At 41.5% G+C, this 54,232-nt stretch overlaps 1 protein-coding gene and 1 pseudogene across 3 annotated transcripts; one reads left to right on the forward strand and one right to left on the reverse strand.

The window, feature by feature from the left end:
- Positions 1-15,058: 15,058 nt before the first annotated feature.
- Positions 15,059-54,019, forward strand: LOC146546946 (tumor necrosis factor receptor superfamily member 5-like). 3 transcript variants are annotated; one of them, XM_085265459.1, is made up of 12 exons: positions 15,059-15,307; positions 24,315-24,410; positions 28,308-28,412; positions 31,773-31,863; positions 39,821-40,157; positions 40,398-40,553; positions 41,744-41,831; positions 41,904-42,083; positions 42,172-42,191; positions 42,286-42,318; positions 42,428-43,044; positions 43,434-54,019. In XM_085265459.1, exons 2-11 carry the CDS (start codon positions 24,370-24,372, stop codon positions 42,469-42,471), a joined length of 1,095 nt encoding a protein of 364 aa, XP_085121585.1. In that variant the 5' UTR covers positions 15,059-15,307; positions 24,315-24,369; the 3' UTR covers positions 42,472-43,044; positions 43,434-54,019. The 3 variants fall into 3 exon arrangements, with proteins under 3 accessions (XP_085121585.1, XP_085121586.1, XP_085121584.1); XM_085265460.1 differs by having other exon boundaries at positions 39,821-39,923; positions 40,032-40,157; positions 42,172-42,318; XM_085265458.1 differs by having other exon boundaries at positions 42,172-42,318.
- LOC146546947 (E3 SUMO-protein ligase ZBED1-like) lies at positions 17,468-18,913 on the reverse strand (annotated as a pseudogene).
- Positions 54,020-54,232: the final 213 nt, after the last annotated feature.

A 54,232-nucleotide genomic window follows, 5' to 3' on the forward strand; every position in this document is an offset into this window, starting at 1 on the left:
TATTTAACCAAAACAAAACAAGTTTACTCTAAATTGATGTTGTACAGTAAAAAAATGTTCTTGTGTTTTGTGTATGTAAATATCTGGTTTAAACTGTGAATATACTGCTGTGTATTGAAATTCCTCTTGTTTTGCATAGAAATATTCTGAACAACATACAAAGCATAATATATAAAATAACATTTACCAGAGTTTTTTCTTTGAAAGAAGCTCCTTATGTCCATTCTTGTATATCAGTGCATTACTGAAACCGATTTATTTAGCCGTGGAGGGTAACAACAGAAAATATGAAATAAACACACATGTAAGCTAAGACTCTCTAAAAAAAACAGCATTGTTGTTGTTCGGCTTTTCATTTCTCCATTTGTTGATTCACTTGAAGAACAAGTAACGTAATATGGGTCAAGTGATCAGTTTGATATCAATCTCTCGTGATACACCGTCATGTTTACATTATTTGTACAGTACGAATGATTTGCTTTGGTACCTGGTCAAACTTGAGTTCTCCTCTGTCTGCCTGGCAGCGTTTCTCCAACAGGCAGCAGCTCCCCCCGCCCCCTCGCTCAGTCGCTTAGTGCCTGAGCTCGGATCATACCAATATTAGGGGGGATTTACGCACAGTCGTAAATTCCACAGTGTGCACTATGTGCTTCGAATATTGTGTGTAGTTTTTGTTTTATACAGTTGTCAGTCAGGCATCTAACTAACAAATTACACTCCAAAAGACCCCGGGCTTCTGAAAAAACAACCCGGGCTTAAGCCCAGTAAGCCACCCCCCCGCTCCACCACTGCTAGAATCACCCCTGACTTTTTAGATTAGAGTTTGATTCTACTCTTTGCACTTTAATATAAATATTTTTATAGTCATATATCCACAAACACAACAAGCTGAAAGTCAGTGATGCTGCTCGGTTTGCAGTCCTGAATATCACGGCACAAGCAGGATCCACTGCACTGTTTAACGTGTGTTTGAACGAGCTGACGGTTCACTCGTTAAGCTGAAAGAAAGATGCTTTAATCACAGGAGTCACACATGTGTTCACTGCACCATCTGGGAACTCTTCTTGTTTCGTAATAACACAAACACTAAATCCTCCTTCTTTTGTGCTATTTTGTAGCAGTGTATACACCTGAGACTGCCACCTGTCTGTCTGTCCTGCACTCGCTCTCTGTTTCTTTCTCTCTGATTGTGTAATAAAAGTATGAACATGTGTTTATAAGTTACACTTGTGTTTGAATCCTGCAGCTTACCACACATTTGATTTCCATGTGTGACAACTGCAGGTGTCCAGAGTGAGGACAGACTGAGGGACCCACTGCTGCACATCATCTGTGAGGCTTTGCACCCCTAATGATCCACCAGGACAAACTCAACAGTGTGTGAGGAAGAGGAGGAGGAAGAGCCAGCAGCAGCTGACAGATGGAGAGAATAGACAGACTGTTCCCTGTTTGTGAAGGACTGCTAGAAAAGTTTAAAATAACTAATTGTCTGTCCTGAATCAGTCCTATTAGGTAATGTTCAAATAATGTTATCATTCCAGTGTTTTCAGTGTGGGAGAAAGTACTCAGGGCCTTCAAGTTACACACTATGAAAGGCAGCAACAAGTGTAATATTCTGAAACCTAAATTATGTATCAGCAGCAGAATGGACCTAAAAATAAATGTTTGTTCCAGTTCTATGAAGCTTTGAGTGTTTTGGATTAGTAGCACTGCTGTGTTTGTTGCGTCATATTGCTGTAATTGTTTATATGCTTTATATATTCTGAGGTAAGTTGATCTATAGTGTTACATCATATTCTATAAGGATGTTATGTGTTTGTATACTTTCTGCCCAGTTTGACCCATTTAGCAGAAGCCAGCCTGTTTAAGGCTCTGATATCTATTCTGTATGACTTAAAGCAGTTATGACATGGTCTGATTTTCTCACCCAATAAAGGAATATTTCATATATCAGTCTATTCTTCATTCTATCAGAAACGGTTATCACAGCTTGTACATTTTCTTTTTATAAATATATGTAAGCAATGAGCCAAATTTAGTAATGCCAACATACTGAAGGAACAACATTTGTCTCTTATATATGATACACCTATATATGCACTGTCAAAGATACTTGTCTTTGAGTGAAGATTTAAGGTGATAGGACATATAAATAACTGCAACTTGAATCTGTACTGAAGCTCAGTATTTGACACAGAGTTCATGTTCACTGCTGTAATAGCTAATAATGATTACAGTTTTTCTCGATTGCTAAAACACATTTCTTGAAACTACGCCTCATATCCTCACAACAGTAAACACAAATCCATAACATCTCACTCAATTTCCCAAACATCCTATTTCCAGGTCAAAATGAAGCTCTACACCCGTCTTAACAGCTTAACAGCCGTCTGTGTGCATGGGTGTTGGACTTCCTCACTGGCAGAACTCAGGTGGTGAGGGTGGGCAGGTGCTTCTCCAACAGCATCACCATTAATACAGGAGCACCTCAGGGATGTGTCCTCTCGCCACTGCTCTACTCCCTCTACACTTCAGACTGTGTGGCCACCCATGGCTCCAACACCATTGTGAAGTTTGCTGACGACACAGTGGTGTTGGCTGCTCTGGCTGTGCTGGTTCCCTGTAGTCCAGCTGGAACATATGTTGTCTTAAACCATCAAGAAAAGCAAAGAGAAGCATAGTGTTATAGGGTCCTAGTACGGCATGGCGGTGGAGTACCCCTCGTTGGCTGATGGCTGCGCACATAGTGACATTCCCCCCACGCTGACCAGGGACATTTACAATAGCCCTATGGCCAATTATGTTCCTCCCCCTTTTCCTTCTTTTAGTCAGGTTAAAACCTGACTAAATCCACAAAGATTATTTCTGTCACGGCTGCCGAGGCGAGCCATGTGGATTTAGAAGGAGGACCCAAGATGCAGGCAGTGGATGAGATACCGGTGGTTTTATTTACAGAGGTGTAGTGGCAAACAAACAGTGGGGCATAACAAACAACTAAAGACACCTAAACTGGGAGAACTAAAATAACAGACCTGGGGGCATATGACAACGGATGATGAATAGCAGAGAGACGCAGACGAGGAACAGGACACCGTGGAACACAGGGTAACAGACTGACACAGAGTTACACAGACTGACACGGAGGAACACAGACGAACCGGCAACAGGCAGGAGAACACACAGGGCTTAAATACACACACCAGTAATCAGGGGATGAGAGACAGGAGGGCAACACAGCTGGGAGGAATCTGGGCTGACGGGACAGGTAAACTGATCACACTCACATATGACACGGACCTTCACAATAAAACAGGAAACTCAGATACATGGAACCAGACAAGACATTGAACTAAACAGACAGATTCACAAACAGATGGGGAGACACCATAGACAGACAGATACAGACGCAGACTCAGAGGCAGATCGAAAATAACACAGAACTTAAACAATCATCTAGAAAATGATAAACTAAAAGTGCTGGGTCACCGACCCAGGACCATGACAGTACCCCCCCCCCCCTCAAGGGCTGGCACCAGACAGCCCAGCAGAAACGAAAAAACGGACCAAAACAAAACAGAAAACAACCCGACCAGGGCGGGCGGAGGGGGCCCAGGACGGAGGGACAGAGTCCAAAAAGGCCCAGATGGTCAAGTTCAGGAGGCCGACCATGCGAATGGCAACGGGGCAGGTCCGGATGCCGGCCACGCAGTAGGCAGTGGCGTGGAAACAGTTCTGGGGGCCGACCGTGCGGACGGCAACGGCGGCGTGGAAACAGTTCTGGGGCCGACCGTGCGGACGGCAACGCCGGCGTGGAAACAGTTCTGAGGGCCGACCGTGCGGACGGCAACGGCGGCGTGGAAACAGTTCTGAGGGCCGACCGTGCGGACGGCAACGGCGGCGTGGAAACAGTTCTGGGGGCCGACCGTGCGGACGGCAACGGCGGCGTGGAAACAAGTCCGGAGGCCGGCCACGCGGAAGGCAGTGGCGGCATTCAGGAGGGCGTCCACGGTGGCGGAGATGCCCAACAAGCGGCCTGGCGGATGACCGACGATGTGGAGGTGGTAGTAGGGGACCTGAAGGCTGCGTGGCCCCTGCAGCCCCAGGCGAGGCGCAAGCTGAGGCTGGACCAGACGAGGCGCAAGCTGAGGCTGGACCTGATGAGGATGATGAGGATGCTGAGGCCGGACCAGGCAAAGCAGCTGATGAGGATGCTGAAGCCGGACCAGGCAAAGCAGCTGATGAGGATGCTGAAGCTGGACCAGGCAAAGCAGCTGAAGCTGAAGAGGAGGCCACTGCAGGTGATGCGGGAGCTGGACCAGACAAGGATGAAGACACGGAGGCTGGACCAGGCGAGGATGAAGACACGGAGGCTGGACCAGGCGAGGATGAAGACACGGAGGCTGGACCAGGCGAGGATGAAGCAGTGGCTGGACCAGGTGAAGCGGATGAAGCCGAAGCATGCGCTGGACCAGGCGACGCTGAGGATGCTGAATCCGGACCCGGCGACGGCGTGGAGGATGCAGCAGAGGCCGGGCCAGGCAACGGCGTGGAGGATGCAGACGGAGGCGCTGCAGCAGGTGGCGGCATGGATGAAACTGCTGCTGCAAGCGTGGATGAGGCTGCTGGTGGAGCAGCTGGTGGCTGGATGGGCTCCTCGGGCCCCCCAGCTGACGAGAAAGGAGGCTGGACGGGCTCCTCGGGCCCCCCAGCTGACGAGGCAGATGGCTGGACGGGCTCCTCGGGCCCCAAAGCAAAAACAGTCTCAGAACCAGTGGGCACTGGAGCCCCTGGCACACACAGAACAGAACCAGCAGGTGCGGAGACTTCTGGCAGGAACGCAACAGAACCAGCAGGTGCGGGGGCCTCTGGCAGGAACGCAACAGGACCAGCAGGCACACGGGCCTCTGGCAGGAACGCAACAGGACCAGCAGGCACACGGGCCTCTGGCAGGGACAGAACAGGACCAGCAGGCACACGGGCCTCTGGCAAACACATAGCGGCCTGCAGCTGCGCAGAGCATTGACCCTGCTCAGACAGCAACAGCTCTGTGCAGTCCTCAGCTGGCTTCTTAAACTCCAGGGGTCCAGAGTCTGATGGGGGCTGAAACCCAGCCTCTGGGGAGGCCCTGGAGTGCATCTCAGTCTCAGAACTGGCCAGCCTTTGAGGAATGTTGACATTGTTCTTGGGTTTGTCTCTCTGCTTAGAGTACGGAGTTGTTGAACTGTCCGTTATGGGTTGGACTGACATGGCTTGCTGTACAGGAGGAGTAGGTGAAGGTGATGGCTGAACAGGTGGTGGAGCAACTGACACAGGATGCAGGGCTGGTGACTGCTGAACAGGAGGCTGAACTGAGGATAAAGCTAATGATTCTTCTGCTAACCGGGCTACTGACTGGGCCATGGATTGTAACAGGGTTTGTAATAAGTCTGGCTGTGACTGTAATTGAGCTATGGATTGTGAGGCTGAATGTGGCGGAGGTGGCGACTGAGCTTCCGGCCGGGCGGCTAACTGAGCTTCCGGCCGGGCGGCTAACTGAGCTTCCGGCCGGGCAGCTAACTGAGCTTCTGGCGATAAACAGTTTTTGTCCTGTGCCGTACAGAACATCACCCCTGAGTAAACGGTCCCACAGTTCAGACCAATAATACTGTCCTGTCCACTCACCACAGCTGGCTGCTCGGAAATCCCCAGGTCCGACTGTGGCGAGGAGCGTCGGCAGCGTGAGCGCCGTTTCCCCCTCGAAGGCTGGGTTGACGGGCCGGGCAGAACATCCTCTGTCGGACTGGGCAGTGAAGCATGAGCTGCAGGGTGGGTGGTAGCAGCCGGGGGGTGAAGACGGAGTCCATTCAGAATGAAATTCTGTGCAAGCGGGTGAAGTGAGCTGAGCAGCCAGGGGAGACCAGAAACCAAGCGCTGTAGCCGATTAGCCACGGCTTGGCGAAATTCTCTCCCCTCGTGCTCCAGCCACGCGTTGATTAATTTGTCCACGGAGTAAACAATGTCCTCCCGGAGCTCCTTGGGCGGGTTGAATGCTGCTGGGTCCATAGTGGCCGATTCGTACTGTCACGGCTGCCGAGGCGAGCCGTGTGGATTTAGAAGGAGGACCCAAGATGCAGGCAGTGGATGAGATACCGGTGGTTTTATTTACAGAGGTGTAGTGGCAAACAAACAGTGGGGCATAACAAACAACTAAAGACACCTAAACTGGGAGAACTAAAATAACAGACCTGGGGGCATATGACAACGGATGATGAATAGCAGAGAGACGCAGACGAGGAACAGGACACCGTGGAACACAGGGTAACAGACTGACACAGAGTTACACAGACTGACACGGAGGAACACAGACGAACCAGCAACAGGCAGGAGAACACACAGGGCTTAAATACACACACCAGTAATCAGGGGATGAGAGACAGGAGGGCAACACAGCTGGGAGGAATCTGGGCTGACGGGACAGGGGAAACGTAAACTGATCACACTCACATACGACACGGACCTTCACAATAAAACAGGAAACTCAGATACATGGAACCAGACAAGACATTGAACTAAACAGACAGATTCACAAACAGATGGGGAGACACCATAGACAGACAGATACAGACGCAGACTCAGAGGCAGATCGAAAATAACACAGAACTTAAACAATCATCTAGAAAATGATAAACTAAAAGTGCTGGGTCACCAACCCAGGACCATGACAATTTCATGGGGAACAGGCCGTCCTTCAATCTCAAAGATTCTCTGCAAAACACATAACACAGTAGAGTCAATCGGTACCCTGAACCACAGTTCAAGAGTGCTGAAATGGCAGCATAAACTGCCATGCTGTGATGGTACACAATACTTTATACAGTATCAAAACTCATACCTGAACATATTCCACACGTTGGTTTTTCACTCTGTCAGAGTTTCGTTCAAAAGGGACTCGGTATGCCTGTTTCATCCGGAATTGATTCTTTCGGAGGATGCGGTCAATTGTGGAGAGGCTGATGGCATTTATGCCTCGAAAAAGATGATCATCCTCAATCACTCTCCTTTGAATCTCTTGCAGGCGGATTACATTATTTGCAATTACCATGTTTACAAGTTCTCTCTCTTGCTCCTCCGACAAAAGCCTTAACCTGCCTCCACCAGGTGGTCGTCTCTGTGTCCTACAAAAATAGAAGCACTCATTACTGTAACTGTCACACATTCATTTTACAGGCAAATAATGGAAACATACTGAAACGCAAGACACATAAGTTCAGTAACTTAAACGTTACTGTACAAAGCAGTCTTACTGCAAGTACACCTACCTGTTTTCCTCCCTGAAGGTTCTGATGATGGAGGCAACAGTGAAGCGACTCAAATTTGGTTGTACTCGTTGCCCAGCCTCCCTCATAGTCATCCCATGGACAAGGACATGGTCAACTAAAGTGGCTCGAATTTCATCCGAGACTGACTGTCTTCTTGCCCTTGCTCTTCCCCTTCCTTGTCGCCGTCGTTCTCCACCTCCACCTCCTTCACCACGTCCTCCTCCTCCTCCACCTCTCCCTCCTCCTCCACCACCTTCCTGTTGTCCTAGACCACCTCCTCCTCCTCTTCCACCACGTCCTCCTCTTTCACCACGTCCTCCTCTTTCACCATGTCCTCTTCCTCCACCACGTCCTCCTCCTCCACCACGTCCTCCTCCTTCACCACGTCCTCCTCCTTCACCACGTCCTCTTTCTCCACCACGTCCTCTTCCTTTGCATCTCTTTGGATCCATTGTTTCAAACCTGAATGAGCTGACTTTGGCCCTTTTATCTATCCATCGCAGGTTCTGATTGGTGTGTGCTAAATTTTGACTCCTAGTGTTTCCACCTGGTTAATTTTGTGCTAATTGAGCTCAAGCTATGCTGACTTAAGTTAACATTATTGCATGCTAGTGCTTTCTAAATGACTACATGGTGTAAGCACTGTAAAATGTAGGGATTTGTGTGTAGAGTTTTGCAGTAACAGTTCACCAAATTTGAGTCATGTGTCAAAGCAGGGAATAGTGTTTATAGTTCAGGGAAATGGGTGAGCTTTTTGAACAATAGCGTTACGGTTTTGAAATTTTAGTTTAGAGGCCTGGTTATAGTGTTTAAGCAATCGAGAAAAACTGTAATATAATAACTATAATATTGGCCATATTATATTTACATTACCAAAGTGATATGACTTTAGTCTCATGAACAACATGAGCTAATTCTTATTTACTAACTAATCTTGAAATAACTGTTCAGTACAGAAATTAAGCCCAAAAATCATGTTTTACTGTCCTGTGGTCTCAGCCTGAGATACTTATCAAATCACACAAAGCTCATGTAGAAACAAACATTCAAATGAACAAAATATGTTCTCCCTCATTTCTGTCAAATCAAGTTGTATGACGTGCGACGGAGACTAGACCGTCCCATACAGACAAACTTGCCGTTTATTTTGCAAATCGAGCTCAACACTGCCCCTAGCGTCCTGGAGCACTTCCGTTGTGTTTTGGAATTTGCATGTGTTTTTTAGTTTGCAAGTGTTTTGGATTTTGCAAGTGTTTTGGAGTTTGTTCGTGTTTTGGAGTTTGCATGTGTTTTTTAGTTTGCAAGTGTTTTGGATTTTGCAAGTGTTTTGGAGTTTGTATGTGTTTTGGAGTTTGCATGTGTTTTTTAGTTTGCAAGTGTTTTGGATTTTGCAAGTGTTTTGGAGTTTGTTCGTGTTTTGGAGTTTGCAAGTGTTTTGGAGTTTGCATGTGTTTTGGAGTTTGTACGTGTTTTGGAGTTTGCATGTGTTTTTTAGTTTGCAAGTGTTTTGGAATTTGCATGTGTTTTGGAGTTTGTATGTGTTTTGGAGTTTGAAAGTGTTTTGGAGTTTGTACGTGCTTTGTCTCTAGGGGCCACCGTAAGGAGCAGACGGCAGAGTTTCACTCCACCGAGGGAGCTCGTGACATACTACCCGGCTTTCTTTAGACCGCGAAGGCCAGGTCCTCAGGTGGAAGCAGCCTCTGAATTTGGACACCCCCGCTGTTTCCGGGCCGGCCAATAATAACGGTGACATTTAACGTATTTTATCCTTTAAATAAACACTGTAAAATTTATTTATCACCCCCCAACAGCCCTTTTGAATGTCTCCCTAATTCTGAGGTCTCAAGGTTGGCAAGTATGGCCACAACACCTCACTTTTTTGCCACATGTATCGCAAACCACGTCTCAGCTGTTCGTGGAGGTCAAATACGTCCGCACAGTTACGCTCAGCCATTGTCGTGAGCGCGCACGCCAAGGGGCTACGAGACATTTATACAGCCGTATTTCGCACATGACAATGAAAGGCGGAAGAGGAAGTAGTTCCTTTGAATGTAGACAATCCGAATGTTATAGTTTCTTTCCACTGTGTTCCTGTAAGTGATAAACTACAAATTTACCCTAAATTACTAAAATTGATATTTTAATGTGAGAATCGATTCTAGAACATAAATCATTGGTATCAGATGAATTGATATTTCAGGATCGATCCGCACATCACTAGTGTTGACCATGGTGGCCATTTAGAAGTCGGGGATCTTGGATACAACTTTTGTTTTTTCAATAGGAAGAGGGCCATGTGAGACATCAAACTTATTGGTAATGTCACAAGAAAAACAATGGTGTGCTTGGTTTCAACGTAACTATATTCTTTCATGAGTTATTTACAAGTTTCTGACCACATAACACGTGTTCAGTGTGCTGCCCATTGTGTTGGATTGTCAATGCAACCCTCTTCTCCCACTCTTCACACACTGATAGCGGCACCGCAGGAGAAATGCCAGCACAGGCATCCAGTATCCGTAGTTTCAGGTGCTGCACATCTCGTATCTTCACACCATAGACAATTGCCTTCAGATGTCCCCAAAGATAAAAGTCTAAGGGGTCAGATAGGGAGACCTTGGGGGCCATTCAACTGGCCCACGACGACCAATCCACTTTCCAGGAAACTGTTCATCTAGGAATGCTCGGACCTGGCACCCATAATGTGGTGGTGACCATCTTGCTGGAAAAACTCAGGGAACGTGCCAGCTTCAGTGCATAAAGAGGGAAACACATCTCCATGTAGCAATTTCAAATATCCAGTGGCCTTGATGTTTCCATTGATGAAGAATGGACCCACTATCGTTGTACCCCATATACCACACCAAACCATCACTTTTGTTGTTCCAACGGTCTTGGAGGGATCCATCCAATGTGGGTTAGTGTCAGACTAATAGCGGTGGTTTTGTTTGTTAACTTCACCATTCACATAAAAGTTTGCCTCATCACTGAACAAAATCTTTTGCGTGAACTGAGTGTCCTGTTCCAATTTTTGTTTTGCCCATTCTGCAAATTCTGTGCGCCGATCTGGGTCATCCTCGATGAGATGCTGCAGTAGCTGGAGTTTGTAAGGGTGCCATTTGTAAGTAGCTAATTACCGCCAAAGGGATGTTCGACTAATGCCACTCTCCAGTGACATGCGACGAGTGCTACGCTGTGGGCGCTTGCTGAATGAAGCTAGGACAGCCACTGATGTTTCTTCATTAGTGACAGTTTTCTTGCATCCACATTTTGGCAAATCCAACACTGAACCAGTTTCACGAAACTTAGCAAGCAGTTTGCTAACTGCAGCATGGGAGATGGGTGGTCTCATAGGGTGTCTTGCATTGAAATCTGCTGCAATGACCCGGTTACTGCGTTCACCAGATATCAACACAATTTCGATCCGCTTCTCACGTGTTAACCTCTTTGACATGTCAATGGCTGTGAACAAAGAGAAAGTTGTAAATAACTCATGAAAGAATAAAGTTACGTTGAAACCAAGCACACCATTGTTTTTCTTGTGACATTACCAATAAGTTTGATGTCTCACATGGCCCTCTTCCTATTGAAAAAACAAAAGTTGTATCCAAGATCCCCGACTTCTAAATGGCCACCATGGTCACCACCCATCTTGAGGAGTTTGGCCCCTCACATATACTAATGTGCCACAAACAGGACTTTAATATCACCAACCATTCCCATGTTATTACGGTGTATCCATATAAATGGCCCACCCTGTATATCTAACACTTTTAATATCCCTGTAAAATCCAATGTCAAATATTTGGGTATGTATATAATTAAAATAGGACTGAGTTAGAAAACCTTAATATTTGGGAGAAAATGCACAATTGTAGAACTCATTTAAATAAGTGGGCACACAGAGACTTATCCATTCTGGGCAGAATATATATGTTAGGTGTACCTAAATCAGCAATCAAATCTATTAACCAGCTAAACTTTGATTTTATATGGAAGTGAAAAACCCACTATATTAGGTAATTTAGTCGAACAGTTTAAAGATGGAGGATCGCAAGCTATTGAATTTGACAGTTTAAATGGCACCCAAAAAATAAATTGGCTCGGGTCATTTTTAAGAAATCAAAATAGCCAATGGTTTCATATTCCAAACAAAATATTTTCAGATCTAAGCGGTATTAATCTTTTACTTAGATGCGATTTTGACATTAAAAAAACTCCCCGTAAAGCTTTCTTCCTTTCACCAGCAAGTGTTATACTTGGGCGATCGTGGCTCAAGAGTTGGGAGTTCGCCTTGTAAACGGAAGGTTGCCGGTTTGAGCCCCGGCTTTGACAGTCTCGGTCGTTGTGTCCTTGAGCAAGACACTTCACCCATTGCCTACTGGTGGTGGTCAAAGGGCACAGTGGCGCCAGTGTCTGGCAGCCTTGCCTCTGTCAGTGCGCCCCAAGGTGGCTGTGGCTACAATGTAGCTTGCCATCACCAGTGTGTGTGTGAATGGGTGGATGACTGGTTGTGTAAAGCGCTTTGGGGTCCTTAGGGGACTAGTAAAGCACTATACAAATACAGGCCATTTACCATTTAATATACAAACATAATTATAGCCCACACAATACTCCCCTGTGGAACTATCGTTAGGTAAAAGTTAGGAACAAATCAATCTTTGTGCAAAAATGGTACGAAAAAGGCATCTGGTCAGTAATGCATTTGTTAAATGATAGAGGTAATATTTAATTTGAAGATTTTTGTGCCAATCATAACTTGCAAATAAACAACAAAGGGTTTGAAAAAATTATTAAGGCTATCGCTCCAAACATTCTTTGTACGGCACATAATCTCTTTCAAAACCCTGACTATACAGCCCCTGACCTCCCTGGACTTTTAGTAAATGGGCACAACATTGCAGCTAACCGTCTCAAACAACTGTAAAATTTGAATTATTAGAATTATTCACTAATGCTCTTTACAGATATGGATCCAATCTAAATTTAATTTCACAACTGTTCACCTGTGATCAAAAGAAAGAAATCAGAACAAAAACTTCCTATTCCTCCAAAAGCTAAGGTCTATTACAAAATCCTCTCAGGTGTTTACCCTTCCAAAGAATTTCTCAGACATCATTTTGCTATTGATAATAACACAACTGAGGAATAAAGAATCGACAGAACATTTATTTTACGAATGTGTATATACTGTAAAGTCCTGTGGGACGATGTGCACTACTGGCTTTTCCCAAAGATTCTAAACATACTTGAATTTTCTAAAAATTATATTATTTTTGGATGTCAAAGAAAAGAAAAGACACTTGAAAATGTCTTAAATGTAATAATTATTATGTATAAATTCTTCATTCATGAATGTTGATTTCTGAAAACAAAGCCATCCTTTTTCACTTTTCACAAAGAACTCTGCACCTTGTTCTCATCTGTAAAGTTTATGGCCAAAAACCAGCTGTAGATCTGCATCACATGGTTAATGAACTGAAGCTTTTAGAAAACCTTTTGTGTTATTAATAATTTTTTAACAAGCCTTTGTTGCCTGGATGTGACGTAATCGGACTTCAAATGCGGCTTCCGAAGGATGCAGCCTAGGTTTTGGGACAGACCTTATATTCTCGCTCACCTTTGCAATTTTGTACTCTTGTGTTACTCGCAGCAACAACTACACCTTATTGTCAGTCCATTTAATAATCTCGGCGCTTTTCCTCCACATTTTGCTGCAGCATTTCAAAGAGCTGGAAAGAGGTCTTTTTTTGATATACAGAAAGCATATGATATGATTTGGAGGGAAGGTCTATTAATAAAAATTAGGGAAATGGGTGTAAATGATTGAATGTTCAGATGGATTAAGAATTTTTTGGAAGGAAGACAAATAATGGTAAGGATTGGGCGGAGTTATTTGGAGAGTTTGCCGGTAGAAAATGGAACACCACAAGGGAGCATATTTAGCCCATTATTGTTTTCATTGTTGATAAATGATGATGTGTTTAAGAACATAGTGAGTGGAATGGAGTTTTCGTATTTTGCAGAAGATGGGGGAACATGGGCAAGAGGAAAAGGGTTAGACTTTTTGGTAAAGAAAGTACTGGGGGCAATCACAGGAAAAGAACAGTGGTCATACAAATGGAGGTTTAAATTCCCAGTTGATGAGACTAAAATAATGTTTTAAAAAAATATACATTAAAAATGGATACTGTCATTGCCTATCCCTAGCCTGGTTGAGGAGTTTAAATGTGCAAAAGTGAGGCTTGAGATGTCACTCACGGACTCCCGGGACCCCATAGTGAGAGGCACTGCTCCCACCCTAGCAACGGGGAAGAAGTGGACCCCAGCCACATCTGTGCTACAGGCAAAATCCACTGTTCGGCATTGTAACGTGGTGGTCTTTTTAGACCTTGCCAACGCCTTTGGGTCAGTTCCGCACAAGATCTTGTGGATGGCCTTCAACTATTTCAGCGTACCAAACCACATCACAGGACTGGTCACGACTTACTTTCAGGATTTACAGTTTTGTGTGACAGCTGAAAACACCACCACAGCCTGGCAGCACCTGGAAATTGGAGTTATGGCAGGCTGCACAATTTCCCCTCAGGCATTTATCATGGCAATGGAGTCGGTCATGCGGGCATCCCGGTGGGTAGTGGAAGATGAGAGACACAAGAGTGGCCTTTGTCTTCCTCCCATTAGGGCCTACATGGATGACATGACCAACATTACAACAACAAAACCATGTACTAGGCGATTGCTACAGAAGCTCCAGGAAAACATAGAATGGGCAAGAATGGAGTTTAAGCCAAGTAAATCTCGCAGCACCTCCATCATAAAAGGAAAACTGACAGCCGAGCAATTCTATATCAGTGGAGAACCAATTCCAACAGTCTTAGAGAAGCCCATAAAGAGCCTGGGACGGTGGTATAATGCAGACCTCAATGATATGTGGCAACTAGAACAGCTAAGGCAGAACTTGGCTGATGACCTCAAGCAGATTAACAACACTGCACTCCCAGGGAAACTGAAGCTCTGGTGTTTCCAGTTTGGGTTATTACCCAGACTACTGTGGCTGTTGACAATGTACAAGGTCTCACTCAATCATGCCAATCGACTAGAGAGGCTAGTGAGCTCCTAGGTTAAGAAGTGGCTCGGACTTCCCAAATGCCTCAGCAGCGTTGGAATCGACTATACATCTTTTTTTGGTTTTGTCACCTTGTACAAGACTTCTGGCAGAGATTATATGTCTTTATCTCAGAAAATATATTTAAAGGATTTGCACTGTTATGGAAATATGTATTATTTGGTCTCCACAAAAACCAAAGACAGTTCAACATTGATAACAGATATGATTAACTTGTTAATCTTAATGGCTAAATTTCATATTCACAAATCCAAATGTTTAGGAAGAAATTCCTCTTTTTATGTATACGCCTATGAGCTTTTGCAATATCTTAATTCAATAAAGAACACTACTAACCCCAAAAATGTAAAAACTATGGTTGTATTTGACAAAATGAAGATCCTTCAATCACTTTACACTTTGGCTTAATCAGTTAAACTTCTCCCCCTAGCATATGTATAATGTAGGTAGGTTCTGATGTTTGTTTGTTTGTTTATGGTTTACAATTTCTGTAAGTACAATACCTTGAAGTTAGAACTGTTTAATTTTACTTTGTATTGTACTGATGTTTAAATAAAGGTTTTAGGGGGGAGGGGCTGGGGGAAACGGCAGGTTGGATCGTCTTACGTTTCACGCATGCGCAGTACGGGGACGTAAGCGTTGTCGTTGTGGAAGAAAACGATTGAACCTGATAGTGTAGACGGGGAGCGTTTTTAGACGAAAATGCTGGTTTCAAATTTATCTGGATTAGTGTAGACGTAGTAGAGAGTTAAATGCAGAGCCGCGAGTTTAAATAAAAATAATGATACTGATTCGTGTATGTCTCTAATTCGTGAGGACGACGTGCTCTGTGTGTGTCACGTCCTAAGTCCGAGGATCCATGTAAGAGTTGGCGGAGACGGTAAGTGTCCTGATTGAGTGTAAACGCTATGTGAAGATGATGTTCAGAGTGTGAAGAAGGCTGTGAAGGTCTCCTCTCAGATCCACAGCGGTGATTTAGTTCACACAGCAGTAGAATGAGCTTCATTCACAGCTGCGTCACTTTTTCCTTCACAGATAAACATGGCGGCCGTTGTTTTTGTTCATGTTAGTGTTCAAAGAGTCAGAGCAGCAGTCTCAGTAACTGTCATAGTGCTTGACACGTACCATGATAAATATATATTACAGCTTGTTTCTGTTATTCTGTGGAATCGCTGGTTTACGCTACAGTCTCAGTTACTGAGCTTTGTTACATTGTCCTAGAGACAGACGGTAGAATTAGCCCTGTGTTTGGTCTTGTTATTACACGTGGATGATCCACAGTAAAATATAAAATAGTAGAACAGCAGGAATAAATAACAGGCAAGAGGGATGTTGCGTGTGAACAACATCGAGTGTAGCTGTGTGGGTGGTGCAGCTGTAATGATACTGTGTCTACTTATTACTACAGTAGTGTCAGTGATTCCTTATACAAGCTGCTGTGTGTGGTCTCTGCTCTGTGGTTATACACTCTATATGAATCAGTGCATTCAAATTATTATAGGCATATTCTGGGATCAATGATCGATGGATTCATGTTACAGTTTAACTCGTACACTCAACTGTTTGACTTTGAACTTTGGACTCATCTTGCTGTGATAACAGAGCCTGTATAAACCTGTAGACAGTGTGACCTGCACAACTAGTCAGACCTGTCTGTAAGTGTCAGGTCTAAACAGAGATTAATAAGTCTGCTCAGAGTTGAAGTAAAATGTGAGCTGTGAGCTGAGAGCTGGTGTTATGTCTCCTCCCAGCTTAGATCGGACTGTTACACCTGATATCTGGGGGTCCATGTGCACACAGTGTTGTGCTAAAACATGATTTCTGTGTGTGTGTGTGTTGTTAAATAGGCTGTGGTCAACAGGATTTATGACGGGGTTATATATTAAAGAAAGAAATGACCTGGCTCCAAGTATCTGTATGACTCTGTGTTAGTGCACCTGCATTACAGTCAGTCCACTCTTTGTTGTCCACCTAAATGATCTTCATAGAACTTATATTTGTTGGCTTGTCTGTTGCCCTCTTGGCCTGATCTCTCTTAAAGAAGAAATATTTAATGTCAAAGAGACTTTAGCTGGTTAAATAAAGCATATATAAAAGTCACTTTGCTAAAACATGACTGAAGCTTCTACCCTGTGACAGGAATGTTGTTTAGGACTAAAGATGTTTGACATATGTTTCACAGATTATGGGCCAACATGTCCTTTACAACGGTTAAAATGTGGCAGTCAGTTTTTAGCAAATACCAGAAATTGTTTTTTACCAGAACATCAGTTTTTGGCACAACATCTGCAGTCAGACCATGGCATCCTAGTTTGGACTAGGGCTGGGCAAAACGATTATTTTCCTAATCGATGAATCTAGCGATTAATTTTTCGATGCATCGATTAATCTAATGATTAATTTTTCAATCCGATTCGATTTCGATTTGATTCGATTATCGATTATTTCCATATTTTTTGACTTGTATAGCAATTTCACATTTACTAATTTATGTATATCAATGAAAAACACAAATTTCTTCATTTGAAGACCTTTTAATAAAAAAAATTGCAAAATAAAGTTGTAGAGGTCATACAATCAATAGCATTTAACAAGAAATGAAATGTGCAAACATATAAAATTAAGGAAAAGTTAACAAAACATTTCAAATAAATAGCAACAATGGTGTCTTTAAACAAACAAAATGTAACATTCACTTTGCTTTCTCCCAAAAAGTGCTCTTCATTCACAAAACAAAATCCACAATAACATTGTAGTACAATCTTCTGTTTTTAACAAAAAATTAAATGTTGTGCAGAACAAATATGAACAAAGGAAATCATAGCAAAAAATTAATAAAATATAAACAGCAGCAATGGCATCTTTGAACAAATACAACGTAACATTCACTTTGCTCTCTGCAAAAAAAGTGCTCTTTGTTAACAAAATATCCATTTTACTGCCTTCTCTCCTATTTGTGTGTGTGTGTGTGTGTGTGTGTGTGTGTGTGTGTGTGTGTGTGTGTGTGTGTGTGTTCAATCATGTTCATCACATGAAGTAGTTATGCATTGGAGTGGAGAAATGTTAGCATTTCTACATGCTCAGCAGTCAGGCTTGCCCTTTTTTTGGTGACAATGTTTCCAGCAACTGAAAAAAGCCTTTCAGATGGTGTTGATGTGGCAGGTACAGCCAAATATGATTTGGCTAAATTAGCCAGTGTGGGGAATCTTGTTGCATTATTCTTCCACCATGTAAGGGGGTCATTATCCCTTGGAATAGGGGCTTCCCCAAAATACAGCAGTGCTTCTTTCCTCACCGCCTCATTTTCTCCATCCCCACCCTGGTCAGTGTTTTCATTACAATCTTCCTCCTCAGAATCTGTACCCAACAAAGTGTCCAACACAGACCTCTTCTTTGTTGGGGGACTTGCTGAGGCTTCCTGTCCCACATGTTCCTGCTGTAACTGTGATCTCTGCTCCCTTTTGAGATCAAGTGCCTCCCTCTGTACTGTTACTTGCAGTTTCAGAACATCTTCTGGAGAAAGGAATTTCAGTTTACGAAAACGTGGATCAAGGGCAGCAGCAATGAGTGACACATTTTTTCCATCTGCTTGAAATGCAGATACCTCTGGCTGCCACCTATACAAGATTTCCTCTTCTGCACAGTTCTGGAAAGAGTTCACTGCAGCAGAATCAAATGATTTGTTTTTGGTGGATTTCAGGAGACCTTTCAGCAGGGGGGGAAGAACAGAGACTGTGACATAAGACTGTCCACTAAGAACATTAGTGGCTTGCTCATAAGGCTTGAGCACCTCCTTCAATTCATCCAGAAGAATCCACTGATCACTTTTCAGATCTAGGTACTGTTTCCCACGCTGTGTGACTTTTGGATCTGAAAGCGTCGCAACCACTGGCCATCTCTGTTCCAACAGACGTTCAATCATGTAGTATGAACTGTTCCATCTGACAGCGACATCCTGGATTAGTTATGCTCAGCTGTACCCATCTGCTTTTGCTTCAGATTAAGTTTGGTGCAAGCTGGCTCACTTTTCCTGATGTGCTTTACCAAGGCCCTGTGCAGCTGATAGTGCCTTATCAATCTTGGGGTCTTTCAGTGCATGGTTTACAACCAGTTGCAGTGTATGCCCGGCACACCGATAGGACACCACTCCAAACTTCTCTTTCAGGATGTGGAGAGCTGCAACTATGTTACTTGCATTATCATGCACAACGGCAAGGACATTATGCAAGGAAATGTGGAATTTCTCTGCCACCTTCTCCACCCAGGAGGCAAGGTTTTCTGCAGTGTGGCGCTCTTCAACTGGCAGTGTTGCTAAATTGAAGGAGAGAAGATCCCAATTGTCATTAATGAAATGACAAGTTACCCCTAAGTAGGACTCTGTGACCAGACTTGTCCAAGCATCAGTGGTAAGGGAGATTTTGGATGTGGCCTTTTTTAGTTCATTCCTTATTTTCTCAACCGAAGTTTCATACTTTCTCTCCATCATGCTTGTAAAATGACGCCTAGACGGCAGAGTGTATTCCGGTTGGAAAGTGGTCAGCATTTCTTTGAATCCCTCACCCTCAACCACAGCAAGTGGTCTCATGTCTTTTAAAATCATAGTTAAGACGCTCTCGGTAAGTACAGCCGCCTCCTGGGGGGTGCATGGTGTACTTCTTCTCTGACAGTAGTCCTCCAGACTTTTCTGTTTGTTCCTGAAATCATAAATCACACACAGCACACAGATGAATTCGAATAATTACAAAATAATAATATGGAAAGCATAATATCAAAATAATTAGATAAGGATCTGGTTGTTATAATAAATAAATATAAACCATGTATGTGCCTTACTGTTATGCCATGTGCTTTCATAGCATAACAGTAAGAGATTAATGATAATCACCAATGTTGAACATATGATATGGCTGCAAAAAATAACTGCAAAAAATAGCGTTTAAACAGCCATAGCTGATGGCACATTTACTGGTGCACTGCTTTCTAGCCATTAGATGGCATAACTTTGACCTATAAGATCAAGCTGAAGAAGCATTATGTATAAAAACAGCATTCAAATAGGATGAAAGACATTAAACTTGACAAATCAAGAGTTCGTTGTCATTTTGCTTTTGCAAGCACTTTAACAATGTTGTAACATTGTCCACGACGGCTACGTTTAGCAGGTGGTGCATTATCCTTGTTAACATTTCTCCTGCGGCCAATTCTATGTCTCACATTTTCATCTTTCGCCGATTCTGATAATCAGCCTGCGCGCATTCCGACTCATTTTGCCAGCATGGGCCACAAATTAAAAAAACAACTAAACAGCAGCTGCTATATGTTACTGCTAAGCAGCTTAAATTAGTTTTGTATTTATGGAGGTTGGGTGTTTATCTCTGTCTATGAGTGAGTGTATGTCTAGGGGAGGGGGGGGGGGGGGTCGGACGAATTAACGGGTAAAAACCAGCGTTAGTAAAAAAGTTGAAAACTTACGGTGGTTTGTCCTTTTCAGAAGCTGCTCCTGGATGTCGTCGTTTGAGGTGCTGGTGCATAGCCGTCGTGCTTTTATGATAGGCCATTTCCACCTTACAAAGCCGGCAAACGACTGAATCACTTCCTTTTCGGTTAAAATATCCCCATACTGTAGAACTGCGTGTTCGGGTGCAGTGGTTTAAGTCGACTGCGACTACCTCACTCATGTTACCGCTACTCGCTGCCGCCATGTATTTTTTTGAAAGTGACGACGCATCGACGCAAATTGTTTTACGTCAACGTATTTTACGCGTCGACGTAATCAATTACGTCGACGCGTTGTCCCAGCCCTAGTTTGGACGTTTTATGTCTCTTATATCTGTGCTTTTATTGTCTTTTTTAAGTTTCTAGTTTGTTTCTTTTATATTTCTGTGTAACATAGATTTGCACAGTTCAGTGGGTTCTCGCTCACCACTTGTCTGCAGGCTTTATTAAATGGAAAACCTCCACAACAGTTGTTACCACTTTGGTTCCCTTTTCCACATTAACTGACGTGGAACAACAGGAAGAACAGTGAGACCAGAAGTTTAAGCTGAGTTTTTTAAAAACATTTGAAACTGTTTTCTTTAGTGTTCATGTGCTGTAGCATCGGAAGCAGTTGAAAACACAGCTGACATTAATCTTTGCAGCTGCTGCTCATGTGACCAAACACTTCAAACATGAGGAACTCTGACCTTTGCTTCTCAAACAGTCAGTCTTTTCTTTATGTGGATTATTTTGGAATCTTTTACAGACTAAAAGGCTGTGTTGTTCACTTCTACAATTAACTAAGCCCTGTTGTAAGAATCCACAAAAGCTGCTGGTGTTTTTGTTGTGACTTCTTTATCATTTCCAAACTCAGATTTAGAAAGGAAAGCCATGAAGTAAATACTTGTGCTGGTTTAAGGGTTTCTGCACCTCTTGATCATAATTTCTGCTGCGTTCAGTCTCTCGTGCTGGGTGAAGCACATGCCTAGCTTGCTTGTTGTCAAACTTGTCTACATGCATATCTTTGATTTCTTCTGCAGACCACTTGCAGCCTTTCTCCATATTTCTTGAAGCTCACAGTGGAGCTTGTTAACAAGTGCCTTTATAGTTGTGCCATTATCCAAGTCATCCATAAAGCTAATACCAAACATCGCATTTAAACATCCTGTGAGGAACAATGCAAAAGACTGTAACACGTCACCATCTTCTGGTTTAATTATTTGATAGTCCAACATTTTATGAAGCTTCTGCAATCCTATAGTCATCAACAAAAAACTTGTCACGCAAGTGTTTTACTTTAGCATCACCGCTGTAATAGTTTAAGGACAGCATTTTCTCATGGTTCAAAATCCCCTTTATCAGCACCACTGATATCTGCTGACGTCTACATGAGCGTTCTGTACACAGCTCTACTAAAACTTTCGTTTCTGCTTCTGACCCAGCCAGAGCAGCAGTGATTGTATTTTCTTTCAAGTCTTTATAGCAGCTTCTGTTGTTTTGTGTTCTTCTAGAGTCTTAATTTATGCTGATAGATGTTTGGTTTTATCACTGACTTGTTTAAGCCTCTCGTTCATTTTATCTCCATGTATCGCTTCTCTTTTCATAAGTGCACACACACAATATACAGGCTGATGTCCTAAGGAGGAGTTTGTTTTCCTTCATCATTACTATCATCACCAGACACAGAGTAGTGCCTGAGTCATTCCAGTTTGCTTACAAAGGAACAGAGCTTGTCTTCAGTGACCTCATTGAACCTGATTTTTGTTTGGACTGTAACTAGGGCTGCCACGATTAGTCGACTAGTCACGATTACATCGACTATCAAAACCGTCGACGACTGATTTAATAGTCGATGCGTCGTTTGAAGCTTTGTAAGATCACAAAAGACGCAGGAATAAGTAGTAGTATTTACGAGTGTAATAACAGACTGAAACAGAAGATGGTAGCACTGCATGTACAAGGATGCCAGCTGCCATTAAACCCCGAAGAAGAAGAAGTAGCTCTGTACAGAATTCATAGCACAGCCCAGCTCAGTTTCCAACAATGGCGGCAGCTAGTTAGTTTTAATATTACTCTTATTATTCTTTCTGGGTCACAAAATAAACGTTTAACATATTTTTAGGCGAGAATGTAACTGTGTAAACCTCAAATATCTGCTCAGTTTATCAAGACACCACATATTTTCAAAAGCGCTCCGACGTTTTTGGAGACGTCTGTTACCCACTAGCTCGATAGCTAGCCGGGGGCAAGGCTCACTAGAGCCCGTGAGAACCCCGGACTCCCGGTAAATCGTTTTCAAACCCACCGCCGTCTTTTGCTACTCAGGTTAAACATATATAGGTCACTTAGATCAGCGGTCCCCAACCCCCGGGCCTCGGACCGGTACCGGTCCGTGAGTCGTTTGGTACCGGGCCGCGAGAGTTGAGGCTCAGGTGTGAAATGTATGGTTTTCAGGGTTTTTATCGGTTTTCAGCGTTATTTTGTTATCGTTTTTATCGTTAACTCGGTTAGAATAAATACAGTACACAACTGTACAGAATAGAATAGAATAAAATAAAATACTATATACAGTAGAATAAAATAGAATAAAATATACAATAAGATAAAAATAGAATACAAATGCTATATATGACTGAGTAAAAATACAACGATGCCAGAAAAGATTTTTGCACTTAGTGTTATTGCACATGTGTGGATGTGTGTGTTTGATCAGTTAAAGTCTTTATTGTGGAGTCTGACAGCAGTGGGGAGGAAAGACCTGCGAAATCTCTCCGTCCCACACCGTGGGTGCCGCAGTCTCCCACGGAAGGAGCTGCTCAGTGCTGTCACAGATTGCTGCATGGGGTGGGAGATGTTGTCCAACAGGGATGACAGCTTAGCCGCCATTCTCCTGTCACTCATCACCTCCACTGGGTCCAGAGGGCATCCTAGAACAGAGCTGGCCCTTTGGTTCAGCCTGTTCAGTCTCTTCCTGTCCCCAGCAGAGATGCTGCCACCCCAGCAGACCACACCATAAAAGATAGCAGAAGCCACCACAGAGTCATAGAATTTCTTCAGGAGTGGGCCCTCCACTCCAAACGACCTGAGTCTCCGCAGCAGGTACAACCTGCTCTGCCCTTTCCTGTAGAGGGCGTCTGAGTTATGAGTCCAGTCCAGTCTGTTGTTCAGATGAACACCAAGGTACCTGTAGCTGTCCACAGCCTCAATGTCCATACCTTGGATGTTCAGTGGTTGCAGTGGAGAATGCTTGTGCCTGCGGAAGTCTACCACCAGCTCCTTGGTTTTACTGGCGTTGATCTGGAGGTAGTTCAGCTGGCACCAGTCCACAAATTCTTGAGTCAGATGCGTTCTGGTGCAATAAGCTGTACGTTTTACGTCCAATGGATGCATGATCTGATTAGTCGACTAATCGCAAAAATAATCGGTGACTAGTCGACTATCAAAATAATCGTTTGTGGCAGCCCTAACTGTAACTGTGCTGCAGATTTGAAAATTAAAAATAATTTGAGTTACAGGTGCAGTTGTGCTTTTCTATTTGTGGTCTATCCTTTTTTATATTCTCTATTGTCTTTGTTTCTCTTTTCTGTCTGTCAGCTTTGACATTGTTATATTACATATATACTGTGAGTAATAATAGAAATTAATACATTATATTAAAAACCACACAAACAAGAGGAGTCTGTACAGACTTTCTAGAGCTTGTCTTGGAAAAGCAAATCTGTTTGGCACAACGGTGCATTCAGATCATAATTCAGATTGCAGAGCCAGACAGGACCGGCTAAAACATATCTAATACAAAAGAAATGAGCATTGAGTTTAGAACATGTACTCATCAGGTCATATCCATTTAAGTCAGAATGTGCTCAGAGTTTAAATATGTGGCAACAGTTTTTGATTCAAAGCCAAAGTTGTGTGCTTCAAAGGGAACCAGTGCCTTTCATGTTTGAGACATCTTTCTCGTTTCCACATTGATAACATCATGTTGGTTTCATATTATCGAGCTTATGTTGAATCTCTTCTATGATTTACCTTGGTGTCTTGGACATTTGTCAGGAAATGAAGCGATCTAACAGCTGATTGGTTTATCAGTGCTGAACCATCACCACATTACAGCAGACACATACAGCAGTTAACTGCTTCAATGTTTCTTGATGACTCAACATACTTTTGCAGTTTGTTCCTCCTTCCCTCTTCCTTCTGGACAAAGGTTTCTGTTCCCAGAATGAATAACAAAAAAAAAAAAAAAAAAAAAGCTTTGCATCACTCAGATCAATGAATCATAGCTTTGTTGCTTTGTGGGTTACGTGATGCTCAGAACCTGACTGTATTAGGTGAGACAGAAACGGTCAGCTTCATCAGGTGTTAGTAATCCTGATCTAAAATCATTGGTTTTCTTTGTGTTTTTCCAGATGTTGTCAGGCTGTTCTTCCTGTTAGAAACTCCATCATCCCAAATCTCAGGGGCATGCTCTTCTTTTGGACCATGGAAACTTACCCAGGAGCCAGGTAAGCCATCCAAACCTGTGTGAAAAAGTTGTTTAATCATGAATAAACTATGATTAACCACATTTGTTGGAAAGTTGAGTTCAATTTCTCTAGCCACACTCAGGCCTAATCTCAGACCTCCTGAATGAAGAAATCACTTAAAATAAATCTTTCTGACAGACTGAAGTAATCTCAAGTGTCTCATAACCCAGTCTGAAAGGGTTACAGAGATATCAGTTTAAGCTGCTAACAATGAGCCTGAGTGGGACCCCTTCTTTGTAGATATTTGGAAGTCCGTAAATACAAGGTATAGCATCCCCTGGGTATAGATGATGATATGTAGGGTGGTCAATGATTTTGTCCTTTTCAAGTTGTTGAAGGCAAGCAATAATGTTCACATTTTATACAGAGTAGACAGTAGAGCTGGGCGATAGAACGATAACGATATGTATCGCGATATAACTTTTACTCGATAGAGAAATTAAGCTATCGCGATAGACCTCGCCGCTCTTGTCCTCTTAAAAAAAAAAAAAAAAAAAAAAAAAAAGGTCAGCCAATCCAAATTAAGTAGCGCAGAGCCGAACCAATCACAGCCGCAGCGTCACGTCGCGTGACTTGTTACGTACAGCACAAGTACCAAGCCGCACGTGTGTTTGTTTGGGAAGCAGCCAGCGCGTAATGGAGGAAATGAGTGTGCCGACTAGAAAAATCAACCGAGCATGACCGAAGAGAAAACAGATGATGGTTCCAATGCCGGAGAGATTGTCGAACGGAAGAGCCATAGAAGTTCCGTAGTGTGAAGGTATTTTGGCTATTTCAAGTCTGACAAAAAACAGAGTAGCGTGCACTGTAAATTGTGCCGAAAGCAAGTCTGGAAATACAATAAACTGGTGCATGCGTCACACTGTGCGCCACGTTATTGTTTCGGTGAAATGAATTTCTACAATACTGTTACTGTTAATTCTACTCTCTGCAGTGTTTAAATGCTTACACATACACACAGTTACTGTCCCTCCACACATACGACTCGGTTCTGCTTCTATGCCCCAGCTTTGTTTACTTTTTCCCACCGAGGCTTCTAGACTTCTGATTGGCCAACATTTCTGCACGGTTAGGAATCTAGCGCCACCTGCTGCTTTGGCATGTTCATAGCAGCGTTTTCCTTCATTTCTGCCTTTATGTGTGGACGGGATTATTTTTTAAAACGAAAACGGAAAATCTCCATTTTCAAAAATACCCGTGTACGTGTGGACGTAGCCTCAGTCTCTGACTGGAAGCGCTAATTCATCATTCGGCTTTTGTCAGACTAAAGTAACTGTTAAAACTGTTTGAAAAGCTCAGCTATACAACAAGGAGAGATTGAGAATTTCCTTTTAGTTCTCAGTTTATTTGATATTGACAAAAGTTAGTCAGTTTTGTCTGTTCTTCTGTAAAACAAACTAAGATTTTTTTTTAGAATTAATATTTTGTTTCTAAGTGGAATTGACAATTTAGTCTGTTTTGTTTGTTCTATTTTGAAACTTAAACGCTTTAGCGACTGCCTTTTGTGTAGTTTGCAATATTTGCCTTTATTTATCTGAAAAAGTCTCATGTTCCTTAAGTACATCTACCCTGTTGAACTTATTATGGGAAATAAATATTTAAATAAAAACAAGCTGCTGATTATTTCACATTTTACTTGTGAGCAACGGCACATTTAAATCTTACAAATATAGTTATTTGGCTTATATCGTGATAGATATCGTTATCGCCTGAAATGAAAAAATCATATCGTGATATGAAAAAATCTCATATCGCCCAGCTCTAGTAGACAGATGGTTTGAAAGATGAGGGGAAGAAGCCATCTATGTCCACTGTGAACAACCATCTTTGAACGGAGGTGGTGGTTTACGACACCAACCGTCTGCCATCTATAATCCAGTTTTGAGATCTTTTCCCAGAAGCCTTAACACCCACTCACATCCTGGGCCATTTGACCTCAGGAAATCACATGATAGGGTGGGGCTAGGTTTCACAGCGGGTTCACCCAAAACCTTGGCTGATTGTTACCTACACCCGTTTTTACACCCTGGCTTGTTTGATTAGGTAGAGGATCAACAGGGGGTCCATCCATGTCCCTCTTGGTGGACACTTCCCTAGGACTTAACTCTGGGACTCTCCACCATTTGACCTTAGAACTGAAGAAGCTTCTCGGAGTAGAGGTGAAATGTCTTCAAGCAACTGAAAGAAGTCCAGATGCTTTTCTTTCCAAGCTCCTTAGACCAGTCTTTCTCAAACTGTGGTATGCATACCACGAGTGGTACTTGGGTTCTCTCTGGTGGTATGTGGGAAATCTCCATTTTTTTTAAGATTAAATAACATACCATTGTAGAGGTATGAAAAGATGGCGCGAGAGTTCTCAAGGCTTTTCTGGGAGCCAGAGTCAACCAGAAAACGTCTCCCCCAGCGTGAGCCCTCTATGAAGAGCAGCCTTTCCTTATCGCCAGCGGTTGCAGCCGCTACAGAGCGCTGGTGGGCTCGTTTCCCTGGGCCTTAAAACAGCAAAGGTGGCACGGCCCTGTCACGCTGATGGTAAAAACACAGCCTTTTCCATGGTGCCGCAATCCCACCCACAATCGATGAGTTGGAGGCCCCCGGGAGAATCAGTGGGGGCCAGCTCGCACTGGTGCCGGCAACTGTCGGAGGAAGACGTGCGTGAAGAGGAATCCGCCGTCATCCGTTACTAGAAAGAACAGCGTGCTCTCCATGAGCTTGAGAGCGGTACCATCACCCAGGCCAGAGAGAGAGAGGGGTTTCTCGGCCCACTCTGCGTCAGAGAGGGAGTAGTGCCGAGCAGCAGCGCCTTGAGAACGGTGTATTTCCCTTGGGTGGGGGGATCCCATGCAAGGCCCACATGATGGTATTTTGTGTTGTGGGCTGAAACGCCATGAAGAGCAAACTGATTTTTGACGTGCATGAACCACGAAGGAGGGTCGTGAAGTCAAAAATCCAGCAGCTTACCCGCCACAGCAAAAGGTAAAACCTACACCTCTGCTATCACTTCTGACATAAATGAAGACAGAAGACTAAACAGCAGTGGTGTTTGTGTGGTTACTGAAGTTGGGCTAGCTGGTATATAATAAAGTGCTGCGTGGTGGCTAGCTATACAGCTATGGTTTGCATAATATAAACAGTGAAGCTGGAGGATGAACGCTAACTTTTTTCCACTTGATAAAAGTTAACGTGAGGGTTCCCGAAGGTTAGGGACAAATGCAAATGTCATCTCTTAAAGACTGTATATCCCACCTGCTGCGAATGTTTTAATGCAGTACAGTTGCTATTATTATCACATCCTATTTATGACAGTTAAAATAAATAACATTCATATAAGAAATAAAATTGTCTGTGTAAACTATATGTGGTGTACTACTGTACTTTAATGTCAGTCATAAGGGTGGTACTTCAAGAGACAGTTTATGAGGTGGTACTCATTGTGAAAAGTTTGAGAACCACTGTTGTAGAGGATAAATCTAAATTTCAAATATATGAAAACTCTCCACACCTGAATCATCTACAGGTGCATAGAGGGAAATAAAACCTTTTTCAGAATAAGAGTATAACCTATGCACATTTATCATTATTTTTTACCATTACAAAGTTTCTCTGTGCCTGACAAAGGTCAAAAAGATGCTGTAACTGAATAAAATAATGGTAAACCTGACAGTGTTCAGAGGTTATACTCATATTTTCTACAGAGGATAGTTTCAGTTGTGGATCATTTGTTATTTCTGATGTAATGTGGTCCATCGTGTGAATGACTTCTTTATATGGGTTTCCCCCCCTTATTCCTTCAGTTTTATTAAAATATTTACATTTTAAAATGATTTTTTTTTTCCAAAAACATTAATGAAAGTGTGTTTTTGTTTTTCTTTCTGTCAGGACGTGTCCTGTAACTGAAAATAGGACTGCGTCCTTAAAGCGCACCAAGTCATTACAAGAGCTTATAAATTTTGACAGAGGACAAGGTCCTGCTACTGCAGAAAGGTAATGTGTGTCTAAATGTTGTTCCTGACTCGGTGTTTGTGAAAAAATTCTTTCTCACACATATGGGCTCAAAATGTGGTCATAAATATTTTGTACTTGTAAAAAAGATTTGTATGTGTAAAAAAGATTTGTGTGTGCGTAAAAAAGATTTGTATGTGTAAAAAGAATTTGCGTGTGCGTAAAAAAGATTTGTATGTGTAAAAAAGATTTGTGTGCGTAAAAAAGATTTGTATGTGTAAAAAAGATTTGTGTGTGCAAAAAAGATTTGTGTGTGCGTAAAAAAGATTTGTGTGTGGACTTAGAAAATATAAACCCTGCAAGTTACAAGTACGGATTTTTGACCCTATTTTTCTTCCCTTCATCTGATTGGTCAATGTCATGTCAATCACAAATGTAACAATCCAATCAGAGAACAGATGGGTTTGGCTGTCGAGGGGCGCTTTTTTTGAACTGCAGGTCTTTGAAGGGAATAAATGCCCTTTTACATGCCAACCCAGCGTTTTCCTTCATCACCACGAAGGAAAACAGTCTGTGGTCGTCCGAGTTTGGTGATTTTTGTGTCAAATTCGTAACAAATTCTGGATCCTTTGCTTTGAGTTAGCAGTTAGCATTAGCAGCGTATCCTGCATCCGATGTGAAAGGACTTTTATGCTGCGCACTGTGACTCACAGCAATGGTCCTGGGTCAGCCCTGACTTTGTGTTAAACTAATCCTAAAGTAATAATGTTATTTCTAACCACTGATATACCACAACTTTTTCCTTTCAACAGCTACTGAAAGTTAGGGGACCTAGCTGCTATCGGATATTTATATAGCGATCCTCCAGCTTCAAACGGTATCACCCTTCAAGGACCTGCAGTTCAAAAAAGCTCCCCTCCGACAGCCTAACCCATCTGTTCTCTGATTGGATTGTTACATTTGTGATTGACATGACATTGACCAATCAGATGAAGGGTAGAAAAATGGGGTCAAAAATCCGTACTTGTAACTTGCAGGGTTTTTTTTTCTAAGTCCACACACAAATCTTTTTTACACATACAAATCTTTTTTACGCACACACAAATTCTTTTTACACATACAAATCTTTTTTACGCACACACAAATCTTTTTTACACATACAAATCTTTTTTACAAGTACAAAATATTTATGACCACATTTTGAGCCCATACACACACTCCTGTGTTCGTATGTGAAGCTCAGCTGTTGTTTGGCCTGTAGCTTACTATGATTGGTTCTCTCCAGTTTCCAGCTGACTGCAGAGCCTTTCTGCCAGTGTTGCCAAGTTAGCGACTTTGTCGCTATATTTAGCGGGTTTTCAGACCCCCCTTAGTGACTTTTTTTCTAAAAAGCGACTAGCGACAAATCTGGCGACTTTTTCTGGTGTTACTGGAGACTTATTTATGACGACTTTTTGACGTGAAAGCGCGTATCGCTCTTACTCTCAACAAGCAGCGGTTGCTGCCGTTGGCACCTTGCCCGTACCAAAGCGCTCACAGGCGGAGGATAGTCTTCATGCAGCTGCTATCAGTGTAGGAGATGTTCACCCCAATGCGTCGAAACTGCAAATGAATCGCACATGAGCGAAGTCGCTGCTCCCGCACTGTCTGTAACGCAATCAGTTCTTCTTTCACTGTTATGCTGTTTTGTGGATCTCAAGGTTTAAAACTACTCATAAACACACACACAAAGTAACTCCAAAAGAGCGCCTATTTTGGGTCACTTTTGCCGGTCCAAGCCCGGATAAAGGAGCAGGGTTGGAATTGTGACATTAAAAAAAACAATAATTGCTACAAGAAATTTAATTTGTAGTTCTAAATAAATTCTAACTGCATTTAGGACGTTTTTTACTCACTTTATGTCTCTTCCACAATGTTATTTCTCTCACCAACAGCGTAGGTTACCATACATTAGCATGACCAATTATGCAAATTGCGCGATGATGTCATTTAGCGACTTCTAGCAACTTTTAGGACAGCCAATAGTGATTTTCCTTACTGAGGAGTTGGCAACACTGCTTTCTGCTCTTATTGAAGAAAATATAAAACTATTCCAAGGAACCATCAACGACTCATCCAGGAGGTCAAAGAAGACTCCAGAACTACATCTGTAGACCTGTAGACATCACTTGGCTCAGTTAATTCAATTTCATACAGCGCTAAGTCAGAACAACAGTTGCCTCAAGGGGCTTTATATAGTAAGATAGACCCTACAATAGGGTTAAGGTCAAAAGTCATGATTCAACAATAAGAAAGAGACTGGGCAAAAATGAATAGTTCAAGGAGGAAAGGTTCGTGTCACATCTGCCAAGAAACATAGATTTTCCTGGGGTTTCTCAGAAATATTCTATGGACTGACGAGACAAAAGCGGAACTTTCTGGAAAGTTTGAGTCCCGTTACATTTGGCATCAAAATAATGACATTTCAGAAAGTGAACATCGCAGCAGCAGTCAGACACAGTGGTGGTAGTGTGGATGGTCTGGGCTGCTCTGTTATAACTGATGAAACCATGAATTCTGCTCTCTACCAGAAAACCCTGAAGGAGAATGTCCACACATCTGATTATGTCCTGAAGCTCAAGAGCACTCGGGCAGCAGCACAGTGATACAAAACACAGCAGCTATTCACCTCTGAATGACATATAAAAATAAAATGAAGGTTTTGGCACGACCTAATTAAAATCAGTACTTCAGATTCAGACTCATTCAGATTGAGATGCTTTGGCCTCCCATGTAGGTGAAAAATTCAAAAGACACTTTTGGACTTCAGAGCAGCCAATGCAGAGCAAGCTGTTAAACTTTAGATGGCAATCCTGATGAATGAAACCTTAGCTTGATGCGTCTAACCTCTCCTGTTAAATGAATCCACTCGTCCAAACAAACAGTTCCATGAGATAATTTGGTAAACTTCACCATAACTCTTTACTTTGTCACCAAGATTTTCAAAGCGTCGTGGAAGTTTTACGTTTCACATTGAACTCTTTAATATCGATCAGAGGGATGTGGGAAAAGTAAATCCATGCTGAATCAGGATCCCTGTGCACACTGACTTTCAGTTCGTTCTCCTTGGCTTCTGTTTCCAGAGTACAGAACATCAAGGATTAGGAACAGATTTGTTCACTCAGATGAACAAGTCATAGCTGTGTCACTTCTGAGTTACATGATGCTCCAAATTAAAAATATTATTTTGCTTTTATTATTTTGTACTAACCATATCTTTTGTCTGTTGTGTGGATATTAAGAGTCTGCATGTGAGGATGGATGACAAAAGACTGTAGATTAATAAAAAACAAAATAAAAAAAAAATCTTTGTGTTTGTCCAGCTGTTCTTCCTGTTAACACTCCATCATCTCAAATCTCCAGGGACAGGTTTCGTCTTTTGGACCAAGGAAACTTTGAGCCTGCCAGATCAGATGTCTCCAAAAGGAAACCTGTGAATGTTGCCGCATTTCTGGTACGCACTCTTAAGATACATCACAGCATTGTAAGATGAAGAAAGATCTACCCTTAGGCCCCCTCCTCGATTCGGAGATGGTTGTTTCCTTTTCATGTAAAGGGCCTCCTTGACTCCACGCTCAAACCAGCGATCTACTCAGATCGACACGCCACAACTTGAATAAGATTGGCTGGTTTTGTATTGCAATCCAGTACCTCCTAATGTGCATGATTGTCACAGCAATGCTACTGTGTGCCCCGTGATGTAATTAGTATGTGACACAAATGCTACAACAAAGGTGGACGTTGAGGCAAGAATATATCTGATGCTTGGTCTGTGACTTTCGTCAGACTAGGGGAACAGGGCCTTGTTTTTGCAGCCATTTCCCTCATTCACGGATTTCAGAAATTGGCAGTTTTAATTTTCTTGAGATGCTCTTATGACTCGTTGAGTGACACCACTGCCCAGCCAATCAGTGGCATGCAGTCTCACGATGTCACATTTTAGTATCGTTCAGATTGGTTTGAACGCCGGCAGAGGAGCTCCTTTTTTACTAATGGAAAAGGGGCTCAAGTGACAGCCTAGGCCAAAAGCGGGAGGTAGTGAGCCGGTTGAGAATGATCATTAAGCATTTTGGGGTTTTAATTTTACTAGTTTTTGAGATATTGTGGAGGTAAGCATCAACGACACAGCTCTCAGTTCTCACTCCTTCTTTATTCGTCTCCAACATCAACTGCGCATATCGCGCCACAAAACACAGGAACACACTTCCTCTACACTGGGTGTGAGTGGAGCCCTCTAGTGGTCCACCACAATATTAATGTTCAATCATGGCCTAAGATTTCAATTTGTGAAACAATGTCTGAAAGTGGGTCGGCAAACAAATATCTTCAAGAAAAAAAAACAATATGTAGAGTACACCCCTCACATTTTTGTAAATATTTTATTACATCTTTTAGTAGGACAACATTGAAGACATGACTCTTTGATACAATGTAAGGTAGTCAGTCTACAGCTTGTTTAACAGTGTAAATTTGCTGTTATCTCAAAATAACTCAACATACGGCCATTATTGCCTAAACCGCTGGCAACAAAAGTGAGTACACCCCTAAGTAAAAATGTCTAAACTGAGCCCAATTGGCCATTTTCCCTCCCTGGTGTCATGTGACTCGTTAGTGTTACAAGGTCTCAGGTGCAAATGGGGAAACAGATGTGTTTGAATTTGGTGTTATTGCTCTCACACCCTCTCATGCTGGTCACTGAAAGTTTAACATGGCAAAGAATTCTCTGAGGGTTTGAAAATAAGAATTGTTGCTCTACATAAAGATGGCCTAGGATATAAAAATAATGCCAACACCCTGAAACTGAGCTGCAGCACAGCGGTCAAAACCATACAGCGGTTTAACAGGACAGGTTCCACTCAGAACAAACCTTGCCATGGTCAACCAAAGAAGTTGAGTGCACGTGCTCAGCGTCATATCCAGAGGTTGTCTTTTGAAAATAGATGTATAAATGCTGCCAGCATTGCTGCAGTGGCTGAAGGTGTGGAGGTTGAGCCTGTCAGTGCTCAGACCATACGCAGCACACTGCATCAAATGGCTGTTGTCCTAGAAGGAAGCCTCTTCTAAAGATAATGCACAAGAAAGCCCGCAAACAGTTTGCTGAAGACAAGCAGACTAAGGACATGGATTACCTGTGGTCTGATGAGACCAAGGCAAACTTATTTGGCTCAGTTGGTGTCAGGGGTTTGTGGAGGCAACCAGGTGAAGAGTACAAAGGTAAGTGTTTCTTGCCTACAGTCAAGCATGGTGTTTGGGATGACATTGTTTGGGGCTGCATGAGTGCTGCTGGCACTGGGGGGCTACAGTTAATTGAGGGAACCCTGAATGCCAACATGTACTGTGCCATACTTAAGTAAAGTAGAGCATGATCCCCCTCCCTTCAGAAACTGGGCCACTGGACAGTATTCCAACATGATAACAACCCTAACATTTTCACTTAAGGGTGTACTCACATTTGTTGCCAGCGGTTTAGATGTTAATGGCTGTATGAGTTATTTTAAGGGGACAGCAAATTTACACTGTTATACAAGCTGTACACCAACTGCTTCACATTGTATCAAAGTGTCATATCTTCTCTTAGAGTGTTAACTTGTTGACTCTTGGTGGCGCTGTCACTTGGTGTTCGCTTGCTCTGTGGTAGAGTATCACTTCCTCTTCCTGCTCAAACACAGTGGTGTTTCTGAGTAGCTTATCTGCTTAGCAATTTAATTTAAAACTTTTAAATACATTCTGTTTTCATAGTATAATCTTCACGTGCTTCATCTGAAGCACACTTTCTCTGTACTCACTACCTAATTTATAGCCAAAGTATTCACTCACTGTCTCTGTACTGTTTCGCTAGCTTAGCTCGTAGCCGACTCGTTAGCACCATGGCTACTTCACCTGTCCCTCCTGCACTTTCCTGCTCATTGTGTCAGATGTTTAGCTACTCCTCGGCCTCCTTTGGCAGTAATGATACCTGTAACAAATGTAGCATATTTGCAGCTCTGGAGGCCAGGATTACTGAATTGGAGACTCTGCTTTGCACCCTTCATTCACCCGTAGCTAGCCAGGCCCCTGTAGCTGGTGCAGCCGAAGATAGCGTAGGCCCCGCTAGCTGTTCCCCGGCAGACCCCAAGCAGCTGGGGAAGGAGGACGGCTGGGTGATGGTGAGGAGGAAGCATAGTCCTAAACAGAAGCCCCAGGTACACCATCAACCTGTTCATGTGTCGAACCATTTTTCCCCACTCGGTGACACACCCGCTGGGGGTCAAACTCTGGTAATTGGTGATTCTGTTCTCAGATATGTGAAGCTAGAGACACCGGCAACCATAGTCAATTGTCTTCCAGGGGCCAGAGCAGGCGACGTTGAGGGAAATTTAAAACGTAAATTCAGTAAAATCATAATTCATGTCGGCAGTAATGACACCCGGTTCCGCCAATCGGAGGTCACTAAAATCAATATTGAATTGGTGTGTAATTTTGCCAAAACAATGTCGGACTCTGTAGTTTTCTCTGGTCTCCCTCCCCAGTCAGACCAGGAGTGACATATTTAGCCGCATGTTCTCCTTAAATTGCTGGCTGTCTGAGTGGTGTCCCAGAAACGATGTGGGCTTCATAGATAATTGGCAAACCTTCTGGAGGAAACCTGGTCTTGTTAGGAGAGACGGCATCCATCCCACTTTGGATGGAGCAGCTCTCATTTCTAGAAATATGGACAAATTTATTAAACCCCCCAAAATATGACTATCCAGAGTTGGGACCAGGAAGCAGAGTTGCAGTCTTACACGCCTCTCTGCAGCTTCTCTCCTCCTGCTGCCCCCCCAAAAACCCATCTCCATTGAGACTGTGTCAGCTCCCAAACAGACAAAAAACAACTAAAAACCAGCAATAAACAACTTAAACATAAAAAATCACAAAGAAAGAACAATACAGTATCCACATCTGAACCAAAGAGTAAAACAGTGAAATGTGGATTATTAAATATTAGGTCTCTCTCCTCCAAGTCTCTGTTAGTACATGACTTAATAATTGATCAACAAATCGATTTACTCTGCCTTACAGAAACCTGGTTGCAGCCGCATGATTATGTTAGTTTAAATGAATCAACACCCCCGAGTCATTCTAACTACCAGAAATCTCGAAGCACAGGCCGAGGGGGCGGTGTGGCAGCAATTTTTCACACCAGCCTATTAATTAACGAAAGACCAAGACAGACTTTTAATTAATTTGAAAGCCTGATGCTTAACCTTGTCCACCCCAGCTGTAAAACTCAGAAACCAGTCTTACTTGTTATCATCTATCGTCCACCTGGGCCTTACACAGACTTTCTGTCTGATTTCTCAGACTTTTTATCTGATTTAGTGCTCACCTCAGATAAAATAATTATTGTGGGTGATTTTAACATCCATGTAGATGCTAAAAGTGACAGCCTCAACATGGCATTTAGTCTGTTATTAGACTCAATTGGCTTCTCTCAAAATGTAAAAGAACCCACCCACCACTTTAATCACACTCTAGATCTTGTTTTAACATATGGCATAGAAACTGAACATTTAAGTGTTTCCTGAAAACCCTCTCCTGTCTGATCATTTCCTGATAACATTTACATTTACAATAATTGATTACACAGCAGTGGCGAGTAGACTTTATCACAGTAGATGTCTTTCTGAAAGTGCTGTAACTAAGTTTAAGAATATAATCCACCCACTGTTATCATCTTCAATGGCCTGTACCAACATAGAGCAGAGCAGCTATCTGAACGCTACTCCAACAGAGGTCGATTATCTTGTTAATAATTTCACCTCCTCACTACGTATGACTCTGGATACTGTAGCTCCTGTGAAAACTAAGGTCTCAAATCAGAAGTACCTGACCCCGTGGTATAATTGTCAAACACGTAGCCTAAAGCAGATGACTCGTAAGCTGGAGAGGGAATGGCGTGTCACAAATTTAGAGGATCATCATTTAGCCTGGAGAAATAGTTTGCTGCTTTATAAGAAAGCCCTCCGCAAAGCCAGAACATCTTACTATTCATCACTGATTGAAGTAAATAAGAACAACCCCAGGTTTCTCTTCAGCACTGTAGCCAGGCTGACAAAAAGTCAGAGCTCTTTTGAGCCAACAATCCCTTTAACGTTAACTAGTAATGACTTCATGAACTTCTTCACAAATAAAATTCTTATCATTAGAGAAAAAATTACCAGTAATCATCCCACAGATGTAATATTATCTACAGCTACTCTTAGTACCATTGATGTTAAGTTAGACTCTTTTTCTCCAATTGATCTTTCTGAGTTAACTTCAATAATTACTTCCTCCAAACCATCAACGTGTCTTTTAGACCCCATTCCTACAAAACTGCTCAAAGAAGTCCTCCCATTAATTAATTCTTCGATCTTAAATATGATCTCTAATAATTGGCTATGTACCACAGGCCTTCAAGCTGGCTGTAGTTAAACCTTTACTCAAAAAGCCATCTCTAGACCCAGCAGTCTTAACTAATTTATAGGCTAATCTCCAACCTTCCTTTCATATCAAAAATCCTTGAAAGAGTAGTTGTCAAACAGCTAACAGATCATCTGCAGGGGAATGGCTTATTTGAATAATTTCAGTCAGGTTTCAGAGCTCATCACAGCACAGAAACAGCTTTAGTGAAGGTTACAAATGATCTTCTTATGGCCTCTGACAGTGGACTCATCTCTGTGCTTGTCCTGCTAGACCTTAGTGCAGCGTTCGATACTGTCGACCATAATATCCTATTAGAGCGATTAGAACATGCTGTAGGTATTACAGGTACTGCACTGCAGTGGTTTGTATCATATCTATCTAATAGACTCCAATGTGTACATGTAAATGGAGAGTCCTCTTCACACACTAAGGTCAATTATGATGTTCCACAGGGTTCGGTGCTAGGACCAATTCTGTTTACATTATACATGCTTCCCCTAGGCAGTATCATTAGAAGACATAACTTAAATTTTTACAGCAATGCAGATGACACGCAGCTAGGGCTGCCACAAACGATTATTTTGATAGTCGACTAGTCACCGATTATTTTTGCGATTAGTCGACTAATCAGAGCATGCATCCATTGGACGTAAAACATACAGCTTATTGCACCAGCAGCATCTGCTCTTATATAACTATCATTAGCTTACAGCTTTAAGTGTTTAAGGTATGTGCTAACTAAAAATAAAGGCAAGATGATAGTTTATTAAATTTTAATGAAATTTACAGATTGTTTCGGTGAAGTTTAACTCCTTGCTATCTAAACTATAACGGGACACTGGAATATATTCTCGAGCATCTCACACTTCTGATAATCAGTTGTCTGCTTGACGTTTATTCAGCTGTGTTAAAAACTATAACTTTAATCTCAGCCAAACCGATTTACTCAGGAATAAATAAAATACTAAAAAAGAGCCAAACAATAACATTTTAAAGTTATCTAAGTGACTTGTATATGTTTAACCTGAATAGCGAAAGACGGCGGTGGGTTTGAAAACGATTTGACCGGAGTCCGGGGTTCTCACCGGCTTTAGTGAGCTTTGCCCCCGGCTAGCTATCGAGCTAGTGGGTAACAGACGTCTCCGAAAACGTCGGAGCGCTTTTGAAAATATGTGGTGTCTTGATAAACTGAGCAGATATTTGAGGTTTACACAGTTACATTCTCGCCTAAAAATATGTTAAACGTTTATTTTGTGACCCAGAAAGAATAATAAGAGTAATACTAAAACTAACTAGCTGCTGCCATTGTTGGAAACTGAGCTGGGCTGCGCTTTGAATTCTGGGACAGAGCTACTTCTTCTTCGGGGTTTAACGTCAGCTGGCATCCTTGTACATGCAGTGCTGCCATCTTCTGTTTCAGTCCGTTATTACACTCGTAAATCCCACTACTCATTCCTGCGTCTTTTGGGATCTTACAAAGCTTCAAACGACGCGTCGACTATTAAATCAGTCGTCGACGATTTTGATAGTCAACGTAATCGTGACTAGTCGACTAATCGTGGCAGCCCTACACGCAGCTCTATCTATCTGTGAAGCCAGGTAATACACACCAATTAGTTAAATTGTAGGAATGTCTTAAAGACATAAAGACCTGGATGGCCGCTAACTTTCTGCTTCTTAATTCAGATATAACTGAGGTTATTGTACTTGGCCCTGAAAATCTTAGAAATATGGTATCTAACCAGATTCTTACTGTGGATGGCATTACCTTGGCCTCATGTAACGCTGTGAGGAATCTTGGAGTCATTTTTGACCAGGACATGTCCTTCAACGCACATATTAAACAAATATCTAAGACTGCTTTCTTCCATTTGCGCAACACCTCTAAAGTTAGAAATATCCTGTCTCAGAGTGACGCTGAAAAACTAGTTCATGCATTTATTACTTCCAGGCTGGACTACTTTAATTCATTATTATCAGGATGTCCTAAAAACTCCCTGAAAAGCCTTCAGCTAATCCAAAATGCTGCAGCAAGAGTCCTGACAGGGACTAGAAAGAGAGAGCATATTTCTCCTGTTTTGGCTTCCCTTCATTGGCTTCCTGTTAAATCCAGAATTGAATTCAAAATCCTGCTCCTCACATACAAGGTCTTAAATAATCAGGCCCCATCTTATCTTAATGACCTTGTAGTACCATATCACCCTATTAGAGCACTTCGCTCTCGCACTGCAGGCTTACTTGTTGTTCCTAGAGTATTTAAAAGTAGAATGGGAGGCAGAGCCTTCAGTTTTCAGGCCCCTCTTCTATGGAACCAGCTTCCAGTTTGGATTCGGGAGACAGACACTATCTCTACTTTCAAGATTAGACTTAAAACTTTCCTTTTTGCTAAAGCATATAGTTAGGGCTTGACCAGGTGACCCTGAATCCTCCCTTAGTTATGCTGCAATAGACGTAGGCTGCCGGGGATTCCCATGATGCATTGAGTTTTTCCTTTCCAGTCACCTTTCTCACTCAGTATGTGTTAATAGACCTCTCTGCATTGAATCATATCTGTTATTAACCTCTGTCTGTCTTCCACAGTGTGTCTTTCATCCTGTTTTCCTTCTCTCACCCCAACCGGTCGCAGCAGATGGCCGCCCCTCCCTGAGCCTGGTTCTGCCGAAGGTTTCTTCCTGTTAAAAGGGAGTTTTTCCTTCCCACTGTCGCCAAAGTGCTTGCTCATATAATTGTTGGGTTTTTCTCTGTACCTATGAAGCGCCTTGAGGCGACTTTTGTTGTGATTTGACGCTATATAAATAAAATTGAATTGAATTGTCCCATGTAAAGATATAACAAAATATTTACAAAAATTTGAGGGGTGTACTCACTTTTGTGTGTATGTAGGAACAGCTACGATACAACTAGGATCCTCAAGCTCCCAGGCCTCTGGTAGACAACCCAAATCGCCACCAAAAATTGTAGTGGCCCCTTTTCTCTGTCTTCAGGTAATTCTGATAATTCTGATGAAAGTCTCCAGTGTTCTCAGCCTCACATGTCATCAAGCAGAGTATCAGATAGGAAATGAATGCTGTCCGAAGTGCTTTGCAGGTAAGAACCAACTGAATGACGAATGCATGTGTTTTCTAAGCACGCAACTTAGACACAATAAAAAAAAAAGCAAGCTTGAAATGAAATTGTTGCTTTTGATTTCATCAGGGAGTCGAGTGAAAATGCACTGTAATGAGTATAGAAGTACGTCATGTCTGCCATGCATGGATGGAACCTTCACTGATCAACCTAATGACCTGGAGCGATGTATTCCCTGTACAAACTGTGACTCAGGTAGATTAATTTCACTGGGCTTAACTATGTTTTATGTTATAGTAGTTTAAAATCAAATTAAAACATTAAGGGATGTCTTTCTCCATGATTTCTTTAATTTAAGATGATCATGTTTTCACATTTCGTAAAGACGACATAATGACCAAATTTATTTTCAGCAAAAAAACAATAAACTCTGAGCTCCAGTGTCTCTTCACAAACACATGAAACATGTTGAGTATGTTCTTTTTATGTTGGTAGCTCTTGGTCTGAGGGTAAACAAGCAGTGTACAGCAACATCAGATACAGTCTGTGAACCACTGGAGGGATTCCACTGTGTTTCTTTTGTAAGACTCAGCTGTGACATAGCGCAGAAACACAAACGCTGTAAACCAGGACAGTACATCAGTCAGAAAGGTAGGTTTGTGTTTTATAGAATATTGTTATTATCATTGTAACGCAGAATTTGTACAGCAAAATTAAGTCTAAAGTCAACAGTGCAAACATCAGTCGCCATATAAAAACATCACCACTGGGGTAAGTGCTATTGGGCAGTAGTGACTGAGTCTGGTACAGACTGGTTTCTCAGACAGAGGATATAGAGACTGGTTGAAAATCCCAGCTGGTCTGTGCAGTCCTTCAGCACAGGTCCAGGACCACCATTGGGTCCTGCAGATTTTCTCCCATTTATTTATAACTTAACTGTTGTTACGGTCCAGATGACCCTCGATCCTTCTCCTGTAGCCCACCTTAGATGAGACCTTTCTTCAGGTTGACTTGGACCATGCTGAGGAGACCTGTATTATCAGACCTGAAGATGGTGTCCTTTCTTTCAGGAGGTGCAGGATCTCCCTGCACCTCAAAGGCTTCTGATTTCTTTATTTAACATAAGACAGCGTCAGTGAAAGTTCCCATGTCTGACAGTATCCCAGTTAGTTCTGTTGAAGCAGTCATCCAGCTGTTGAGAGGCTCCATCAGACCAGCTTTTAATGGTTCTGCTGGAGATGAGAGCTGTTCTCCTCAGACGGTGTAAACAGGGATGTGTGGTCAGACAGGCCCAGGCGGTCTAGCCGTATAACCTAGCTTGATGTTCGAGTAGCTCTAGTCCATTGTGTTTGCTGCTGTGGTTGTTAATGACAGTCTTCCTCCCCTGCTCTTACCAGAGTCACTGGTTCATGTCACTGTGTGGCAATGGGGAGATATAGAGTTTAAGTTCAACTTTTCAAGTTTTACTTCTGTATGGTTCCCTATAATTTGTAGATTCTTAAAAAATAAAATTAAAAAAATCTTTGCAGATTAGATGAAGATATTTTATATAATTTTATGACATGAAGATGTCAAACTGTACCAGTTTTTTTTTTAATTTAGTACACTGAGCAGCCCAGAGGCCTGTTGGACGAGGACCTGTGGTACAACAGAGAGATGTTTGGACTCAGTGTGAGAGATATCACAGAGAGTGAAGTTCAGATAAACATGAAAATACCAGCAAGTCCAGATGTTCTTGATTGAGTCTTTGTGTTGCTGTTAGTTTGCACAGCAAAGCTTCTTGGTGTGTTTGAGGACAGAATTCCACACTGATCCACACATGTAGTTGTTGTTTTCATCAGGAACCGCCTCCACAGACACTGAGTGCTCTGACTGCAGCAGTGGAACATTTTCAAATGGAACATTTCACTCCTGTCAGCCACACACACAGTAAGTGAAGCTTCAGAGACACATGTGCAACATCTGTACATGTCCCCTAACAGTGTCTCTCTGTCCTTCCAGATGTCACCTACTCAATCTTCAACAGAAAACAGCAGGAACATCTGCAGCTGATGCTCAGTGTGGAGAACGCAGTTTTAATGTGGGAGCAGCTGTTGGTGGAGCTGTGTGTGTTTTAATTGTAATTACTGGAGGAGGGGGATTATTATTATGGCACTTAAAAAAGAGGGCTCCGTCTAACAGGTGAGGATGACAGAACAATGGAAATGTTTAATTTACTGCATCATCATGTTTTCTGACACTGATATAATTTTCACTGCTTTGGTTACAGACCACCAATCAAAGAACTAGGTATGTTTGTGTCTCTTTCTCCATGTTCACTGCATCACATTGATTTATATAATAAGGTTTTTTTTGTTTTTAAATTTCATTAAAAACGGCACAGATGGGGGGCGTTTAGCGATGGCATCATCAGAAGGTAGGACAGTGAGCTGTTCACTGACTGAGCTGCACTGATGTCTCTACAGATGTACCAGTGTGTGTTTATTAAACAGAAGCCTTTTCATGTGTCTCCCACAAATGTGCAGGTGATAAAAGAGCAAATGCAGACCATAATGAAGAAATCCCTTAGTGAGCCATCTACTTCTTTCTGTGCTGTTTCATGTGTTGTGGAGAAAAAAGTGATCCAGCTACCTCATAAAACACTGTAGCAGACTTGCATCACATCCTCCCTCCACCACCAGTCCACCAATACTATGATGATCTTTTATGGGGCCATCTTAACAGATATAAAACACGTAAACAATTACAAGAACTTATGTACTGGTCTGAAATGAGTCTGAATGTGTACAACGCAGTTGTACAAACTGTAGAGATTACCTGGAAAGCTCCAACAAACTTTGTTCAGCAGGCCTGCAGAAGTCCTAGGAGAAAACCTCATGGGACCCCTTACCTACAGTGTCGGTGGAAACCTGTATTTAATAGTCTTAACAGGCTGGAGGGGACTGTTATCGCTTTATAAAGTGTCAGCAGAAACCAAAGCTCACATCCTAACCAGAGAAATACTCCCCTGCTGGGTTATACCAGCTTACATCCTCTTAGACCGGGACCAACTGTTCATATCCTCGGAGTCTAAAGAATCCTGCAGACTGTGGAATCTTCAGCTGAATCCTCCATGTCATCCTGAAACCAAACTGACTGAAAGGTAAGTAAATATGTGATTTCCACGTGTGTGATGTGAGCAGGAGGTGAAGCTGCTGTTGTACAAGATATGAAGTTTAGATGTTGTTGTTCCACTCTGTGTGTTTCTGTATTGTTGATATTTAATGTTTTACTTTCTAAAGTCAGACAGCAAATAAAATGACAGTTACAGTTCAGTATGCAGTGATTTCACACACAGGATGAGTGTTTGTGTTGTGAGTCAGTAACAGTCTAAAAACAGTGTTCAGCTGCTCTGATGGAAGATGGCTAAAAAATGGACTTTCATTATATACGGGACACACATGGACAAGATGGAGTCCATCAGTATTGTGTGCTTGTTTTTATGCAGCTCACATCAAATTCTAACTAAATGTTTCCTTCTTATTGTTCCAGTGTTGTTCCTCTGGGGTCAGATCTTCATGAAGCAGTCAGGTTCTTTGTGAGTCTATTCTGTGCAGCAGCAGAGAGAAAGAGCAGCAGACAGGAGAGACGATACTGGAGCTGTTATCATCAGTGTGCACATATCAAACATTCCCTGTTTATGAGATATACATGGGATATTATTATAGGAAATATCAGTGACTTCCTGCTGGATCTGTACTCTGATGTGAAGGACTGTGAAACTAAAACAGGCTTGAGTGTCCTTCCATCATTACAGTCAGTTTTACAATCAGTTCCTGCAGTCTGGTTCATAAAGCTCTCAGAGAGAAAGACCTCCATCCTCCTGGAAGTGCTGAAACTCCAACCAGAGAAGAAACAAGTGGAGCTGAAACTTTGCATGATATATGGAAGAAAAACACAAAACTGGATCTGCTGATAGCTTCATCATTCCCTGCAGTTCAGATCCTGCACTTCTTACAGTGACACCTTTACCTAAAAACACTTAATAATAACAAAAAGTTTTTTATGCTTCTTATTAAAACCTGACTTGATTACAAAGACTTGATCAGGTCTGAACCTTTCCCCTTAACCAGCAGCAGCAGTGCTGTGATTTCTGAGAAATATAAAAACTGTTGCAATTGTAAAACTTTACTACTTTACTTCTGTCAGTCTGTCCCAGGGCAGCTGTGGCTACAACTGTAGCTTGCCTCCACCAGTGTGTGAATGTGTGTGTGTGAATGGGTGGATGACTGGGTGTGTAAAGCGCTTTGGGGTCCCTAGGCGGGACTAGTAAAAGCGCTATACAAATACAGGCCATTTACCATTTACTTAACAACTTTGTGACTTGTAAATGTTTAGGTTTAATAAATAATTGTGTATCTTCTCCTGTATTACTGATCGCTATATACATATACAGTATACATATATACTGCTTGCCTCCTCCCAGACTGAGACGTGACTTCCTGGAAAAAATTGCTGAACTTTTCTCCAAAATGACAACATTTGACTGCATTTAGGTGATTTTAACACCCACACTGACAGTAGCAGCTCTGACAGCGGACAATTCACCACTTTATTAACATGTTTTAATTTTAAGCAGCATGTGACAGAACCCAGCCAAACAACAGGTCACAGCCTCGATCTGATTGTTTCCAGAGGCCTCAGTGTCCCACTTACAAATGTTTTACACGTCTCGCATCATTATTTCATATTTTCAGAAATGTTCTTCTTCTGTCAAAACAAATACAAACAGATTTATCAGTAAGAGTCATGTCAGTGCCAGCACAGCTAACACATTCACCTGTGAGTGTTCAGGTTTCATTAGCATTATTGTCTTTATGATGAAATGATGGGCAACCGCTCTAAAACAAGTTCTCTAATTATATTGTTATTATTTCCTATTTATTGTTGATATGTCGACATATTAATGTATGTAGAACAACAAAAGCAGCCTGGATGTGATTTATGAATAACTGATTTCTTGTTTTGTTTCTGACCAATGCGCTGTTTTTGCTTTTGTTGCATGAACAAACTGGTTATGTGTTAGGTTAGTGTGAGCTTTGACTTCACTTCCATCCTGCGTGTGCTTTGGATGTATCTGAGCTGACCAGGTCCAAGGTCCAATCTTGCATGTCAGGACAGAAAGGATTCATTTACATACTTGGGTTTATTGAACAGTCACAGTTTGTGAAAGTGTTTCTCTCCTCAGTGTGGAGCAGACACAGTGGACAGGAATGCGTCCAGCTGTGTTTCCTGCTTCCTCCAGTCTGGATCGTCCTGCAGTCACAGTGAAGGTGTTCAATCCACAGTCTGCAGCACAGAACTGAATGAAGCACAAGCTTGAAGAAATTCAATGAAGAGTTTATGTTTATAATGCTGTGAGTGTGAATGCTTGTCTGTCTGTGTGAGTTAACCCTGTAACAGACTGCCAACCTGTCCACGTGTTACTCCACAGAGTAACTCTGGTGGACAGAGCAGAGTGGATGGGTTAGTCTGTTTTTCATCTTGTCGTGATCAAAACGATGTACCATTAAACATGAATGTGTTTACTGTGTATACTCTGTACAGTAGAGCAGAGGCCTGGCAAAGACTCCTGGTGATGTCTGAAATATGAAGAAGGGGAGGGACGTCAAGCTTTACTTATAACTATATTTTAAAACGGTTCACAGTTTCCCTGCTGATCAGGACCTCCTCCATGCTCACTCATACTATTCCAGTGTTATTAAGTGATAGTTCAGCTGGTGACTGATGCTTGTTGTGCACTATCTGGATAGATTTTATTTACAATGGCTACGCCCACCAAAGGGCATTTTATGTCAATTAACAGAAACCTCGTATATAAAACTGCTCTGGAACAAGGTGGGAGCTCGGCACAGCGTTCACATCCCCAAAAAAGAGTGTTCAGCAATGAACAGTCCCTATTCACCGTTTCAGTTTAACTCCCGGGCCGGGGATTCTGGGAAGATGGCGGAGTGAGCGGTTCAACTTGAGTGGGCTCCGAGGCTTTTCCTGAAAAGAACCTCCTTTATGTCTTGACCGCAATCAAGTAAACTGGAATTAGAAGCAGACTAGTTATACTTCATCTCTAAAACTCAAAAACGTCCTCCCTGTGTTTCTCTCCGTCATTCTCGGCCACCTTCTCTGAAGCGGCGAAATGGCTAACATTAACAAAGATCATGGCTACCACCTAGCGGCTCTTCAACAGGCGTGCGACGAAGAAGATATTGAATGGATGGAACAGCAGCACGACTTATCACAAGACAGACCGCAAGCTGATCGTCACCACACACCAGTTAAAAGTCCAAATCCTAAAAAAATGAAGGCTAACGAATCGCAGACGCAAAACAAAGTTTCAAATACAGTTCTCCTCAATGCTATCCAAAAACTGGTATGTAAATTCGACACCCAAAGTGAACTTTTAAAGAATTATGAATTCCAGCTGCAAGAAAACACCGACGCTGTAAGAAAAGTAAATGAGTCCGTGGATGCTAATACGGAAGCTGTTAGATCTGTGGTGGAAGATGTGAAACGTATTAAAACGCAGATGGCGACGCTGAAAAAAGAGAACGAGGCTCTTCGTGAAATTTGTCTGGAGCATGCTAGATACAAACGGAGATGGTCTTTGCTGCTAACTGGCGTTCCTGAGAAGGAGGGGGAGAACACGAGAGAAGAAATAATCAGAATTCTGACCAAGATAATTCCTGCGAACGCTGAGCAGCTGTACAACACAGTGGATACAGTGCACCGGCTGGGTCAGAAGGGACGAGTTGGTGACAAACCCAGGCTGATTGTCATACAGTTTGCCATGAGAACTGTTCGAGACTTAGTGTGGAAGATGTCCAAGGAGGCGAAGTTCTGCAAGGAGATGAAGATTCGGTTTAGAGAGGACTTTTGTAAGGAAGACAGAGAAGCCCGCAAACGTCTGTGGCCGAGGGTGGAGGAGGCAAGGAGCAGAGGGCTCAAAGCTTTCCTGAAGGACGGATATGCTGTCATCGATGGTCGTCAAATCAAAGAATGAAAGAACTTTATAACGACCTAGATAAGAAGGTATAACTGTTCAACTAAATTTAAGCCGGTAACTTGCTCAATGGTCCCTGACTTTGACTGGGTTTATTAGTTAATAGGAGGTAAAATGTTCCATTGCCCTACTCTAGTTATTACAGCACTTTCAAGCTATATTCAATGGTTCTTTCAATATTTTCTTTAAATGTTCGAGGTTTAAGAAGTAACATAAAGCGTAAAGCGATTTTTCTTTTTTGTAAGGAACAGCCTAACACGAATTGTTTTTTATTTCAAGAGACACACAGTAGTAAAGATGATCATATATTTTGGAGAAAGCAGTGGGGAAGCGGTGATATTTATTTCTCTCATGGTACTTCTCATTCAGCAGGAGTGGCTATTTTTCTACATCGTTTTAATGGAAGAGTTATTGATCATAAAGGTGATGAGGAAGGTCATTGGTTAATGGTTAACATAGAGTTGGATGATACTAAGTACATTTTAGTAAATGTTTATGGGTTCAACAATAGAGCTAAAAACCGGAAATTAATTTCTGATTTGAAAAAAATGATAGAAGAATGGAAGATCATTTATTCAACTGAAAAAGTCGTTGTTGCAGGTGACTTTAATATGGTACCAGATGAAAAACTGGATAGATTTCCAACTAAATATAACTCTTCTCATTTTAACCAAATATTAATGGATTTCTCCTGCACCCTCAACCTAATTGATATCTGGCGTAACTTAAACCCGGAAAATCTGCAATACACCTGGAGTAATTCTGAGCGCTCTCAATGCTCAAAACTGGATTATTGCTTAATAACTGGTAGTCTCTTCCCCCTATCATCCAACTGTAAGATTCTTCACTCCCCTGTTACTGACCATTGTGCCATAACACTTTCAATCTCCCCGGATAATAGATTATCAGAACCGAAGAATTCTCACTGAAACTTTAACAGTAACCTCTTAAGAAGCTCATCTTTTTGTATAAAAATTAATAGGAGAGGTAAAAGCAATGGAGGATTTTTCTTCTACTAGTAAATGGGAATGGTTGAAGTTTAATGTCGGAAAAATTGCCAGTGAAGAAGGAAAATTAATGGCTAATAAAAGGAGACAGAAACAGGCTGAAATCACTGCACAAATAAGTTCATTGTGCAACTTATCACATCTGACAGAGGAAAACTATAGAACTAAACCAGTTGCAGTACAAACTAGATGAACTTTATATAGACAAAGCAAAAGGTGCTTTCATTCGTTCAAGGGCTAAATGGATTGAGGAGGGGGAAAAGAATTCTTCTTATTTCTTTAACCTGGAGAAAACTAGACAAACAAAAAAAAACTATAATGAAGTTACAAATTAATAATACCCTGACTGAAGACCAACAGACTATAAACAACTATATTACAGAGTTCTATTCAGCCCTCTACACTACAAATTATTCCAGTTTGGAGACTAATTCTTTTTTTAGCTCTATCCATGAAAAAATTCCTCAAATTGACACACACTTTAAAAATCTCAATGAGTCTGAAATCACTTTAACTGAATTGGATGCTGCTGTTTCCCAAATGGCAAGTGGTAAATCACCAGGTCCCGACAGAATCACGATTGAATTTTACAGATATTTCTGGAGTGACATTAAAGATCTATTACTAGAGGTATTTAATGAATGTATAAATGATCAGATGCTATCTCCAACTATGAAACGAGGAATAATTTCTTTACTTCCTAAACCAAACAAGGACCCTATCCTTTTAGATAACTGGAGACCTATCACACTTCTTTGCTGTGATTACAAATTATTAGCTCATGTCTATGCCAACAGATTAAAAACAGGAATAACTCAAATAATATATGAGATACAGTCAGCCTTTATAAAAGGACGTCATATCCATCATCATACCCGTTTAGTATTAGATATGTTGGATTACAATCATTTAATTCCTCATTATTCGCCTTATTTTATTTCTTGATTTCTTTAAAGCTTTTGATTCTTTGGAGCATAATTTTTTATTTAAAGCTCTGGAGGCTGTGGGTTTTGGTCCCAGATTTGTTAGTGGTAAATGGCCTGTATTTATATAGCGCTTTACTAGTCCCTAGGGACCCCAAAGCGCTTTACATATCCAGTCATCCACACACTGGTGATGGCAAGCTACATTGTAGCCACAGCCACCCTGGGGCGCACTGACAGAGGCGAGGCTGCCGGACACTGGCGCCACCGGGCCCTCTGACCACCACCAGTAGGCAACGGGTGAAGTGTCTTGCCCAAGGACACAACGACCGAGACTGTCCAAGCCGGGGCTCGAACCGGCAACCTTCCGATTACAAGGCGAACTCCCAACTCTTGAGCCACGATCGCCCCTGTGTAGTGAAAATGTTGTACAGAGATATAACAAGTAGTATTGCACTCAATCAAGGGTTTTCTAATAGTTTTAAAATTAATCGTGGCATTCGGCAGGGATGCCCTAGCCCGTTATTGTTTATTGTTGCAGCAGAAATGCTTGCCATTTATATCAAACTCTCTTCAGATCTGGAAGGCATAAACATTCTTGATAAAGAATTCAGAATTAGTCAATTTGCTGATGACACTGCCTTATTTCTAAGGAATGTAAATATGGTCTCTACTGCAATTAATAAAATCATTTCATTCTCAAAAGCATCCGGCTTAACACTAAACCTTAAAAAATGTGAAATCTTAGCTGTACACAGCTGTAATCAAAATACTATTAACAATATTCCAGTAAAAGAGGAAGTAAAATACCTTGGTTTAATAATCAGTAAAAATACTAATGATCGAGAGAATAATAACATAACTCCTAGATTAAATGTAGTTAAAAAAATATTTAATCATTGGTTAACACGTGATTTATCCATATTAGGTTGTATCTTACTGTCTAAAGCAGAAGGACTTTCAAGACTCATATACCCCTGTTATTCAATTTTTACATCTCCTAAAATGATTAAACTGTCCAATTCTATTATATTCAGCTTTATCTGGAAGAATAAAACACATTATATACGCAAATCACAATTAGTTAAAGACTATGAAAATGGGGGCTTGAAAGCTTTAGACTGAATCCATTATTGCTGCATTCAGGCTCAGATGGATAAAAGACTGCATTTCCTATCCTCAATCTATGTGGTACCATATTCCAAACAAACTCCTTAATAAGGTCGGGGGGTTAGATTTTTTGCTCAGATGTGAATATGAAATGTCTAAGATTCCTCTTAAGTTGTCTAGTTTCTATAAGCAAGCTTTGAATTTTGGGAAACTAATTTTCACCCACAATTTTTCACCTCACAATTCTGTGTTGTGGAATAATAGGGTTATAGTCATCAATAAGAAGTCCTTATTTAAATCAGACTGGTATGATAACGGTGTATGTTTTGTTGTTGATCTGCTTGATAAAAATGGAAACTTGCTATCTTATGAAGAATTTATTGATAAGTATAAATTAGAGATTTCATTTAATAATTATAATAAGGTTTGTAAAGCGATACCCACACCGTTGTTAAATCTTATCGTAAATACTTTAAAGTATTCATTAATAAGAACATGCTTACCTTCACTGACGATAGGTAATACCTCAATAAAGGACAAACAGTTTAATAATAAGTTCATCTCTAATACCTTTAAGCAAATAGTATTCTGCAACTACAATGTCAATGTCAGACATGACCTTGATAGCATGTTGAAAGAAAAGTCATTTTCTTTTTACCTAAAATACCCACTTGCGCCTAAAATGAAAGAAACACACTTCAGAATCATATCCGGCATTTATCCAGTTGGAGAATTCCTGCATAAAAGGTTTAATTTTGAGGCCGACTCTTGTGCTTTCTGTTCTTCTGATCCAGAAACACTAGAGCATCTATTTTTCACTTGTCAGTATGTTAATGCTTTTTGGTTTGAAATACACTGTTGGGTTTCACTCAGAATTTCCAATGTACCTGCCTTCACATCTAAGGATATTCTTTACTTTATGGACAATCTGGATTCTGAAATCTCAGATGTTGTCAATTTTGTAATAGTGCTATGTAAGTTTTTTATTCATTTATGTAAGTGGAAGAATGCCTCTCCTATGTTTACCGTCTTCTTGAATTACTTTTGTCAATATTTTAAGTCACTTAAGCTTATTTTAAATATGAACAAAAAAACTGCTGTACTATACTGTAAAATCACAAAATACTTGCTATTCTAATTTTCCTGCCTGTGTCAAAAGGTCTATGTTCCTTATTACTTTACCCTAGAAACTTTTATTTTCTCCTTTTAAAGTTATGATGACTTGCGTCACCATCTTTATAATGTAAATTGTTACAATTCTGGTCTGTTTCCTTGACTTGTTTTGTATATGAAAATTTGTTTCAATAAAAAAAAAAAGAAAAAAAAAAGTTTAACTCCCGGGCCGCCCCACAAATCAACCAATCAACATTCAGCAATTGCTTCCGGTACAATGGGAAGTCTGTGGGGGTGTCGCTACCCGATCCGTACCGGAAACCCGATCGGTACCCCGCATGCGCAAATCTTACGTCACTTCCTCTCTTTGCCAACATTTTTTTTTTTAATATTAAACTTTATTAAGAAACAGTATACAGAACATGTATACAATCAGAACAAAATTAACATATGCCAGGGGGTGCAATACAAAGAATACCAAACATTCAAATAATTTGTAATTACTACAAATAGCAATAGTTTTCATAGCCTTTTTGTTAAGTGATCCACTAATCAATTTTATGTAACATAAAACATCATTATAGTAATGTTTAAAATTAGGTTTTTTGTTACTGTATTTGCATTTGTGAAAATAAAATTTAGCTAAGATAACTAACAAGTTTATTATAAAGTAAACATCTTTTTTTTGCCTTCGAAAGAAACAAAATACAACATTTTCCCATTTCACAGTAAAGTCTTTATAGAGATGTCCAGCAATGAATCTACTGAAGTCTTTCCAAAATGTTCTAGCGTATGAACAGATCCAGAAGAGGTGTTGCACAGTCTCAGGATGGCTTCCACAAAATCCACAGTTCACATTTATGTCCCTTTTGAACTTTGTCATGTAATGATTAGCAGGATAAAATTTATGCAGTATTTTAAATGAGACTTCCTTCACTTTATTCGTTACCAGATACTTGTTAGGAATTGTCCATACTCTTTTCCAGTTAATGTCACTGACAAAGACATTCCAATAAGAGACCACATGTGGGATAGTTAGAGATTCTGTCTGGAACAAAGCACGGATATTCTTATTACTTTTACTGTGGTTTGTTGGACAGATTCTTCCTATGTGTGAATCTAAAGGGTTGGGGAGAGAAACAGATGATATGCAAGATTGAATACCTTTAAAAAGCATTATAATACCCGTAGATATTGCATCAAATAATATGGCATATTCTTTGGGTGTGGCTGGAAATTTATAGGTGTTTAAGAATTCTGAATAGGACATAAGCTGCCCATTAGGATTAAACAGCTGATTCACTAAAACAATCAGTTTCGCAACCCACCTAGAAAAAAATATTGATCTATTTTTATACACTATGTTCCTATTATTCCAAATTGAATACGTATGGGGTGTAAAGTTGATGAAAGATTTTTATTTTTGTGATTATGCTTAGTTGTAGCTTCATTTAAAGGAAGAAGAGGTTGTGAATGGGAACCAACACAGGAAGAGAGATTGAAGCCATATGTGTAGAGGAATGCGGTGACATACGATACTACCTCCTGTTTTAAACAGACAAGCTGGCGCTCTCCCTCTCTTTCTCTCCTTTTATGGGAATGTCTGAATTTCTATACATGCAAAGTTACCTCCTTTTTCAGCAGATAAGCGAAAGGTTTTCTCCTTTTAAGGAAAACTTAACAGTTCCATACATGCCACTCCTACTGCTGTGGAAACTTGCTTGAAGTATAAATAAACGAAGTTCTGAATGCCCTGGGCGGTTTTTCTGTGTCACATTTGTTGAGCAGTGACCGCCCATGTGCATGTAAAAAATAGATATCTGAGTTTGCCTTTCTAACAACTTTCTCTTCACAAAAGTTGTGTTTATATATAAGGGACCAAGCTAATAGAACTTGTTTGTGAAACATCGAAAGCTTTTCTGGAAGCTTATCTATATTATAATCACAACCTCAGATAAAACTTAGGCCACCAAACTTAGAGAAAATGTAGTGAGGAATAAAATTCCAAATGGATACCGGATTTTTAAGAAAATGTTTAGCCCAATTAATCTTAAATGTATTGTTTAGAGTAGTAAAATCCAAAACATTGAGACCACCGTGTTCATAGTCATTCATCAATACACTTTTTCTGATGTAATGTGTCCGGTTTTTCCAAAGGAAGTTGAAGAGCATTCGGTCAATATCCTTACAAGTTTTGCCGTCCACATGCAGAGAAATTGCTGCATAAGTCAGTCGAGACAGACCTTCTGCTTTTGAGAGCAATACCCTTCCTCTTAAACTTAAATCTCTCTGCAACCATTGATTTTATTTGGTTTGAGATTTTTTAATAATTGGGGGAAAATTTAGTAAAATTCTGTCTTTTGGATCTTTGCAGATAATCAGACCTAAATATGTTGCTTCATTTTTAACTGTTATATTACAAATACTCTGAACATTACACTCTTTGACAGGTAATAATTGACATTTATTTAAGTTTAGGACCAATCCAGACCCTTTTGAGAAATCCTCTATTACACGTAAAGCAATTGGCACTTGGCTGGCATTTTTAAGAAAAATTGTGGTATCATCTGCCAATTGACTGATGACAATCTCTCTGTCTGCTATGTTTATACCCTTCACAGGGCTATTCGAAATATGAGAGGCAAGAATTTGGGTGCAAAGTAAAAAAAGATAAGGGCTAATATTAATGCCGAGTAATGACAGCCTATCCTTGTCATAGCGCTGAAGGTTGTCACTACCCGATCCGTACCGGAAACCCGATCGGTACCCCGCATGCACGAAAGATGTCTACTTCCGGTCGAAGCATTTTACGATAGTTACACGTCAGAGTATGTGTTAAGATGTTAAGAATAACAAGTATATCTTAAAATGTTTGCAATAATGAAGCATTTCAGTACAATGTAGACAAAAACGAAAAATAAAAAGAAAGTTACGGATCAGGACTCTCCGATCCTTACTGCGCATGTGTAAAGTCTGACCGTACAAATCGGGTCTACCCGATCCGTACCGCGCATGTGCAGATGTTTTCTTCTTCTTCTGTTCGTTTAATGGCAGTTTACTCCCCAGTGTACGAGGGTACCGCCACCTGCTGACCGAGCGAATAAACCCTATTATAAACTGAATTAGCGTCATTACAAACGT

The sequence above is a fragment of the Mchenga conophoros genome, linkage group LG23 (genome assembly GCF_057382185.1).
Source record: "Mchenga conophoros isolate Kocher_MC1m ecotype Shallow Benthic linkage group LG23, M_conophoros_male_GT1.1, whole genome shotgun sequence".
Classification (NCBI taxonomy): domain Eukaryota; kingdom Metazoa; phylum Chordata; class Actinopteri; order Cichliformes; family Cichlidae; genus Mchenga; species Mchenga conophoros.

Coding starts and splice junctions, on each gene's coding strand:
- LOC146546946 (XM_085265458.1), top strand. CDS start 24,370: ATGCTCTTCTTTTGGACCATGGAAACTTACCCAGGAGCCAG. Junction 24,411..28,307: donor GAAACTTACCCAGGAGCCAG/GTAAGCCATCCA, acceptor TCTTTCTGTCAG/GACGTGTCCTGTAACTGAAA. Junction 41,832..41,903: donor TCCTGTCAGCCACACACACA/GTAAGTGAAGCT, acceptor CTGTCCTTCCAG/ATGTCACCTACTCAATCTTC.